This window comes from Benincasa hispida, chromosome 6 (assembly GCF_027475165.1).
Source record: "Benincasa hispida cultivar pf3 chromosome 6, pf3_genome.v1.1, whole genome shotgun sequence".
NCBI classification, from domain to species: Eukaryota; Viridiplantae; Streptophyta; class Magnoliopsida; order Cucurbitales; family Cucurbitaceae; genus Benincasa; species Benincasa hispida.
This window is the reverse complement of record NC_143483.1, coordinates 26,401,249-26,473,337: the sequence shown is the minus strand read 5'-3', so window position 1 is coordinate 26,473,337 and position 72,089 is coordinate 26,401,249. Positions and strand designations below refer to the sequence as shown.

At 38.9% G+C, this 72,089-nt stretch overlaps 2 pseudogenes; one reads left to right on the top strand and one right to left on the bottom strand.

Annotated features, from left to right (window-relative positions):
- The first annotated feature begins 44,342 nt into the window (after window positions 1–44,342).
- Window positions 44,343–48,025, top strand: LOC150035545 (uncharacterized; annotated as a pseudogene).
- Window positions 48,026–57,559: 9,534 nt separating this feature from the next.
- Window positions 57,560–62,618, bottom strand: LOC150035544 (uncharacterized; annotated as a pseudogene).
- Between the last annotated feature and the right edge of the window lie 9,471 nt (window positions 62,619–72,089).

The window sequence follows — 72,089 nt, the reverse complement described above, 5'->3', positions numbered from 1 at the left end:
ATTGACCCATCATTCTTCTAATGAGTTGAGTACAAAATGACAATGGAAAGTAAAGGTAGAGAGCCTGGTAGCAATTCCTTGCTGACCAAGGCTTTTTACACCGAATCTCTATTCTGATCTACAAATGTTCCCGCTTCCGCAGGCGTCGACCCTCTCTCTGTTTGGGAGCTTCCAGTGCTTTCCCAAGCTTACTGGAATGATCTACAGGTGCAGCTTTCTTCCTTGCGTCCGCCTTAAAATGGAAAAGAAAACTATGGACAGAGGCGTGAACTTGTAAAGTGGTGAATTAATCGACTGCTTAACCCCTCTTCTGAAGAATGCACTCGGTATTTATAGAGCATCCATTGTGAAAGGCAGCTTCTCTCTCCTGGTTGTACAGATGGGACAACTTTAATTCCTGATTGATACGCCAGATAATTGTCACCAATAAAGCTGAATGTACTTCATGACCGGTATCAGCTGTCAACTTAATTAAGATCCGACAATCATCAACTTTCTGTCCCATAGCTATTAATTATCCTTTCACCCAGATGCGCCCACCATGTTGCGCTGACCAAGTTGCGGCGATTCTTCTTGGGCGGACGTTTGTGGGCAACATCAATGCAAAGCCTTGCGGTGAAGATGCACTTGACCAATGTATTCCTATGATTGCAATTTCTGCATTGCGTTAACGCATATTCTGCACAAAAATATAAAGATCAACTACTCTAATGTATTGGACGCATGCGACCGCAATATTATAGAATTTTTGCTTAATGGACGCAATTTGACATTTCATCAACGCAATCTAACATTGTTTAAGATCTTAGTACTATGATAACGTGCATTTCTGCCCGTTATCACTATCCATCCGATCTCATCCCCAAAATGGAAGGCTTAATGTGCAGTGTCGTTGGATTACTCTCACCCAAGTAGATTAAAGTATAACCCCGAATAAATAGGAGTTAGTAGCTAGCTCAGGATTAAGATCGAGTTATCCTAGGCTACTTTAGTATAAATAGTCAGCTTTAGTAGTAAACGGTTGTTATAAAGATAAGTGACTATTTTGTGGTCGAGTCTATATGCAAACTCATTGCATAGGATGCCCCCACTCACATGTCTCTACATGAATGATTTTTGGATCATGTCATTTGTATTACCTATACAAAATGGGCCACATCCAATAGTGTTACTAGGATGAGATACCCAATTTCATCCATAAACTTATAGACCATCTAGACTATATACTATTAACATTATCATGTTTATATCACTACATAAAGTTAATGTATTCATACTATAGCCATGGATATGTTTATTGGATTTTCACAATAGAAAGCAAAATCAACAACTTTATTGAATAAGATACTCAGTAATATTTTATTAATAAATAGAATTTTTAACTAAAATTTACAAACTGCGAGTTCTAGGACATTCCCAACACTAAAAAGATCCATGACTATTACATAAGTACTTGAACTTTATGTGGAGACGTAAGAGTGGATCAGGTTCGAGTAAATAATATAAATGATCTATAGTAAATGAATAAGGTTGGATGCTTTATTCTGGTAACACTATTGGATGTGGCCCACTCTATAGTTGTTACAAGGAGTTGTAAAGTGATACAGACGAAGTGATCCCGATTCATACATATAGTGACATGAGGAGTAGGGGCATACTCTGCAATGAGTCTGTATAAGATCGGACCAAGAAATAAACCACTCTTACATTATAACGTTGTTTACTATTTAAGATTGACTATTTCACAATGATGACCTTGGTAACTTGACCTTAACCCTAAGCTAACAATGAACTCCTATTTATTCGAGATTATCCTTAGATTTTCATAAGTGAAAGTTTTCTCAACAATGTCGGCTCAATAAGCCTCCCATTTCAAGGGTAAGACTGGGTAGATAGTTGGGGACATAGGGCGCAAGATGGAATTCACTCCTACCCACTTTAAGGGATAGTAAAGAGGTTGTTCCTTTAAGTGTTGACTCTAGGTATTGAACAAGGGGCCCCACCCTCTCATTGGCCCGAGAGGGACTCGGTTTGATTAGATCACAAATTAATTGTTAATTAGAGGATCAGTGGAACTTAAGGAACAAGAGATAATCTTGGGGGTAAAACAACCTTTTGACCCAGTCGTTATTACAATAACCTGTGAAGGGTTAACTTACTAATCATGGTCATATCGAGTGGACACAATATATCTATAGGAAGGGGAGTGCAACTATGGGCTTTAGTCGAGTGACCTTGTAGTTAACAAATGGGGGTTAATTCGATGTAAAGAGTTCAGCCAATTAATCTCAGATTAGGTTTCCCTACTAGTTCATAAATGGATTAGCCTTAGAGTAACATAATAAGTTGTTTTGAAACTTCAAATTTGAATTAAGGGAATTAGTAATTATATGTGATATAATTACACGCTTATTCTGGAATTAAGCAAAATTGGAGAATCGATTAATATTTAAGTATGATTTAAATATTAAGGTCATGAATAGAGTTTCAAGAAGGTGCAATTGGTATTAAATTAATTTAATATTTGATATTAAATTATAGAATTAATTAAATTATTTAATTAATAATGAGTTATTAATTTTATTACAAAAATAATTTTGAATTAATTATTTGTAAAATTATAAAATTTTAGTTTTGTTTTTTGAATTAAAAACTGAAAATATTTTTAATTTTGAAAATAGTTTTCAAAATGAAAAAAAGAAAAGAAAAATGAAAAACCAAAAGTGGATTTTTCCCACTTTTGGAACCAAACACTTTACTCATATTTTCGCTTCAATTCCAACTCAATAATGAAGGTGGAGCTGGAATTCATGCAGAAGGTTTGTTACTTGGATGTCATGCAATATAAACTTCAGTTGTAAGTGGAAATCCAGCATGCAAAAGGTTGCAATTTTGCTAAGAATTTGTATTTGAAGAAGTGTTCTACACACTGTATAAAACCAATAACCTCCTCTCCAATTCCCTTCGATTCAAGTTTTTTTTGAGTCCCACAACTCAATCTAAGGCTCAAAGAGAATAGTAGAGAAGACCTTGTGGTGTTTCAAAACCAAAGGAAAATGAGATTGCAGCTGAAGATCGTGATTCAAGAGGTACTTCAAAGGTTAATGTTGAAATTCTGTTTTTAGTTTATTAGCATGTTAAATTTGAAGCCAAAATTAATGAACTAGAATGCTTAATGATCTTGTTTTTCTTCTACTGCTTGCTTCCTTAATCCAACACATGTAGTCTCTCGTTCTCCATAAATACTTGAGGATATTCTTAATGGTAGTCCAATGATCAAATCTTGGATTAGATTGATATCTACTGACTATCCCTACTGCATAGCAAATGTCAGGTCTTATACATAACATTGCATAAATCAGGCTGCCAACAACTGATGCATAGGGGATCCATCTCATTTCCTTACCTCTTGAGGTGTCTTAGGACACTGTTCCTTAGACAATATCACTCAATGCTTGAAAGGCAGCAAACCTCTCTTGGAGTTCTGCATCGAATACTTGATAAGTATCTTGTCATTATATGATGCTGGAGACAAAGCTAACGTTTTGTTGTTTCGATATCTAAAGATCTGAATTCCTAGAACAAACTGAGTCTCTCCCAAATCTTTTCATTTGTAATTTCATTGCTAGAAAGTTGTAAACTTCAGTCAGTAGACCTACATCATTCCCAATGAGTAGGATATCATCTACGTAAAACACAAGAAAGCTACTGAACTATTGATGATCTTTTTGTATAGACATAAACATTTTGATCAAAGCCATAAGATTTGATCGCAATATCAAACCTTATGTTCCAAGATTGAGAAGTTTACTTCAATCAATAAATGGACTGATTAAGCTTGCAAACCTTTTTCTCTTCACTTTAGGTTATGAATCCTTTGGGCTGCTCCATATAAATGGTCTCTTCAAGATTTCTATTCAAAAGACAATCTTGACGTCCATTTTTCAAATCTCATAATCATAATATGAGGCAATGGACAAGAGTATCCGGATAGATTTCAGCATGGCAATAGGTGACAAAATATCCTCATAGTCAACTCCCTCAACCTAGGTATAATCCTTTGTAACCTATCTAGCCTTGAAGGTTTGCACCTTCCTATTGACATCCCATTTTCTCTTGTAGATCGATTTGGTACCTATAGGTTTTACCACATCAAGTTGATCTACAAGATCCCATACTGAATTGAAGTACATTGTCTCTATTTCGAGATCTATAGCTTTAATCCACTCATCTTTGTCAACATCCTCCATTACCTTCTTGTAAGACAACGGATCCTCAACATCTCCATCAGCTACCATCGCTAGGATTTTAGTTAAACCCATGTAACGAATAGATGGGTTCGCAACCCTCCCACTGCGTTGAGGTTTCCTCAACACTTGAGGTGGATTTGACCTACTACATGATCCAACTTAAACATCTCTTTATTGAGGTGTTGGGTTCTTCAATAACTCTTGTTGAAGGTTCAGTGGTGTCTTTCGAAAGATCATTGAACACAATCATACTATGGGGCTTGTGCTCCCTTATGTTGTCTTCTTCAAGAAAATTAGTATTTGTCGATACAAACACCTTGTTTTCTTTTCCGTTGAAGAAGTAACCACCTCTTGTTCCTTTGGGGTAGCCTACAAATAGGCACAATTTTGAACAAGATTCCAGTTTCTTAGGATTAGCCTCAAGCATATATGTTGGGCAACCCCATATTCTAAAATGACGTAAACTAGCTTTACGTCCATTCCATAACTCTAAAGGCGTTCTGGTAACAGTCTTGGATGGAATGCAATTCAAAATATACACTGCCGTCTCCATTACATGACCCCAAAACGAGTCAGGTAAGGAAGCATAACTCATCATAGACCGAACCATGTCCAATAGGGTTCGATTTCTCCTTTCTGTTACACTATTCTGCTGAGGTGTACCAGGTGCCGAGAGTTAGGATACAATTCCATGTTCTATCAAATAGTTTTGGAATATCAGATCCGTAGACTCTCCACCTCGATTAGAGCGAAATATGTTTTATTTAATGAAATTCCAACTTCAACCATGAATTCTTTGAACTTTTCAAAAGATTCAGACTTATGTTGTATTAAATAAACGTCCCCATAACTTGAATAATCATTAGTAAAGGTGATAAAATATTCATAACCTCCCCTATCTTTTACATTCATCGAACCACAGAGGTCTGAATGTAATAGCTCTAGAGGTTCTTTGGCCCTGTAACCTTTTCCAGTAAAAGGTCTTTTAGTCATTTTTCCTTCAAAGCAAGACTCACACACTGATAAAGAATTTGTTTCTAACTCATTTAGAAGTCCATTATTCACCAATCTCTTAATCGGCATTTTCTTAGAGGAAATTTTAAGTCTTTTATTTTGAGTTACCGCAGTTTTAAACATTTTAGTGTCATGGAGTACATTAGTTGGTAACAGTCTTAGCACGTAAAGGTTATTTTTCAGTTTTGCAGAAGAAATATCAACACCATTTTTGGAAATAAACATTTTATTTACAATAAAGTTAATATAGTACGATTGTTCAAGCAAACAATTTATAGAAATTAAGTTTCTCTTTAAACTAGGAACTACATATACATTTTCTAATAAAAGATATTTATTATGTAAAGTCAACTGGTGACCTCCTATTACCACAGCTGAGACGATGTGCCCATTCCCAATTTTTCGTCATCTTACCAGCATCTAGTTGCCACCAAGAACTAATTCACTTAAATGAAGAACAAATGTGGTTAGTGGCACTAGAATCTTTAATCAAGGAAGAATCATCATTCTTCACTAAGTAGGTTTCCAAAACAAGTAAATCATATTTGCCTTGCTTGGCCTTCTTCCTTTCTGCCAAGTATTTGGGATAGTTCCTCTTTCAATGCCCATCTTGGTTGCAATGGAAACAGATTCTCTTTGCAGCCTTGATCGACCTTCTGCCCCTTTAAGCAGCAACTACAGGGTTAGCTTTCCCTTTCCCACCATTCTTCTTCTTCCCCTTTTTGGTGCTGGAAAAAGAAGGTACAAACATTGTCCCAAAAGTCAAACCTCTGTGGTACTTCTTAGAGGATGGAGCAACATTTGCCTCACACTTCTGTTCCTTACTCTTCATCAAGGATTGGAAGGTCTGTAGCTTGTTGAGCAAGGTGGTCAGGTTGTAGTCAATCTTGTTCATAACAGCATTGCAACGGAAGTCAAGGAAACTTTTAGGTTAAGATTCCAAAATGAAGTTAACCTAGCTGGCTTCATCAATCAGGCCCATTCATTTCCACCACGTTGAAGTGGACCATCATGTTGAAAACATGTTCTTGAATAGATGCCCCTCTTGCATACAGACATTGAAGATGTGTTTGAGAGCGTCATGCTTGAGTTGTACGGATGGTTGTACGAACATTCCCCTCTAGGACTCATGATCTCATGAGTTGTGAGCATGGGCTCATGCTTCTTTGCAAGTCTTCAGTAGGACTCATCAACATATATGCTCGGGCTTTATCACTTGCCTATGTCCAACGCTCGTATGCCTCTCGAATATTTCGAGTAGTATTAGGAGCAGGAATGGGAGGACAGTCCTCCATAAGGAGAAAACCGAGATCATCGATGATCAGGATTGTGTTGATCGTATTTTTCCAAGACGTGTAATTTTGGCTTGTTAGTTTATCAGCGACGAACAAGTTTAATGTAGTGGTAGCCATAATGAATTAAAAGTTTGTTGAAACATACAAATTATTTAGAATTAGTCTACTTGAATTAAACCACTAAGACAACTAATCGGTTTTTATCAAATATTTTATAATACCCTAAGTGACATCTATTTTGCAATAATATTAATGAAGCAGGACAATAGTCACTGTAGAGTGATTAGGTGTCCCTTAACTTAAATGAGACACTCTCAACCATTAGATAGAAACAACAATTTTCCAATGTAACTAATAGTCCCCATTGTTGGATCCAAAATTGTTAACTCGCTTAACAATTCTTGTAAATGTAACCCCACATTTTGAGTTTTAGAGTTCCGCCCCATTGAGCCAACCGTAGGGAAAAATCGATTGGGACATGAAACTAAAGCAATCCTATCCATTTTGGAAGATTGAATAAAGCCTCATGAAAAAATTCCATCCTTTAGGGGGACACCCACGGTGCCACGAGGCCATGCACGAAACTTTACTTCAACCTAATAAGAGAGACCGAGGGATGTGTTGTCACATGTCTCGCTCCCACTTATTATAAACACTCTCTCCATTTACCTTGAAATTGATCTATACAAATGCCACATGTATGGGGGATAACCATGGTGCCTCGAGGCCGAGTATAGACCTCACGGTATAAACTTTAGGGGGAAACATGAAAAGGATAAAATGAAGTATGATACCCATTTTCCTCCCACTGAGCATTTTACCTAGGGTTAATTAACTTAGGAAAATCTAGCTATTGATTTTAACCAAGTGATTGTTTAGTTTGCCCAAAAAAAAAAAACATTTGTCTTTGGATAGTTAAACAATTTTGATCAAGGTCTATTAAACTCTTCAATAAACTTCAATCAAACTTGCATGCATGTAACAAATTTATCTAATTCATCTTTCCAAGTATGTTTCTAGGTAGGGGTATTACGTTTCCATCAACTTATCCCAGCCTAGACAGAACTCACTTTAGACAAAAGGTCATTTATAGATATATTTATTACATTGTTAATCTTTTATTTGGAATCAATTTACTCCTATTAAACCGATAAAAAGATTCAACATAGATTTTTAATCTCATTAGAAACGTGATCTTAGGTCTATGTGAATTATATAAAATAATTTAAAAAATGATTATAACCTAAGGTTTGCATGCAACTTTTAATTATTGATTTTAATTATAATTTAATTTATTTATAACAATGATAAAGAAATGAAACAATTAAAACCATATATTGCCTGCTTTGACATTCTTTAGGAAATTATAACATTTACAGATTTAACCTAAAGTGATGTCATGCTTCATGCAATTTAATTTCATTACTAATATATATACATTTATATAATAAAGTAATGAGACATTCAATAACATAAATCCATATGTACATTGAAGTATATATTATAACATTTATAATATAAATGATGCATGGATATGCTATTAATGCATGCATGCATATATATTATAACATTTATACTATATGGTGCATGACCATGCTATATAATTTCAATCATGCATATTCATATATTATCACACTTATAATATAAAATGATGCATGAAAAGAAAATGCATAACCTATGGTGGGATCTTATACTATATGACATATATATAAAATTAAAGCATACATCACATGTAAATTAATAAACAAATAATATTGGATTGGGATTGGATAATAAACAATTAATTAAATTAATATAACACTTATATTAATTTAATTAACCAAACTACTAACTATTACAAGAATAAATGTCAACCAACTCAAATACAAGTGAATCAGGCCTTGAACCACTCGAATCTGACCAACCAGCCATCGAACCGAACCTGCACTCGAACTGACTAAACTGCAGCCAAACCAAGTGAGCCACGAACCGAACCGAATTAGAACCAGTTGGTTTTTTTCGCATCGCAGTGTTGCAATGCTACGGAAAGAGCACAACGTTGTTCTTCTTCGTAGCGTTGCAACACTAAGGCACAGAGTTGCAACGTTGTGGTACTGTCCCGACTGTACAACTGCGAATTCCATTGAATCTCCATCAAAATTGGTCCTATTTTGTCTAGATCAACACCGAAAAATCCACGAACGACTCAAGGAAAATAAAATACAGACTCGATTGCATAGAATATACCACAAAACATGAACGTTTACATTCCAAAATTAAAAGAAAGCAGTAAAAAGTGCCAATCCCCAAAAATATCCAATAATTTTAAACCATACATTCTTAAAACAATCATCACATGAAAAATTACAGAATGCAGAACCCACCATAAGAGTAAAATTAAATTATAAAAATTAGGGAATGTTGAGATCAAAACCTGGATTCTCTGATACCAATTGAATGAGCCTTCACGATACGATCCTTGAGCAAAAGTGGGATCGTGCCAAAATTCCCAATTTTACAGAATTGAAATTTTACAGAGAAGCAGAAAAATTATGCATTTACAAAGAATATGCAATAACATGCTTAAAGAAGAGGAGAAGAAAAGGTCCAGAAGGACTTACCCTTGTGTTGTGGTTGATGCCCTAAACGCTCATAGGGTCCTGTAGTTTGTAAACACCTGTATGAACAAACGCTTGTGATGTAACAATATGAGATATTTTCTTCACTGTTGTTTATGAAACATGAGATATTTTATTTGCATTTACCACACTCCAATAAACAAAGATCCCTAGTTGTCGTTGTAACTTAAACTGAAGGAACTCTTGTCAAAAAAGACCTATAAGGGGAAGCAAGATTGTTCCAAATTTATTCTGACAGAAATACAACATTCACAAACAAACATACAAGTTATGCAATTCAGAATAAATTACGACATGCTTTCAGCAAATTAAAATACCAAGGAACAAGAGACTCACTTTTGAAGAACACTTATTCTCTTTATCTCTCGCTCTCGTCAAGATCATCTCCTTTCATAGTTGCTGCAATGCCAAGCCAATCATCTACCAAATCTTGTTGTCGTTCAGCCAATGAAAAGTCTTCTACACGAACAGGCCGCAACTTGTTCACCACCTCTTAGTGACCTTGGTATTCTCAAAGTGAGAATCGAGGAGGTGTGGGCTCTAGATTTTTTAGAGGGAAGGAGGAAACACAATCATATTTAGCAACCAAGCAAGGGGGGAGATTTGGAGTCTATCGTATAGACGGGTGTTTGATTGTTTAGAAAAGGTACATGATCGTTTAGGTAATCGGGTATAATCGTTTAGATAATCTCGCGATCGCGTGCAATCGTTTAGTAAAAAGCTATACAATCCTTTAGGTCAACGATACAATGGGAAGTATACAACTTAGTGAAGTGATTAGCCGATCTCTTTGCAAAATAAAATCTATTTTCATTTTATCCTTCAGTTATGAAAACTGAATGCAACTTCCCATTTTCACGTACGGTTACAGAGAAAACCACCAACAATTATCTCATAATTATTTAATTATAAATAAATATAATTACTAACTTATCATATTATATTTATAACCTATAATTTTTTAATATCACATCATATGCAACATATAAACCATAGTCCTTTTCTCCTCTACTAAATCATATTTATATCCTTTTCCTCCAACTAATGTATCTCATACATCATGTCAACTATATCGTATATAATTGACCAGTTTAATCATATCATATAATGAAACTCCTTTTTGACAAGTTGAACATTTAAAACTAACCCAAAAACTGATTCTCAACTTGAATCCATTGAGCTACCAAAGAGACCTTATTGACTGTGGCTTGAAGCTCCAATAGTATGCGAATAGCTGACTAAAATCTTTAGCCACGAGATCCACCATCCATTAACTATCAGGTACTCCATTAAAGACCGACAGCTGCACTCTTCTCACCACAAATATATTTATGTGTCCATCAGATATAACCAACCAACAGTATGATAACCCTTTACAGATGCTCGTAAGTACAACTGGGCCGATTTACCGATTTGTCCCTGTATTTACATCTAACTTCTTATGTAAAATTGATCCCTCTAATGAACAATACAACATAGTCCTACTATGTGTGGACACCTCTATTAACGGGCAAAAATTCACGTTATCCTAGTGCTAAGTTCTTAAAAAATGTTGGATTGCGTTGATGAAATATGTTAACTTGCGTCCATTAAGCATCGATTTTATAATATTGCGGTCGCATGTGTTCAGCGAGTTAGAATAGTTGATCTTTGTATTTTTGTGTAGAATATGCGTTAACGCAATGCAAGAATTGTGATCGTAGGAATCATTGGTCGAGCGCAAATTCACTGCAAGGCTTTGTGTTGATCGTGCTAGCAAACATTCGCCCAAGAAGGATCGCTGCAACTTGGTCAGTGCAACATGGTGGGCGCATCTGGGTGAAAGGCCAATTAAGTGCGATGGGACAGAAAGTTGATGACAGTCGAATCCAAATTAAGTTGACAGTCGATAACGGTCACAATGTACATTCAGCTTTATCGGTGACAATTATTCGGTACATCAGTCAGGAAAAGCTGTCCCATCTGTACAACCAGGAGAGAGAAGCCACCTTTCACCATTGATGCTCTATAAATACCAAGGGCATTCTTCAGAGAAGGGGTTGATCAGTTCACTGTTTTTACAATCTTTTGTTCCATAAGTTCACGCCTCTGTCCATAGTTTTCCTTTCCATTTTAAGGCGGAGCAAAAGAAGAGTGGTGGCGCCGGAGATCGCTCAGGGAAACTCAAGAGAGAACCTTGAGACGTAAGAGCAGAGGGCGGGCTGGCTCTCGCAAGAGCGAGATTATATTTTGAGCAGGAGTAGAAACAGTGTAAACGCCTGGCAACAAGAAATTGTTACCAGGCTTTTTATTCTATACTTGCATTGTTATTTTGTACTTCATCTTCATATCTATACAATGGAAGTTCTATTTCTACATCTTTTCACTCTCTTAATATGCATGAGTAGCTAAACTAGTCAAATGGGTTGAGAAGAACTAAGTAACATGACTTCGAAAGTTCATTGCTTGCGATTGTCTTGTTTTATGCTATATAAAATACCCTTTAGTGTTACTCGAGAGAGAGTCTAAAGCAAGAACCTAATGACTCGAGAGAGCTATGTTAGAATCTGGACTCAAAAGAGCAAGATTAGACTTGCATAAATAAGAGATAGGGACTTAGAGATAAGCTCTGTTTGTAAACTTGCATGGCATGCAACATAGAGATAGGAATGATATTATGTGGTCGCCTTATTTCTGTGTGTGCATTCCTGACATCGCATAAATAAGAATAGAGGATTATGTGTAGGTCCTATAGACTTATCACATATATCGCATGCATTTTAGTATTAGAAGCCTTAGCATTCGCATCGAGAGGTGGTTTACTATTGCATGCATGTTGCATGATCGCAAAGCATGAACGCATTCTAGGAAGTGTTAGCCGAAACCCTTCTCAACCCGTTCACTGCATATTCATCGCATCTCCCGTTTACCAACTCTTTCAAACTCTGCCGCATTTGTTATTTATTTTTCATCAACGCAAACAATAAACCCAACGACTTATTTATTTATCCGATTACTGCAGAGTTTTCATAAAAATCACCAACGCAATCTGTTTTCACAAGTCTCTGTGTTCGACCCTGGACTTACCAGGAAACTCGGAGGAATTTACACTTGGATTCCGCTGGGAAAACTTGAGTGCACAATGCAATTCCATCAATGCATATCATCCATATTTCCATTTCATAAAATATAAGCATCAAGTTTTTGGCACCGTTGCTGGGGACTTCGGCTAGATAGTTTGCTAACGGTAATTTTTGTGATTTCTTTGCAGACTCTCAATCTCTGGCGAATTATGACCCAGAGATTGAGAGGACATTTAGAAGGAGATTGAGAGACCGCCAACAGCAACCACAATCAGACAAAGAAGATATGGCGAAGCAGCCTGGAAATGGAGCACCAAATGATAATAATGTCATGGCGAATCCAATTCTATTGGTAAACGATCGCAATAGGCCCATTAGGGACTATGCATCTCCAAACCTCTATGATTTCTCTCCGAGAATCATGAGGCCTTCCCTCGACGAAAGTAGATTTGAAATGAAATCGGTGATGCTGTAGATGATCCAAACTACAGGTCAATTTAGAGGAAGGTGTGGCGAGGACCTGCATGCCCACCTCCGATGTTTATTGAAATATACAATACTTTTGTTTTCCCAAACATCTCTGTTGAAGATGTTTGACTAACATTGTTCCCATTTCCTCTCTATGATTAGGCTAGGAAATGGGCATATTCTCTCGAACAAGGAGAGATCACTTCTTGGGAGCAGGTAGTGTAGAAGTTTATGAAGAAGTATTTTCCACCTACCGAGAACGCAAGACGAAGGAAGCTTATGACAAATTTTGAACAAGACATGGACGAATAGCTCAACGATGCTTGGGCGAGGTTTAAAAGGTTGGTCTAGGACTGTCCACATAATGGGTTACCAGACTTCCTTTAAATGGAGATTTTCTATCATGGTTTGAATCCCGCTTCGCAGACCGCTGCTAATGCGGCAGCCGCTAGTGGTCTTCTTGATAAAACATATGATGAGGCGAAGAATATCCTAGATCGCATCTCTAAGAACCATGAAGATTGGAGAGAGAGTGACCAAAGATTGAGACTAAAAGACTCTGACGCAAACAATGGTGTTATTGCTTCATTATAGAACCAGATGATCGCAATGATGAATTTAATCCAAGGAATTGCGATCAGTAATCCAACACCGAAAACCGGGCAAATCAACGTAATCAGTCAAAACACCACAAGGTGTACGACTTGCGGTGATAGGCATGCGATAGAAGATTGCCCGAAAAATCCACAATTTGTATACTTTGTTAAAAATAATCCCTTTTCAAACACCTACAACCCCGGGTGGAGAAACCACCCCAAATTTGCTTGGAAGAATCAACAACAAAAATTCCAACCTGTGGTGTAAAAAGAAGGGCCACCAGGATTCTTCCAATGCAACAACGGTCAACCGAGCAATCAAGCAAGTAGCTCACAACAGCTACCGCAATCCTCTTCTTTGGAGAGCCTACTGAAGCAATATAGAGAAAAAAGAGACTGTGCTTCAAAGTCAGGGCACATCCATCCGCAATCTTGAATTACAAATTGGCCAGATTGCGAGTGAGCTGAAAAGTAGATCGCAAGGGCCTCTGCAAAGTTTAACCGAACTTCAACGCAACCCGGGAGGGTCAGGTAAAGAGCAATGTCAGGTTGTGACATTGCACATTGGGAAGACTGTGGAGGGAGAAGAGAAGGAGCTTAGTAGAACGATTTCCATTGCAGCTGAACCTGAGATTGTAGTGACGCGAGAAGAGGAAAGAGAAAAAGAAGCAGTAGAACCTAAGGTTGCATCGACCTCAAAGCCAATGAAACGGGAACCGTGAAAGTGCAGTTAGCCCCTTTCCCACATAGATTAAGGAAGAAGAAAAACGAAGAGGTACAGTACCAACACTTCTTATCTATGTTAAAGCAATTACGTGTTAACATTTCTTTCAGTGAAGCGATTGAGGAAATGCTTGCCTACGCCAAGTTTCTGAAGGACATGGTAACTAAGAAGAGGGGAGTTGGAAAATTTTCCACGGTGGCATTAATGCAAAGTCAAAATCCATAATCCCACCGAAGATGAGCGATCCTGGGAGCTTTACCATTCCTTGCTCCATAGGAGGACTCTACATCGGGCAAGCCTTATGTGACTTGAGGGCCAACATAAATTTGATGCCTCTATCAATCTTTAGACAATTAAATGTGGGGCAACTTGTGCCAACATCAATGACTCTCCAACTAGCCAACAGATCTCTGATCCATCCAGAAGGAAAGGTGAAGGATGTGCTGATAACAATTGAAAAATTTATCCTACCAACTAACTTCATCATTTTAGACTATGAGGCTAACAAAGATGTGCCCATCATTTTGAGGCGACCTTTTCTATCAACAGGTCATGCTTAAATTGATGTGCATAAAGGAGAAATCACTTTGAGTATCAACGGACAGAAGCTCAAGTTTAATATAATTCGTGTCATGAAGTTTTCGGATGAAGAAGACCTGCAAGATTCTGATGATGACCTGAATTTGATTGAAGAAGAAAAGTTTGGTAAAGAGTATGAAGAAGAGGATGTCGGCGTATCCGTTGCTGCCTGTAATGCGAACACAACAAAAACAAACAAGAAAGAAGATATGATCGCAAGGCAAGAAGTAGAGCCAATAGAAGAATGAAAAATAATGCAATCTTCCCTAGTGGAGCCACCAACACTTGAATTAAAGACCCTACCAACCCATTTAAAGTACACATTTTTGGGGCAGAATGAGAAGCTGCCAGTGATAATTTCCTCTGCGCTCAACAAAGATCAAGAGAATTTGTTGATGAAAATTCTTAGGAAACATGTGCAAGCAATCGGTTGGAAGCTCGCTGAGATCAGAGGAATTAGACTTGCATACTGCATGCACCACATTCGTCTTGAAGATGACCACAAAGAAACAATTGAACATCAATGCGGACTTAACCCTGCGATGAAAGAGGTTGTCAAGAAGAAGATTATTAAATGGCTAGATGCGGGCATTATCTATCCTATAGCAGATAGCACGTGGGTCAGCCCCTGCAATGTGTGCCGAAGAAGGGCAGAATGACGGTAATCCCAAATGAGAACAACGAATTAATACCGCAAAGGACCATCACTGGATGGCGCATATGCATGGACTACTGCAAACTGAATGCGGCCACAAAGAAAGATTATTTCTCTCTGCCATTTATCGATCAAATGCTAAACTGACTTGCAGGGAATGATTTCTACTGCTTCCTGGATGGTTATGCTAGATACAATCAAATCATGATAGCTCCTGAAGATCAAGACAAGACCACATTTACCTGCCCATATGGGACATTTTCTTTTCGCCGCATGCTGTTTGGCCTCTGCAATACGCTAAGCACGTTCCAAAGATGCATGATGGCGATCTTTTCAGATTATCTCGAGGACTCTGTGGAAATATTTATGGATGACTTTTCCGTTTATGGGAACACTCATGAAGTCTGCCTAGCCAACCTTGAGAAGATTCTGAAGAGATGTAAAGAGACGAATCTGGTGCTCAATTGGGAAAAATTTCATTTCATTGTTAAGGAAGGCATAGTGTTGGGGACATAAGGTCTCCGGGATGGGTTGGAGGTGGACAAGGCAAAGATTGAAGCAATTGAAAAACTTCCACCTCCAACCAGTGTGAAGGTTGTGCGAAGCTTCTTGGGGCACGCTGGATTTTACAGATAATTCGTCAAGGACTTTTCTGAGATAGCATGGCCACCGAGTTCATTCTTAGATGCGGACAGAAAATTTGAGTTTGACAATAACTGCCTCAATGCATTCAGAGTTTTAAAAAACACGCTGATTATCGTGCCCATCTTGATTACGCCAGACTGGACACTGCCATTTGAAATCTGTGCGATGCAAGCAAGTATGCAATGGGAGCAGCTTTAGCGCAACAGAGAAAAAAAAATTTGCATCCCATCGCATATGCGAGTAAAACTTTAAACCCTACTCAAATAAATTATACCACCACAAAGAAAGAACTCCTGGCTGTAATTTTTGCGTTTGAAAAATTTCGGGCATATCTGTTGGGAACCAAGGTACTCATCCGCACTGATCACTCGGTGATCAAATACTTAATGACAAAGAAGGATGAAAAACCGAGATTGATCAGATGGGTTCTCCTTCTTCAAGTGTTTGATATGGAAATAATTGACCAGAAAGGGACAGAGAATCAAGTTGCGGATCACTTATCTAGACTAAAAAATCCTGAGTTGACCGCAACGAGTGTGAGGTGAGTGCCATATTCCCGGATGAGCAGCTGTTCCACATAGAAGAATTGCCCTGGTATGTGGACATAGTCAATTATTTGGTTTGCGAGTAATTTCCTGAAGATTACACCTACCACCAATAGAAGAAGCTCAAGAATGAATGCAGACACTATTATTTAGATGAGCCGAATCTGTATAAAAGAGGTGTAGACCAGATTATTTGATTATGTATACCAAATGCTGCTCAACAACGCATATTGTCATAATGCCATGACTCATGGTATGGTGGGCACTTTGGAGGGCAGCGCAATACAGCCAAAGTTTTGCAAAGTAGATTCTTTTGGTCTACATTATTTAAGGATGCGGCTGACTATGCAATGAGATGTGATCGGTGCCAGTGCACAAGTAACATTTCATGGAAAAATGCAATGGGAAACACTATATTTCATGGAAAAACGCAATGAAATGTGATCGGTGCCAGTGCACAGGTAAATTATTCGACGTATGGAGGATTGATTTCATAGGACCATTCCCTCCTTCGAATGGGAAACACTATATTTTATTAGCCGTCGATTATGTCTCCAAGTGGGTAGAGGCAACAGCATGTCCGCAAGTGATGCAGAGGTAGTCTTCCAGTTCCTGAAGAAAATATTTTCACTCGTTTTGGCATTCCTCGTGCCATTATAAGTGATGAAGGATCCCACTTTGTCAATCACAATATCAAGGAGCTGCTGTGCAAGTACAATATCCTCTACAAAGTGGCCACCGCATACCATTCGCAAACAAATGGTCAGGCTGAAGAGAAATTAAGCTGATACTTGAGAAGGTAGTAAGGTGTTCACGAAAAGATTAGGCAACAAAGCTGGATGATGCACTGTGGGCATACCAGACCGCATTTAAAACACCCATGGGCATGTCCCCATATGCGCTGGTATTTGGTAAGGCGTGACTTGCCTTTGGAGTTGGAATATAAGGCACTATGGGTGATAAAGAAGTTGAATTTTGATTTGATGAAGGTAGAGGAAGCGCAGAAAACGCAATTGGTCGAGCTAAAAGAATGGAGGAACAACGCATATGAAAATGCAAAGATTTATAAAGAGCGCACCAAACGCTGGCATGACCAACGCCTATGCAGTAAAAACCTCCAAGTCGGGCAAAAGGTCTCGCTCTTCAACTCACATCTGCGACTCTTCTTGGGAAAACTAAAGTAACATTGGTCTGGACAATTCATAATTAGACAAGTATTTTCGCATGGCACGGTTGAATTATCAAATGATGATAGAACCAAAATATTCAAAGTCAATGGGTAGTGAGTAAAGGCATATCATGGAGAAGGCTGGCATCGCCAAGTCGACTCTGTGGAACTAAAGAACTTTGAATAAAGAAGGAAGTAGGTGGTCCCTGCATTATCAAATGATCGCAACTTATCAAGGACGCAAGTTTTGCAAAACATCAATTCTTCAACTCTTCTCCACTAGTCGGAATTTTCACTTTATCCTTTCAATCTTTATCTATCCTTATTTTACTATTCTTATTTCTATTTCTATAAAAAAAAAAAGCGATAATGCGTTTTATTTTGTTTAAAATAATTTGATCCTCTCTTTTTTTTTTTCTGGCAACGATCGAGGCACTGGATTGCGGAGATGTTATGCGAAGAAACACTTATCTTACTCCCTCATCGCAATCCACAAAAGATAGATCGCCACAAAGATGGATGCATCAATAACACAATGCAGGCGACAACGAAAATTTGGGGGTGTATTCTTCCTTATCTCTATTCAAATTTTGCGCTATCACATTGCATTTTAGTTTTAAAATTTTATCACCACATCTTCTTTGATCACCGCAATCATTTGACATAGATAAATTTAGTAGGTTACCGCATGTTGTTTCTTTGTCGAGTATGATTTCAATGATGAAAAATATGTTTTTATTTCTTTCATATATACTAGAAGTCAACTTAATCTTAAGATAGTTCCCTCCTAAAATATTTCTCAAAGTTAATCTTAAGATACTTTCCCTGTGTTCAACCTCGGATCATACCGAGAAACTTGCGGTAGAATTACACTTGGTTCCATCGTAAGGAAACTTGTGACAACGCAGGGCATACTACTAGAGTATATCTAACTAGTGCATAAACAGCAGTAGTATCACATCATCATAAGATTGAATTTCATACACACCTTAGCATTGTAAAATAAACACAAACAAGTTTATGGCGCCGTTGCCGGGGAAAACTTGTCAATGGTTTATTGTTTGAGTGGTTTTTGGTGTTTTGCAGGACAGATCTCATTGTACTGGCTGTTTAACGTGTAGAGCAGCCTGACGGTGTATGAGTTCTGGTGCTGAACCAGAATTTTTAGCTGACCCTAAAATCGAGCAAACCTTCCGCGCGGGGACACGCCAGAACAGGAATAGGCGAAAGAAGGTGGCGATGGCGAATAATAATGACAATGCGGTGCCTGAGGTAAATTAAGGGGTTGTTCAACCGGCCCAAGATCCTGTATTCTTGGCAGTTAATCGTAACATCCCAATGCGAAATTATGCGGCACCCAACTTATACGACTTTTCGTCGGGAATCTCAAGGCCAACTGTGGAGAAGAATGCCCGAATTGAGATCAAGTCGGTCATGCTACAAATGATCCAGAACGCAGGGCAATTTGGGGGTCTGCAAGGTGAAGACCCGCATGCCCACCTGACCAGCTTCGTGGAGATATGCGACAATTTCTCCCTCCCTGGCATAACTCCAGAAAGTATCAGATTATATTTTTCCCTTACACCTTGAGGGACGAGGCTAAGAAATGGGCCTATTCGCTGGAGCCCAATGAGATCACATCATGGGGGCAATTTGTAGAGTGGTTTATGAAGAAGTTCTTCCCGCTGGCTGTCAATGTAAGAAGATGGAAGGAAGTGCTGAACATTGAGCAGAAAGAGAATCAGACCCTGAACATCGCCTGGGTGCGATTTAGAAGATTGGTGAAGAACTGCTCGCATATCAGGATTCTCGATTGCGTCTTGATGGAAACGTTTTATAACAGCATGAACAGAGCAACGCAGGTTGTTGCTAACGCCTCCGCTGCAGAAGGATTTATGGACAAAACATACACTGAGGCTAAGGTCATCTTCGACCGCATCTCGCAGAACATGGATGATTGGATTGATGATGGGTATGGAGGTCGAGGGAACGAGAGAAGGAAAAGTGAACCAGTCGTTGTCCCAGCGGAGACAATGACTACATTGGCCGCTCAGATGGCCATAGTAACCTCCATCCTCCAGTTAATGGCTATTAATCAAGGAGCCATTGCTCCACAATCAGCGCAACCCGCTGCACCGGCTTAGGTGGCTACAATTGGTTGCATTAACTGTGGAGGGGCTCATGGAGCTAAAAGTTGTCCATTGAACCTGCAGCAGGTGTGCCATTCAGAATAACCCATTCAGAAACACCTACAATCCAGGCTGGAGGAGTCATCCTAACTTCGGTTAGGGTGGCAATCCCAACTTAGAGGGGCTGATAAACCATCAAGGTGGCAGCAGGGGGAATCCTCCATTTCACCATAATGAGGGGCAATCATGATCGCAGAACCAACAACCCTCATCATCATCAAATGTCTCAGGAGGATCGTTGAAGGCGCTGCTGAAACAATACATGGATAAGAATGATGCGGTGATGCAGGCCCAAGCATCCTCTATCCGAAATCTGGAGATCCAAGTGGGCCAGCTGGCATCTAAGTTGAGAAATCGCACACTTGGAACACTGCCCAACAACACAGAAGCCCCAGGATCGACAGGGAAAGAGCAATGTCTGTGAAGACATTAAGCAGGCAAGCTTGACCGCCTAAGAAGATGTGGATTGTGAACATCCAAAGACAACACAAATTTTCGGTCCATATCTCGATACCACATTTATTCTGCTTTATTAAATTTCCTCCTTAATTCCTGAACCATTTTTATGAATCATTTAATGCGAATCTTTAATTCTTCGAATTTTACTCTTCTGTTACTTCAATGAATTTAATCCATTCTTGCATTTACTTCTTTGATTTTTTCTGTAGTTCGTGTTTGAGCATTTATTTGTGAATGATTAAGTCATAAAGAAAATTAAATAATAAAAATAATAAAAATAAAATGTCTGGGTAAACATAATTTACGAAAAAAAAATACAATAAAAACAAAGAACAATAAGAAAGCAAAATGACAATGGACGCATCCCAAGAATACTAGGAACGCATTGCGATCACCTGATTCAACTGTATGAAGTTGAGGGGTGTGTTGTGCTCGCACGTGTCCTTTGCTTGTTCTTAGCCGAATGCACTATGTCAAGGAATCCTCCAAAAATGCGTTGGTTAAGGGGTGTGTTACAGGCATGTATGCGTTTCTGGCCGTCCTCTACAAAAGTACAGTTGCATTAGTGAACGTGATGCATTTTAACTTATCTTGCATCCATTAGAATAAAATATCAAAGAAAATGTTGTCTGGTAATTCGGAAGGAATTCCAATCGATTTGTATCCCTAAGCATTTAAGGCTTGGCAGACGAAAGGACGTTTTTCTGAAAATTCCATAAATGTGGAAGGTGGAATGACGCGCCTGTTAGGCTGCTCGAGGCAAGTCGCCGTGCAAATCGCATTGGGCCCCACCACGGCTCAACCTATAAATAGCCCCTTCCCCTTCGTTGGAAACACTTTACCAGCAACTCAAAACCCTAACATTTTTCCCTCAGATTTCTTTTCTTCAATAAACTATAAATTCTCAAAACCCTTTTCTTCTCCAAATCCGTTTCAATGGCCGATCATGCTTCAAACCAACCCACTTCACCTTCTGTCCCTTTCCAAGCAACCATGCGAGAGGCAGCATTCTTGGCTGCCAGTTGCCGGCTTGCTACCCAAACTCGTTCTGCCCCAAGACCCACCGGAAGATCCCAGAGAAACCCCTTGGTCGTTAGGCCTCCTGCATTCAAAATAGGAGGAAGTACTGAAAGCTTGCCAATACCAACACCGTCCATCTCAACTGAAAGTGAACAAAAAAGGCGAGACGACACAGAGGTGTTTGGTAATATCCTAAGCACTTTGGAGCAAGGAGGAGGACTACACGAGGCAGGGGTTGTAAACCAGCCACTGCCTACGGAGTAGAAGATGGTGGTCGTGACGGAGAAGGATGGAGTAGTGGTGGTTGAAGAAGTGGTGGTTGAAGAGGAAGAAAAAGAAAGCGATATTTTGGTCCTAGAAATCCCGGAGGCCAACATCATCGCAGAAATATTTGATAAACCTCCACAATTGGAAGGAGGAGATAGTCATCGTTGAATGAAAAGAAATTGAGATCGCAGTTGAAGAGGCCAGAGAAGTGGAAGTTGCGTTAATAGCTCCTAACGTTGCGATGGAGGAAGTCACAAGGGAAGTGCTGCCAGAAGAGGCCAAGAAGGAAGAGTTGAGGCAGAGAAGGATGTAGGAGCTAGATTGGAAAAGGCTATTAAGGTAGAGAAGGATGCCAGAGTTAGATTGAAGAAGGCAGCAGAGGCTGAAAAGGAAGATAAGAATAAGAAGAAGAGCAAGGGGCATAAGGATAGGAAGATGGAGTCATCGCAGCATCACAAGTCGAGAAAGAACAAAGAGAAAAATGATGATGACGAAGATGAGAAGGCCAAGAAGAAGAGAAAAGAAGAGAAAGAATAAAGAAAATTGCGCCGGAAGGAGAAGAGGCGCCTGAGAGAAGAAGAGAAAGCGAAGCAGAGGGCTGCGAGCCCTGAGAAGGATGGAGAGTCGACCTCTGTAAGGGAGGATAAGGGGAAACGGCACAACCGATGGAGCCACCGCAACCTGAAGCAACGCAACTAGTTGTGACAAATGAAGGTGAAGAAACAGATGGAACCCCCCTGATGCGGCGTCACAGGGAGAATGCGCCGTGAGGGTCTGACATCGACCCTCAGCATTTAATGTTAGCACTAGAAAAAGAAGAAAGAAAAAGAAAATAAGAAGAACAAAAGCAAGAAAAGATGGAGCGGGGCAAGCTCATCATCGCATAAGGGAATAGAAGAAGAAGAATAGAATTTGAGGAGATGCGAAGAAATATCGAGCTTGCCTGACTTGAAGGGATCTGGAAACGCAAAGAGGATCAGCGCCTATTGCTGGCCTTTGAGAAATTTGAAGAAGAGTTTGAGAGAGAAGAGAGGAAAGAAGAAGAAGAATAAAGGAAGAAGAAGGAAGAAGAGTATAGACTGCTGAAAGAAGAGAAGAGAAGGAAGCGCAAAGCCAACAACAAGTGCTTATACAAAAGCAAGGGCAAGGAACTCGCTGAGCGTGAGAAAGAAGAACGATACAAGGAGCGGGAAAAGAGGGAAAGGCAAGTAGCCCGTATTACGCAAGCACAAAACAAAGACCTGGCAGAGAGCAGTGAGCCCGCATTAGCCAAGAAGTGATCAGTGAAGAGAAAAGAGAATGATTATATACTGATCGAAATGGGTTTCTACCCTACGCCAACCCCACTACCTGATCTCATTATGAGTGTCATTGTGGAGCATAGGTGGGACACTTTCTGCCAGTGCCCATCCATCATTGTACCTCAGGTAGTGCGGGATTTTTATCGAGGGCGTCTGCATAGGAACAGGGATGCGATGACTTTCAGGGGAAGGACAGTGCACTTCAGTGTAAGGGAAATCCATGAACTCTATCAGATGAGGGAAAACCTTGATGCACCAGGGAACACTATCATTCATGAACCTTCAAAAGAAATGATAAGAGATGCGTTGAGGGTACTAGCGCAACCAAGAACAAGATGGACGGTCTCCCCAAAAGGCATCCATACTTTAGAATCAAAGTCTTTGCTACCGGAGGGAAGGCTCTGGATTTATTTGGTCAAGAAGCGGCTGATCCCAACAACACATGACAGAACAGTATCAAAGGATCGGGTGATGGCCGCATATTGTATGGCGCGTGACATCCCCATTAACGTAGGAAGATTGATCGTAGAGCAGATCAGAGCACTAATGGGGCATATACGGGGCCAATACTTCTTTCCGTGGATCGTCTCAAGTTTATGCCTAAGTGCAGGTGTAGGCATTGATGAGGAACCCATGCTAGAAGTCCATAGCCTCATCAATATCAAAATTCTGAGGAGCACATTGCTCGAAGTTGCCAGCAAAAAGGCCTGCAATTGATTTGAATGTGCCACAAGAGCCTAGACCAAAAAGGAGACGAGGAGAAGATAAAGGAAAAGAAAAGGTTCTTGAGTCACCAACGCATGAACCAATGTTCATAAACCCTCGTCCCTTAATTATTAGATCCCCAGACCCTCCAAGCCTACCAGCGCAGCCCTCTTCCCCTCTTCATATGCCTCTTACCCACCTTCCTCTTATCTTCAACTCTCCAACTCAACCAGCAGCCCCATCTTCACCAACAACTTCACCTACACTCCCTACAAACCCACGGCCGCAAGCTGATGACTTACACGATTTGGGCGAGGGCACATCTGCCCAACCTCAAAACAGTGCTGGTGAGACTTCACAGGCACAACCATCCTCCACCTCCTTAGCTCCTGAGTTAGCTGAAATGAGAAGCCTCTTTGCCCAACAACAAGAACTTGTCACTCAGCAACATCTCTTCTTCACCTATCGATTTGAGGTCGTATGGAGCGCATTGACGAGATTCAACACAGTGTTGCAACTTCAAGGGAAGCACTTATCAATAACCAGCGCAACATGCACCGGATTTTCCAACACCAGCGATAGATAGTGGAGCGCAATCAAGAGTACTTCTGTCACACCCCGCCCCAGACCACCCTCCGAGCCTGAGAGAGGGTGCGACGGGTAGCAATTATCAACCCTTTAGCTGACATTTACTGCCTAATAACTCTTGTAGAAATAACTCTGATACCAAGTTAGTATCAACTAATTCCTTAACTTCCCAGAAACTTATGTTCTGATACCAACTTGGTATGAGCGAGAGCCTTGGGAGCGAACCAGCAAGATTGATGAACAGTGAGAGTGTTGATAGCGAAACCGGAAAAATCACTGAGAGCGAGAGCGTTAGGAGTGAGAGCATTGAGAGCAACATTAGTGAGATCGCTGAAGAACGAGAGCGTTGAGAGCGAAATCAACGAGACCACTGAGAGCGAGAGCATTGAGAGCAAGATTAGCGAGAGCACTGAGAGCCAGAGCACGAAGAGTGAAATCAGCAAGATCAACTGAGAGCGAGATCATTGAGAGAGAGATCAGCGAGGCCACTGAGAACGAGAGCGTTGAGAGCAAGACGATGGAGCAGTGCGAACTTGCGATGCGTTGGAGGCTACGTTCATTAGTAATGTTAAACTCCTTGGATAAACATTTTTTTTAAAAACTAAGCAGATGAAGTGGCAAAGGGAAATTGCATGCAAAAGACCTTTTGGAAGGATCCGACCCAAGTCTTTTTTGAGTCTTCCTCGGGCTTCTTCGTTAACCAAAAAAGAAAGTCCCGTCTTCCCTAGTCCCATCAAGCCCTCCTCTCCTGGGCCTAGCCCTCTTTCTCAACTCAAGTCTGAAGTTCAGCGGCTTTCATCGTTGACGAACACCAGCGCTAATAAGACAAAGAAGTGGGGGTCTATGCCTTCCTTGAATGAATCAGTAACAACTCATTAGTGGAATGAGGGATCAAGAGTAGTGCCTTTTTCTTTAGGTCCAACGTAGCGTTGACAAAGAAGAACAGACGGTTAAAAGACAGCGAATCTTTTTATATATAATATATATTTATATATAGGCCAGCTTAATACCCTTCCTCTTGATCTGAGGTACTCTTCTGGCATACTACTAGAAGAAAGTAGCTGCTCCCAACATTTCCCGGATACCACTTCCCATAGCAGCTGATCAAAGAACAGCCGATTTAATAATGGAGGCTTACCCTCTTTCTTGATAAAGCTGTGATGCTTCATTACACATCCCAGTGTCAGGGGGGATATAACTATGAATGCGGAATCCCTGATATTAAGAGATTTTCAGCTAGTGTAGCTGGCACTAACCTCTCACGCGTTGGGAATCCTGTTGATAGGTTTTGATCGAAGAGCCTTGACCTTTCTTCCAGGGCTTAGACACATTAATAAGTTAATAAGGAAGAGCCCACACCTACTCAGGATATCTAGTCTCATAGGAGACGAGCATAGCTCGGGAAATTCTTATATCAATCCTGATAAAGTAAGGGAATCTCAGTAATCGGTGCTACCCTTGCTTGAGTTTGGGTAAGCCTTAACTTAACTGCAAAAGGGAATTCCAGTTAGCTATTGGATTCAGAATCTCTTCCCGGGGACAAAGGCGAATAGGCTAATGGCATTTTTCTCTTTTTTTCCGGGACAAGCACGACTTTCACTTTCCATAACCAAAATGAAAGAAAGTCAACCTATTCCTGCAATTGCGGTCAGTCTCGCTACCTCTTTAGTTGCCGCCCCCTACTTGCTCATTCGAAATGACTACAGCGTAGGCGAAACCCGGCAGCTCGCCCAGAGTTTGACCTTCTCCGGTCCTGGAAGGAAAACCCACTGAACTTTCCTTCCCCCAGCGGGCAACAACACTGGGAGGAAGACGATCAGGATCTTTTGCTCTTCCATGGAATTCCTATAGTTTACGAGGAAAAGCACCTCCAACAGGCTAGGGCCATCTACCTACAGCTACCGGGCCTCCACTTCCATTCCATGGATGATGACTCCCCAGGGCTTCCACCTTACGCTCGAAGAAAGTAGCTTTGATTTGGAAATAAGCTGAAAGTCAAGTAATATGAGTTGAAGTGAAGGGCGCTAGTAAGTAATAATAAGTAGAGTGGAACACTGTTGGCTGAACAAAAGATGTATGACTTGAGAAAGTCAGATCAGAGATCTGTTGTCGGGAAAAGGGACCTAGCGTCATTCTCAAGCCACCTGCAACGGCCTTAGTCGATCGAGTAGTTCACTCCTTCTCTTGATCTTCTCTTTCTCCTTATTCTGTTTCGGTTGAGGTTACATGAAAATTAGATAATTTTAGGTTGGAAAACCCAGAATTAGACAACTCAAGCTCGGTCGGCCAGCGTTAATGTTGGCAGCCTAAAGAAAAGCCATTGGTATGGTAAGTTGTCATGTGGGGAGAAGTTGGGGATGGCTATAAATAGAAAGCCTCAGCGTGAAGCTTTAACTCGTGCAAAATTCAACATTCCAGTGTTAAAATTCTAATTAGAGACTTAATAACTGATGGTCAGGCTGCCATTGGTGTTGAAGTTAAGGAGGTCGAAAGTTGCATTAACACACGCAGCAGCACTCGATTTTGTTGAGTAGGGTAAGCTGGTATTTTTGTTTGAAGGGTATTTCAAATAGGTTGATGAAGTAATGATATTAATTTTCCTTGAAATAATGAAAATGGCAGGGAGACATTTACAAGTAAATTGCAATAGGAAGACTTGCAGACTGTGAGTGGTTACTATATGTTTTGATTTATGCATGTATACATAGATGTATGAGGCCTATATATTTAGGTAATATCAAATATGCATGAAAATAGATGCACGATTTTTAATATTGTTGTGAGTGTCGTGATATTGCATGTTATGTGCGGTGGAAACTAGAATTATACACGGGATATGGTTAGTATGCCTGAAAAGGGTACTTGGCGGGGAAATATGGTCGGCTTCCGTCGGCGAGAAACGATAGTCGGTGATGACCGACGGGAAAATATGGCGAAGTTACCTAAGCTTAACTAGCTGGAAAGAATTGGTCGATGTGCAGATTGGCGGGAAAATGGGGTATAGGGAAAGTTTCCATAAAATTGTTGTTGTGTTGTTGGGTTGATAATAGTTGACCATTAACAGGAAATGATTCAGCGGCTTGGCTAAGGAAATGAATTTGAAATGGTAATAATGTATCATTGATTGCATGTTTTTTTCCCCAAAAGTTTATTTTTGATAGCCAATGTTATGTTTAAAAAGACACCACTAACTGGGCTTATTAGCTCATGCTTTCCAAATGTCCCCCCCCCCCAGGTAGTAGAACGATGTGTTCAGGGAGAAATCAGACAACCACCCACAACTAAGAACTTGTAATCTTTCAGGGCATGACTTGGATCGAATAGAAGAACATCAGTAGAGGAATTTCTAAGATTTGTGTACAACTTGTAGGGTTATTATAGATATATCAACTTTAGTCCTTAATCAATTGTATATAAATGCTACCTTAGAATTAGATTGGGGTTTTTTCATACTCTTTCCTAAGTCTTGGGTTAAGGCTCGGGAGGGGGTGTGACAACTTCAACTCTCTTACCGCTTATCTGCATGGTCCGATGGTGCCTCCCCATTTAAGGTAGCACTTATTGTTTGATGATGGCTTTGTTGCACCGCCTCAATATCCTCCACCAGATCCCCTGGCTCCACAACCTTAGTTTTTTTCTTTCTTCAATTTTTGATTTTTTATGTGGCCATTCTTTCATTTTATTTCATTCTTTTATTTTGTAACTTAACCTTTGACTCTTGTACAGGCATAGAAAAATTCTTTTGCGATCATTTGTAATTATTCGCATACTTTGTTAATATTCAATACAATCAAAGTACACAATTCTCTCTACTTTTTACCTGTGCCTCTCTCTTTATCTTCCTCTGTTAATCTGTGCTTTATTTTTACTCTTGTATTTTTATGATCTTCATTGCGTTGCTATGATGTATTATATGTGAAACTTAGAAACATTCCCCATACTTAGTAAATTCTGACTAACACTTAGTTAATTCTTAGTTTAGCTGTACTTTACCTTTTATCTTTCAAAGTCTTACTCAACCTTCTTTTTGAAATTTTCTTCTAAGTGTTTGTCTAGTCTATCCAAACAACGCAATGAGGACCTTGCTCATCTTTAAATTTGGGGGTGGGGAAGGTCTAAGCAGATGAACTCAGATGTGAAACCCGAATTTTCATTTTTCCTAATTAAGCAAGTGATTAAGGGATTAACTAGAAGAAAGTTAAATCCTATGTTGAAGTGAAGAAAAGTTCTAAGTGTTGAATAGATTTTCCTTGAGTTGTTTGAGTTAAGTCCTAACTGGTGAAATTTTGGCTAAGTATAGAAACCAAAAGTAGGCATACGTTGATGAAAGGTAGCATTAACGCATGAGGCAATGTTTGTGTGATGGCCAAAGGAATAGAGGTGGTTTGAGGTTAAGTATGGACACTAAGGTGTTGCTATGTGAGTAGCTTGGAGAAACTAAGATGGACGCATGATATAGATGTTGATACGTTGGAAGCAAGGAAATTTGACTTAGTGTTGGACTAGGTATTGCTATGTGAGTAGCTTTGAGTTAAGCTTAAATCCATGAAAATTTGACTAACTGTTGGATTAGGCATTGCTATGCATTGGGCACAAGATCTTGGAAAGAGTACTTGGGCAAAGGGAAAATTTGGAAAGTTGGCTGAATATGGAATGTTGTGTGGGATGCGTTGGAAGGAGGGAAAATTTGGGAGAGTGGAGCAGACCAGGCGTTGGAGCCAAATCCATGCGTTAGTCATAGTGAACGCATTGGACGGTGAGGTTTGAGGAGGACGCATCAACTTTGAATGAGAAGATCTCCCAATCTACTCGTGCGTTTGGAGTGATTCTAAAGCCACCTAAAAGCTCTGAAAGTCTCATTTTCAGGGTAGGGCTACCGGAAGAAAAGCTCAAAGGGATCAGGCTGGAAACGGAGAAGAAGGCAGAAAGGTCATGCTGTCGGATCAGTTCGGGCCAGTTGTGAATATTCTGTGATTCCGGCCAAACTGCGAGGATTTCTGAGCTCATATTTTAGGGTAAGCTTCCTGAGACATTTTAGAATATGTTTGTAGAAGGAAGTATTTTGTGTTTATGCGTTGGAAGGGACCAATGCATTGGAAGAAGTTGTGTTGATGCGTTATAAGAGTTTGTGGGCGCATATGAAGGATGAACTCATGAAGGATGTCATCCGAACATGTGTCTTCTTGGGAGGAAGCCTTAAGCCTTGAGTAAAAGAGGTGGCAGCATAAGAAGACATACAAAATTAAGGTCCATGCGTTGGTGAAAGGAGAAGAAGACACATTGGGTTGTGCTGATGCAAGATTGTGTTGGTAGTGCGTGGGAGCAACACTTGGCCATGCAGCCAAGTAGGTGGTGTCGACATTGGGGAAGGTTTGGTCGCCTATAAATAGGACCAAAGACTTCATTATTCAGATCAAACTCAAAATAGATTTAAGAGGAGTGGAAAAGTTGAGGAAACCTTGCGTTAGAGCAAAATCCATGCGTTGGACATAGAAGTTCAAAGAGGACGCATTGGACAGTGAAGGCTGGAAAGCAGCATCAACTTGGAACAAGGAGTTCTCCCAAAATACTCGTGGTTTGATGTGATTATAAAGCCATCTAAAAGATAAAGGAGTCTATTTTTGATGGTGGGGCTGTCGGAGAAGAAGCTTCAAGGAATCAAGTTGGATAATGAGGAAAATATAGAAGGGTCGAGCTGTCGGGTAAGCTGGGCTAGTCTTGATGATCTGATGATACCGGCCAAATCATGAAGAGTTAGGAGCTAATATTTTAGGGTAAGATTTCTGAGACATTTTATAATGTGTTTGTAGAAGGAAGTATCTCAAAATAAGGTCTAGAACTATGAGTAATCTAAGCTGTAATTTGAATATGGATTATAGGGGTGAAAAGGAAGCCCGAGGTAGAAAAGGGAGCTACTAGAAAAGCTCCTAAGCAATCAAGGTGAGTGTTTACTTAGCTTTATGCTTTGATATGTGAATAAATGCATATGTAAGTGCAAAATACATACTTATGATGATATGATGATTGCCATGATATTGTTTGTGGAATTGCTATGGAAACTGAGATTATGCCCAGATTATATAGTTAGCATGCTTAACAAAAGGTGCTTGGCAGGAAAATATGGTCGGCCTCGGTCGGAGGAAAATAATAGTCGGTGAGGACTGGTGGAAAATATAGTCAAGTACCTAAGCATGACTAGCAGGATAAAGAAATAGTCGGTGTGCACATTGGCGAGAAGTGGGTTATAGGAGGTTTCCATAGGTGGATTGATAATGTATCCATGATATAAGTATGCCACGTATAGCATGGGACTAAAGGATGTTGATTGAATGAACATATACATGATCATGCATAAATTATACTGAAATGATGATTATGTGATTGATTTCCTAAAAATATGTTTTGCAAAGTGATTATTATTCTAAAAGAACCACTCACTGGGCTTAGTAGGTCACACTCTTCAAAATGTTTTCTTATATCCCCCCCCCCCTCCCAGGTTGCGGAAAGGTGAGGAGTTCCAGGGTGCTGCTAAGGTTAAGGTCTGCCATGTGCCACAGTTACACTTCCGGAGGGTTTTACAGTTGTTGTTGTAACTTTGTTGTTAAGTCTTTAAGTTGTAAGAACATCACATTGTTGTAATATAAGATGGGCCTACTTAATCAGTTGGTTGTTAAATTTGTATGTTGGTATCAGAGTTATTTCCACAAGAGTTATTAGGCAATAAGTGTCAACCAAAGGGTTGATAACTGTTGTCGATCACACCCTTTCCTAAGCTCGGAGGGTGGTCTGGTGTGGGGTGTGACATCAAAAGTATGCAGTATTCAAGAAAATGCGTCTTTTTGTATAGCATTTAAAAAAAAAATTGCAAAACTCCAATGTCAGCACAAGGGAAATTTCAAAAATTGTTCCCAACCTGATAAAAGTTTAGTTGTGAAAGGAGCCTACTCATAGTTGGGTGTTCGTATGACACCCGTAAGAGCAAGCCAAAACGAAGGTGGGTTTCCAAGAACAATGTAGCATAAATCAAAAAGAGAAAAAGAATGCAAAGGACGACTCCTCTGAGTATCATGAGTTAAAGTTAGAACTAGCACACCATTGTAGTTGGATGTTCGCATGACACCCAGAGAGTGTAACCATGACCAACTGTCCCTAAGTGAATAAATGACGCAAAGTTTTGCTCACAACATATAGATACATCAAGTTGTTTTGACAAAGAAGAGATAAACATTCTGTCTTGAAAACTAGAAAAGTGTGTTTGAGCAGGATTTTGTTACATAGAAGAATAAAGTAAGGCTTGCTAAGAATTAGCAAGGATGGAAGGAAAATATGATGTTGGGGAATGTGCCTAAGTGTAACATTCGGAGCAACTAAAATTTTTGCAAGAATATAGGATAGGATTGGAGCATGATTTCCTTAGTAGAAGATATGCTTGAGGACAAGCATATATCTAAATTTGGGGGTGTGACAACTTGTAGAAATAAAAGTTATTTATGCCATCTTATCTAGATATTGCGGCCAAAAGTTAGTAATTATGCGCTAATTGTATAGAAATTAACTTAGTATGAAAATAATTATAAATGTTTGCAACAAAACCCACTAACGCCAAAAAGATGGAGGACACGCCAAACTATATTCTGTTTTGCAGGAAGACCAAGGCATCGTTTGTGCTCAAGGCTCATGAGAAACTAATCAAAGCATCTCTATCACAATTGTGCCTGTCAATCAACCTTCAAGAGACAATCACCAAAGTAACAGTGCAATGTGATAGCCAATCCAGAGCTATTTGACCGAATATGGTAATAAAAACAAACATCGCATGCGAATCTATGATCGAAAGAAGCAACTGAGAAACGCGAGAGCGGGAGATTGAGACACGTGTATAACTAACGGTAGTGCAGAATTGACGGTTTGATTTCATAACAGAAGGAGTAATATCCCTCCATCTATGGAATTACCATAACCATCAAGTGGGGACCACATAGCCGGAGTCAAAGGATTTGCTCCTATAAATACCCCAGTGAATTCAGAGAAAATTATGCTATTTAATATTGGGCTAAGTGCTGTAAGATTTTAGAGAGAAAAAGGTTGAGCTGAGTGCTAAAAAAAAGAATCCGGGAAGGGAAAGAGATAAGGCCGAAAGGTAAATCTCCATTCCGATCTGCTATATACCCGAGCGAAGCCCTGTGCTGAGTCACCTGCTACTGATGGAGCAAGCCTAAGAGGGAAGCTCTTCCTACCATCAACATCATCCTATCCGGCAAGCAAATTTCCATTGAATATGTGCCAAGACATTGGCATCTGATTGTATCAGTTCTAACTCTCTCCATTGTATTCCATGCTTTCTTTATCTCAACATTCACACATTATGTATCAAACACTTAGTAGAAATATTAAATGTTTCGATAGATTTCATTTACCATATTCTGTCTGTTTTCGTTCATCCATTAGTCCTTTTCTCCATGATGTTTTCTTACTCTCTTGATAAGCACTATAAATCTCCAAGAACTTAATATCTATTAAAGTTATGAAATACGTTTAGCTAAAGCATGTTGGACAGCATCTTCACCCGTGAGAGCAGAAGTGAAGATGTCATTCTGATCTATCGAGAGAAGTTCAAAAGAGTGCATTAACTAAAGCGAGTAATGCTTTCAGACATGGAAGCAACCTTGCATTCATTACTTTAGACTCTGTTTCACCACAGACATGTGGGGAACGCGGCCGATCACTGAAAGGTGTATGCCAAGAGAAGAGTGGAATAGTATTTGTACCTTCAATTATGTTAAGTACTTGCATTGTTTGTACTACTTATCTTTCTTTTCTAATCTATTCATGAGACTTGTTGTCGCAACCCACGTCTTTGCACAGCCTTCACAACCAGCCCTAACCCTAGTATCTTGCACATAAAACCTATATCTTATACATCTAGCTTAGGTTTATTGTATTTATATCGTATCTTTATAGCTTTCCTTTATTTTTCTGTAAGTACATACTGTACACACTTTTATACAATATTGAAAAACTCGGTTGCATACACCATGAACATACCACAATAACCAGCACCACTTTCCCCATGTTCAACCTTAGATCATACCGAGAAACTTGCGGTGGAATTACACTTAGTTCCATCGTAAGGAAACTTGTGACAACTCAGGGCATACTACTAGAGTATATCTAATTAGCGCATAAACAACAGTAGTATCGCATCATCATGAGCATTGAATTTCATACACACATTAGCGTTGTAAAATAAGCACAAACAAGTTTATGGCGCCGTTGCTGGGGAAAACTGGTCAACGGTTTATTGTTTTGAGTGGCTTTTGGCGTTTTGCAAGACAGATCTCATTATACTGGCTTTTAACGTGGAGAGCAGCCTGACGGTGTATGAGTTCTGGTGCTAAACCAGAATTTGTAGCTGACCCTGAGATCGAGCAAACCTTCCGCGCGAGGATATGCTAGAACAAGAATAGGCGAAAGAAGACGGCGATGGCAAATAATAATGACAATGCGATGCCTGAGGTAAATTAAGGGGTTGTTCGACTGGCCCAGGATCCTGTATTCTTGGCAGCCGATCGCAACATCCCAATGTGAAATTATAAGGCACCTAAGTTATACAACTTTTCGCCGGGAATCTCAAGATCAACTGTCGAGTAGAATGCTCGATTTGAGATCAAGTCGGTCATGCTACAAATGATCCAGAACGCAGGGCAATTTGGGGGTCTGTAAGGTGAAGACCCACATGCCCACTTGACCAGCTTCGTGGAGATATGCGGCAATTTCTCCCTCCCTGGCATAACTCCAGAAAGTATCAGATTATATTTGTTCCCTTACACCTTGAGAGACGAGGCTAAAAAATGGGCCTATTCGCTGGAGCCCAATGAGATCACGTCATAGGGGCAATTGGTAGAGCAGTTTATGAAGAAGTTCTTCCTGCCAGCTGTCGACGCAAGAAGATGGAAGGATGTGCTAAACTTTGAGCAGAAAGAGACTGAGACCCTGAGCACTACCTAGGTTCGATTTAGAAGATTAATGAAGAACTGCCGGGATATCAAGATTCCCGATTGCGTCTTGATGGAAACGTTTTAAATGAATAGAGCAACGCAGGTTGTTGCTGACGCCTTTGCTACAGGAGGATTTATGGACAAAACATACACTGAGGCCAAGGTCATCCTCGACTGCATCTTGCGGAACATGGATGACTGGATTGATGACGGGTATGGAGGTCGAGGGAACGAGAGAAGGAAAAATGAAACAGCCATTGTCCCGACGGAGACAATAACTACATTGGCTGCTCAGATGGCCACAGTAACCTCCATCCTCCAGTCAATGGCTATTAATCAAGGAGCCATTGCTCCACAATCGGGAAGTGAGCGCAATTAATTAGACTGCCACAAGATGTGAGACTTGCGGTGAAGGGCACGCAATGGAAGAATGCCCGCATAACCCACAATCTATTTATTTTGTGAAAAATAATCCATTCTCTAACACCTACAACCCGGGTGGAGAAACCACTCAACTTTGCATGGAAGAATCCGCAACAGAATTTCCAATCTGTGGCACAAAAAGAAGGGCCACCTGGATTCTTCCCACGAAATAACGATCAGACGAGCAGTCAAGCCAGTAGCTCGTAATTGCCGCAATCTTCCTCCTTGGAAAGTTTTTTGAAGCAGTATATCGAGAAAAACGATATTGTGCTTCAAAGCCAGGCAACGTACATCCGCAACCTGGAATTGCAAGCGAGCTCAAGAACAGACGCAACAAGGGGTCTTGTCGAGTTCAACAGAACTGCCATGCAACCCAAGGGGATCAGGTAAAGAGCAATGTCAAGTCGTGACATTGCGGAGTGGAAAGACTGTGATGGGGGAGAGGAAAGAGTCGAGCCAGTCAACTTCAATTGCACTGGAACTTGAGATTGTGGTGACTCAAGAAGAAGAAGGAGAAAAAGAAGAGATAAAGCCAGAAGTTGCATCCACCTCAGAGCCAACAGAAAAGGGGACCGTGAGAGTACAGTTGCCACCTTTCCCATAGAGACTCAGAAAGAAGAAGAATGATGAGGTACAGTACCAACGCTTCATGACTATATTAAAACAATCACACATTAATATTCCGTTCAGTGAAGCGATTGAGGAGAAGCCCGCATACGCGAAGTTTCTGAAGGATATGGTAACCAAGAAGAGGGGCACTGGTAAGTTTTCCACAGTGGCTTTGACACAAAGCTCGAAATCAATAATCTCACCGAAGATTAGCGATCCTGGGAGCTTTACTATACCTTACTTCATTGGAGGACTGTACAATCGAACAAGCATTGTATGACCTTGATGCCTCTGTCAATCTTTAAGCAGCTGAATGTGAGGCAACTCGCACCCACAAATGTGACTCTCCAACTAGCAGATAGATCTCTGATGCATCCAGAGGGGAAGGTGAAGGACGTGCTGGTTACCATCGATAAATTTATATTACCAGCCGACTTCATCATCTTAGATTACGAAGCCGACAAAGATGTGCCCATCATCCTGAGACGACCATTTTTATCAACAGGTCGTCCCCAGATTGATGTGCACAAAGGAGAGATCACCTTGAGCGTGAATGGACAGAACCTCAAGTTCAACATCATCCATGCCATGAGATTTTAGGACGACGAAGACCTGAATGATTCTGACGATGAACATAGTTTGAATGAAGAAGAGAAGCCTGACGATGAAAATGAAGATGAGGATGCAAGCACATCCATTGTGACATGTAATGCGATCATAGAAAAAACAAACAAGGAAGATGAGATGATCGCAACCTAAGAAGAAGAGCCAAATAAAATGAAGAAAGAAAAACAACGCAACTGTCCTTGAAAGAACCACCAATAATAGAGTTAAGACCCTGCCAAATCACCTAAAGTATGCATTTTTGGGCAGAATGAAAAGCTTTCCAGTCATTATTTCCTCGAAACTTAATGAAGACCAGGAGAATGCATTGCTGAGCATTCTAAGAAAATATATGCGAGCGATTGCTGGCGCTTGCAGAAATCCGAGGATTTAGCCCCGCATACTGTATGCACCGAATTCATCTCAAAGAAAACCACAAGGGATTGATCGAACATCAGCATAGACTCAACCCTGCGATGAAAATGGTTGTTAAAAAAGAAATCATCAAGTGGTTAGATGCGGGCATTATTTATCCGATAGCAGACAGCATGTGGGTCAGCCTCGTGCAGTGCGTGCCAAGAAAAGGTAGCATGACGGTAGTCCCCAACGAAAATAATGAGCTGATATCGCAAAGGACCCTCATCAGGTGGTGTATTTGCATGGACTACTGCAAGCTGAATAGGCAACGAAGAAAGATCATTTCCCTTCACCGTTCATTGACCAAATGCTAGATCATCTAGCCGAAAATGATTTTTAATGATTTTTACTACTTTTTGGATGGGTATGCCAGCTATAATCAGATTATGATAGCTCCCGAAGATCAGGAAAAAATCCCATTCACCTGCCCATACGAAACTTTTACTTTTTACCGCATGCCGTTCAGCCTCTGCAATGCACCGAGCACGTTCCAAAGGTGCATGACGGCCATCTTTTGAGAATATCTTGAGGACTCTGTTGAAATATTCATGAACGACTTCTCTGTTTATGGGCACACATACGAAGTCTGTCTTGCCAACCTAGAGAAGATATTGAAAAGATACGAGGAGACAAAACTCGTACTTAACTGGGAAAAATGCCATTTTATGGTGAAGGAGGGCATTATGTTGGGGCACAAGGTATCTCAGGACGGGTTGGAGGTGAACAAGGCAAAAATAGAAGCAATTGAAAAGCTCCCATCCCCAACAAGTGTAAAGGCTGTAAGGAGTTTCTTGGGGCATGCCGCATTTTATAGACGTTTTGTCAAGGATTTTTCAAAAATAGCACGACTGTTGAGTGCGTTGTTGGAAGCTGATAGGAAATTTGACTTTGATGATAATTACTACAACGCATTCATGATTTCAAAGGACACATTGACAACTGCACCCGTTTTGATCTCGCCAGATTGGACACTTCCCTTTGAAATAATGTGTGATGCAAGCAGGTATGCGATGGGAGCAGTACTAACACTGAAGAGAAAAACGATATTGCATCCCATCGCATATGCAAGTAAGACGTTAAACACTACTCAGGCTAACTACACCACCACAAAAAAGAGCTGCTTGCGGTAATATTTGCGTTAGAAAAGTTCAGAGCATATCTGCTGGGAATAAAAGTACTCATCCATACTGACCGCTCGACGTTAAAATATCTAATGAAAAAGAAGGACACAAAGTCGAGGCTGATTAGATGGGTCCTCCTCCTCCAAGAATTCGATATGGAAATAATTGACCGCAAGGGGACGGAGAACCAAGTTGCGGATCATTTATCCAAATTGGAGAATCCTGAGGTTGACCGCAATGAGTTAAAGGTGAGCGTAGTGTTTCTAGATGAGCAACTGTTCCAGATCGAAGAATTGCCATGGTACGTAGACATAGTCAACTATCTAGTTTTGGAGCAATTTCCAGAAGAGTATACCTACCACCAACAAAGTAAGCTCAAACATGAATGCAAATATTATTATAGGGATGAGTTGAATCTGTATAAGAGGGGGGTAGACCAGATTATGCGACTATTTGTACCAGAGGCTGCTCATCAACGCACATTATCACAATGTCATGATGTACCATATGATGGACACTTTGGAGGGTAGCGCACCGCAACAAAAGTCTTACAAAGCGGGTTCTATTGGCGAACATTATTTATGGATGCCAGAGACAACGCAATAAAGTGTGACCGGTGCCAACGCACGGGTAACATTTCATGGAAACATGCGATGCCCATGAACATCATTCTAGAACTAGAGTTGTTTGACATCTAGGGCGTTGATTTCATGCGACCATTCCCACCTTTGAATGGTCACAAGTATATTCTACTAGTCGTCGACTATGTGTCCAAATGGGTAGAAGCAATAGCATGCGTTGCAAATGATACAGCAGTAGTCTCCAAATTCCTGAAGAAAAATATTTTCACGCGTTATATATTCACGTGTTTTGGCACTCCACGTGCCATAATAAGTGACGAAGGCTCCCACTTTGTCAATTACTCTATCAAAAATCTGCTGCTGAAATATAATGTCCAAAGTGTCCAATCAAGAAATTAAGTTGATATTGGAGAAGGTGGTAAAGTCTTCGCGAAAAGATTGGGCAACAAAGTTGGACGATGCATTGTGGGCATACCGGACTGCCTATAAAACACCGATAGGCATGTCTCTGTATCCGTTGGTATTTGGTAAAGCATGTCATTTTCCATTAGAGTTGGAGCATAAAGCACTATGGGCGATGAAGAAGCTTAACTTTGATTTAAAAGCAGCAGGGGAAGCAAGAAAGCTACAACTAGTCAAGCTTGATGAGTGGAGAACGCAAGCTTATGAAAATGCCAAAATATACAAAGAACGAGCAAAACAGTGGCATGACAGTCGGCTATGCGATAAAAATCTCCATGTTGGACAAAAGGTCTTACTATTTAATTCATGGCTACGGCTCTTTCCCGGCAAGTTAAATTCTCGCTGGTCCAGACCCTTTATAATTAAAGAAATATTCCAGCATGGTGCGGTGGAGTTGACTACTGAGGACGGGACCCGTACATTTAAGGTTAATAGGCAGCGAGTCAAGGCATATTGCGGAGGTGATTTGTAGCTAGAAAAGACCTCTGTAGACCTGAGAAACCTGGAATAGAGGAAAATGGAGTGGCCCCTGCACTGGCATAAAACATCATCTGGGGCACAAGTCTTCTGGAGTATCCTTTTGCTTACTTATGATTCATGAACTCTCATTTCTAGGACGCTTCAATTATCATTTATCTAGCTGAATTTACTTCGCAAAAAAAAAAGGGAGAGCAAGAAAAATTTTAACTTTTTTTTCTATCATTTGACCCTCTCAATGTTTTCTTTACAAATGATCAAGGCCCACGATTGCGGAGGCACTACACGAAGACGTAACTACTTCACTTCGCCACCGCAATCCAAAGGTGGAAGATCGCCGCAAAGAAGGATGCGTCAACAAAGAATGCGGGCGACAGCGCAAATTTGGGGGTTTTATTTTTCTCCACTTTATTCCAAATTCTGCACTATCGCATCGCATTTTAATTTTGAAAGTTTCATCACCACATCCTCTTTGATTACCACAATCATTTAACATTGATAAATTTAGTAAGTCACTGCATGATTTCTTTTACCAATTATGATTTCAATAATGATACACATGCTTCTATTTTCTCGTATACACTAGAGTCAACTTGATCTTAGAAATGTCACCTCATGAAATATTTCTAAAAGTTAGTGGTCTGTTAGTTTCCTTTCAAACTGACCCTTTACCAAAATTCCTAAGCACATCGTATGACTTCTTTCAATCTTTTGGCAATGAGGACATTGTCGCATTTTAAATTTGGGGGTGAGGTATTTATTTTGTCCTTGCTATTTGTAGCTTCTGTTCAAACAAAAAAAAAGAGGGAAAATTTTGAGAATAACAACTCCACTGTCAACGCAATGGGGAAACTCATATTGATAAGAGTTAAGTTGTGAAGGGCACTTACTCATAGTTGGATGTTCGCATGACACATGTGGGGGCAAGCCAAAACGAAAGTAAGTCGCAAGGATCAACGCATAAATAAATGACCGCAACTCCGCTGCCAATTAGGTATGAGTTTAGTCTGGGAAAGAGCGTCCTGCTCGTAGTTGAATGCCTGCATGACACACGTGGGGGCAAGCCAAAATGAAGAGGAGGCACTTGGATCAGCGCAAGGTCAGAGAAAAAAAATAATAATGTAAAAAAAATGCAAGGATAAAAATCATTTGACAACCTAGTGAAAATGTTTTTTAAAAATAAATCATGCGATGTCCTGGAATCTAATAAAGTCCTTTTGAAGGTTAAACTTGCAGTCCCTAGGTCTTAGAAATACTTTAACAAGAGACTTGAATAAGACTTAAAGAAATTTTGGTGTATAGGATTTGAATGAAGTATCCTTGAGAAATCTAGGAAAAGAGATTGCGGTCGACTTTCTAAAGGAAATCTTTAGCTTATGCTTGAGGACAAGCATTGTTTAAATTTGGGGGTATGATAACGTGTAGAAATGCAACTTATTACAGTGCTAATTTATTAAACAATACAGGTTTGCATTGATAAAATATATTAGATTGCGTCCAAAAAGCATTAAGTTCATAACATTGCGGACGCATGCATTCATCGCATAAAAACAGTTAACTTTGGTATTTTTATGCAGAATATGCATTGATGTAAGGTGGAAAGCACGATCACAAGAAATCAATGGTCGAGTGCAGCATTACCGCAAGGCTTTGCGATGATTTGTGCTTGCAAACATCAGCTCAAGAAGGATTGCTGCATAGAGCTGGTGCAACTTGGTGAGCGCATCTGGGTGAAAAGCATAATTAATCACGATGGGACAAAAAGCTGAAAACGGTCGAATTCAAATTAAGTTGACAAGCCACTGACGATAACAAGTACACTCAGCTTTTCGGTGACAAATATTCGGTGCATCAGTCAGAGAATTAAAGCCATCCCATCTATGCAATCATAAGAGAGAAGCCGCCTTTCACCCCGAAGCTCTATAAATATCGAAGGCAACCTTCAGAAAAGGGGTTCAGTAAGTTTAGAGAGTTGGAGAATTTTGCCTTAGATAGATTACCTTTGTTCTTAGATTTTCTTTTCCTTAAGGCGAAAGCGAGAGAAGCGAGATTGTGTCGATAGGTTGTTCCGATGAACTTATGAGAGTGCCGAAAGCATCGAGATCAGAGAGAGGGCCAGCTCCTACAGAAGCAGGAATATCTTTTGAACATAATAGAATTGACAGTGTAAAGGCCTTTGGAAGTAAGGAATTGCTACCAGGCTCTCTATCCTTAACTTCCATTGTCATTTTGTATTCAAACTTATCTATAGAAATGGAACTTACTTCTTTATATCTGTTCACTCTCTTTTTATCACGCATGAGTAGCTAAATCTGTCGAATGGGTTGAGAAGTACTTAGCTAGCTTAACTGGGGATATTCACTCTATGTGATTATCTTGTATTATGTATGCTTCATTCATCCATTAGAGATACTCAGGAGGGTAGTCTAAGGACAGGATCTAGGCTTGGAAAATTCAGGTTAGAATCTAGGCACGGGAGAGTCAGATTAGAACACATAATCAAGAGATAGGAGCTTAGGAATAAGCACTGTTTTCTATTAACGCATCGCTTGCATCCTAGAGATAGGACATGATTGTGTGCAGACACCTTGTCTTTGTGCGTGCATCATCGCATAGGAAAAGAGTAGAGACTTATGAATAAGCTCTATGGACATTGTTACATTCAACACATGCGTCCTAGAACTAGGAACATCGCATTTGCATTGGAAATGATCTGCTGTCGCATGAGTGTAGCATGATCGAATAGTTTGACACATTCCCAGGAAACACTAGCTAAAGACCTTTTCAACCTGTTCCTTCACATACTCAGCGCATCTACCGCATAATCGACCTTTTCTCAAATCCCCCGCATTCGTTTATTTTATTTTATTACTGCAACAATAACCCAACACCTATTTGATTATTTGGTTACCGCAAAGTCTTCTTTGAAATTACCACTGCAAACTGTTTTCTCAAGTCCCTCAGTTCGACCCTGGACTTACCAGGAAACTCAGTGGAGTTTATAATTGGATTCCACTGAGAAAACTTGTTGCTCAACACACTTCCATCATTGCATCTCATAATTTCACTTCATAAAATAACGTGCCAATGATCTAGCCACTCTCGCCAATACAAATCAAAGAACTGCCCTCATAGGCATAAGTTCATAACTCACTCAGGAATTAGGTCATCTTACATATGGTCATCCTGGTGAAATGGAAGTCTCTATTCTGAACGGCGTTATATAATGAGACTAAACATTTTGTGGTCCGGTCTTATACAAACTTCTTTATATAGAATATCCCCAATCACATGTCTCCACATGAATAATCGGGATCAGATTATTTGTAGCACGTTACAACAATTGTAGCATCTACAAAGTGGGCCATACTCGTAGTGTCACCAGGATAAGGTATCCACCCTTATCCATCTACTATAGACCATTTAGGTTCTCACTTAAACATGATCCACCCGTATGTCTCTACATACCTAGAGAAGAAAAACGTTGTCTTTTGAAGACATTATCATAAATTTAGGTTCTTGAGGGCTACTCTTCCAATGTTAGAAATCTTGTGTCAATGGAAGATTTAAAACTCAATGGTCTAAAATCTCATGATTATCATTTGCTCTTACAACAATTGCTCCCCTTTTCCATCAGATCTATGCTACCAAAACATGTTTGATATGCTATAACTCCTCTGTGTTTTTTTTTCAATTCTACATGTAATTTCAATTCTGTATGTAACAAAGCCCTAGATGTTATACAATTAGAGAATTTTCAATAAGACACTCTGATTACATTATGTTTATTAGAGAAGTATTTTCCTCCCTCATTCTTCACAACAATGGTGCATCTCACAGTACACATTGTTAGAGACATCAAACTTTGTGGGCCTATATATTTCCTATGGATGTAACCCTTTGAAAGGTTCATGAAGGTGATTAAAAATCATCTAAGGAATAAGCATCTTCCAAAAGGTTATATCGCTGAAAGTTATATATTAGAAGAAGTTATTGAATTTTGTTCGGATTTTTTTATGTGGAGTAGATCCTATTGGACTTGGGTGTCAAAAGTGAAGAGACAATTCAGGAAATTCAGAAATTGGTAGACCATTGTCAAGTGGATTTCCTTACATACCTGAATGAGAACTCTTATACCAAGCTCATCGATATGTCTTGGAGAATACAATTGATGTGCAATCATATATAGAGTAAGTTATTGTGACTTGGATCAATTTATTTCATTAAATACATGGATTCATATATAATTATATTTGAACATTTTCTTGTTTCTTCATAAGGAAACATATGATCACATTGGAATTACAACTCTCAAGTAGATAAAAAAACCAGAAACGGATTCAAGATGAACATAATCAAAATTTCATATCTTGGTTACAAGAAAAGGTAAACATTAAATATACTATTTAACATAACCTTTTGTCACTTATATTTGAATTATGTAACCTTTTGGCTCTCAGGTTGGAAATAAACATCAAATGGGTAATGTGGAGGTTTCAAATAACATGAGGTGGATTATCCATGGTCCACATCCAATTGTGACTGCATACAATAGCTATGTTATTAATGGATATCACTATCACAAAAAGTTGTATGACAAAAATAAAAGTATACGAAATAGTGGGGTTAGTTTGATTGCAAAAACAATGCAAGTATCTAGCTCCAAAGATATAAATCCTATAATTTGAGATATGTCCTTTCATGGGGTGATACAAGAGATTTGGGAACTAAATTATCACACATTTAAAGTTTCTACTTTTAAGGGACAGTTGCAATTATAGACATTAGACTCAAAGTATTAGCAGATATAACGTATTATAAAAAAAATTACAAATATGGTCAAATTTAAATAGTCTATCAGTGATAGACCATATTAATGGTAGGAGTCTATCAGTGATATACCATATCACTGGTAAGAGTCTATCAACGATAGAAGTCTATCGTTGATAAACTTGGGAGTCTATCAACGATAGAAGTCTATCGCTTATAGACTTGGGTATATTTGCAATTTTTTTAAATGATGTTAACGCTTAGTTATTATTCCTAAAAATGCTACCAATTGCAACTACCCCAATTCTAAATGTGATTCAGTTGAGAACTGTGGTGCCATCAAAACTAATGAGCTTGTTTTGTGTTAGTTGACTTAAATAGAATAGGCCACAAGAATGATTCTTTCATACTAGCATCTCAGGCAAGACAAATGTTTTATGTTAAGGATCCAAGTGATTGTCGATGGTCTATTGGATTTTGAGGATCAATACAATGATGATGAACTTGGAGATATTGCTCTACATTGTCAATGAATGCCTAAAGCTATGTTTGATATTGAATCTAGAATTGATTTGGACGAGAACATTTTAACATATGTACGAGTTCATTGTGAAGGCACATGGATTCTAAAATGTAAATGTATGGGTGGGTTTTCACTTACTAATTTTTATAATTTTGTTGTATCTGACACCTAACTAAACTTTATTTTATTTTTCAGGCTAATTCTTACACCATGGAGCTCACAAGTGATGAGGACTTGGAACTTGGTTTGGATGATGTCAAAGAATGTTTGGATAATGTCAAAAAAAAAAATGGAATTGAAGCAAGATGAAATACCAAATAAAAAGAAAGGCGAACTCGAAGACCGACTGTTATGCATAAGGTAACAAAAATTAGGAGTGTAGAGGAGAACAAGTTGGTTGAATATCATGATGATAGAGTACCGATTGGAGACAATGGATAAATGGGACAGTTGCAAATATATAAATTAGACCAAAAGTATTAGCAGATATAACATAATGTAAAAAAAAAATTGCAGATATGGCCAAATTTAAATAATCTATCAGTGATAGACCATATAATTGGTAGGAGTCTATCAATGATAGACCATATCACTGGTAGGAGTCTATCAACGATAGAAGTCTATTGTTGATAGACTTGCTATAATTGCAATTTTTTTAAATGATGTTATACACGTGGTTATTATTCGTAAAAATGCTACCAATTGCAATTACCCTATAAGTTAAAATATTTCATTGGACCTACTGTGCATCATCGTATCCCAATTACATATACATCTTGAGAGTGTGTACCGACTGACTTAAAGGAAAAAGATTATAATACTATTGAGGTATGCATATTTTCCTTTATTGATGTATTGTATTAGCATTATACTTGAAAAGTAATAATGAAGTTTTTTAACTGTTTAGGGTGCTTTCATAATTGACGGTAGAAGTAAGAAGGCTATTCTCCAACCTGTAGCCATTGCATTTCCTCAATTCAAGAGTTGGTTAACGACACAATATGTTACCCCTTTTAAGGATGAACCCCAACTTTTGTAACACCTACCTTTGATGTACTCCCATGTAATTGAAACACATCATTGGCAAGAGTTTATCTAATTGAAATTATCTCTGGAGTTCGAGGTATTAAACTTTTCACTAAGAAGATCAATATTTTCCACTTTCTTGTCATTTTTATTTTGAACTATTAAATTTATATAGAAAGTGAGAAATCAACAACAAGCACGAAGAAAGAAGAACATGTATAATCACCGAATGTTCAGAAGAGCTTATGCGAATCTTGCCGAGAAAACGGTATGAATATTCTTATATTTAAAAATATGTTTATTAGGCAGAAAAAATTACCTTCATCCAATGAATGTGATTTTGGATGAGCTAATATATGGAAGAAAGCTCGGAGAAATAAAAAGGAAGAATATGACAATGGGGATGTTCAAAAAGTCGCCAACCGAATAGTAAGATTACCATTGTTACATTTGCATGAAATCATTATAATATTTTATATGTGTTATTGAATATATATAATTTGCATTTAGGATGAGATCATAAAGAATGGAGATCTACTTTCTAGAAAAAATAATTCACCTAATAATGTTTTCACTCAAGTCTTGGTTACTCCAGAATATGGTGGACGCGTACTGGGGTGGGTGGTTTCATTACACATATTTTTTACTTCCATACAACGAAAAAAGAGGATACAAACAAAAAAATTATTGATGAAAATGAAGCATTTCATAAACGCATTAAGGAATTGGAAGATAAAATTCAAAACATATCAACATCTGAACATGGTAGTTGCTCCAAGAATAAAATCCAAAAGAAGCAAAAATCAAATGTTGGGGTCACGGTTAGTCTCATGTTCTATCTTATTTAATTTATGTATTAAGGTTACAACTATTAGTTATGATAATTTTTAACTTGTTTGTATTATTATATTTATATCATAGGAGAAGGAAGTTGTTAGTGCATCAACCACATATGGGGAAGGGAAGAAAGTTTCAACGAAGATGGTAAAGGATAAGAAAGCTATTAGTGTACAAGCACTATCACTAGGCAAATAAGAATTGCACTATTTCCATTGTTCAGTTTCAACGAAGGTGGTAAAAGAGAAGGAAACTATTAGTGTACAACCACTATTGCATTAGGAAAATAAGAATTGCACTATTCCCATTGTTCTACATCTTATTTATGAGGTAAATTTACTTTTAATTACTTATAAAATTATAATTTGGTGGTTTTAGGAGAAAGTTTAAGAGAATGCGAGAAAAGAGAAGGAAGTGATCGCTATTAGTGTACCACCGATCTTGAAGGTGAATTGTGTAAGTCCCATGTTCTTCTATCTTTTTTAGGAATGAACATTTTACTCATGTTCTATCTTAATTGTGTTAGGAAAAAGTTTCAAGGACGATACCGAAAGAGAATAAAGTTACTAGTGCACCATCCAATTTATCAATATCCTTGAAGTCTATTCTTAAGTATGCTGAAAAGGTAATGGTTGATGGGACTAGTATTTCCTTCCAACTACTTGTTGAGCTCTTTGGTTTTGGTCGAAAGAGTTATGTTATGTGAGAAGATGTAATCGAATTTTATAGCATGCAAAAAAAGAAGACTTTATCAATAGTGGATTATGTCGCGTAAGTAAATGTTATTTGTTTATGATATATTATCATTTTATTTATTAGTAGTAAGTTAATGTGTTCGATCTATTATTTAGGTACCTATGCTCATTCATTGTTGATTCAAATAAAGGGTTGAAGTACATTTTTGTAGATCCATCTCTAATATCCGCTGGCCAAAATACTCGAGAAGATAAAGCTTAGAACCTTTGTAGTAGATTAATAGCTTCCGAACACGATCAATTAGTTATTGCTCCTTATTATGTTCCTCGAGGCTGAGGGCATCCTCGAAGGGTAGGCGATTTGGTGATATTTCTGATTCTTCATTAATTACTCCAGATTCTTTCATTTCCATGTAAAGATCCCCGAGTAAGTATAATTAGTTATTGCTTCTTATACTCATGTTTTACCTTACTTCTTGGGTGACTTGAAAGAAAAGTCACTTCTTTTTTTCTTTTTTTTTCAATGTGGAATTATGTTGGGATCATTGAACTTGTATACCAAATAATGGAATATGAGAAAATTAAGTTGAAAAATTTGCATATTTGGTCTATGATGGAGTAAAAACTATTCTGTGCTTTTACCCTAAGAAAATGTTAATGTAATGAGCTACCTTCATGTTCCATACTAATTAGTTGTATTTTTTATTTAGTAATCATTGGTCATTAATTGTTATTAATGTGTATGATGACGTGGTGTACTATCTTGACTCATTGAGAACAAGTTCGCGAGAAGATATCAAATACATAACAAATATGTAAGCTAACTTTGCTTGGGCTTTATTTATTATTTTTTTTTTTTGGTGTAAAGTTTATTTCATTTGGAATATTATACAATACTCTTTTGCAAATTTAGGGCAATGACAATTTTTCAATCTCAAAAGATTTTGTAAAAGACTCGAAAAACCACATTCTAGAAAACAGTAAAGGCAAGTATAAAGCATTAAAAAATTAATAGAATGATGTATATTTAATGCATCTGTATGATATGTATTAATTATTGGTTTTGTATTGTAGTGTCCTTTACAAGTGGAAACTGTCGAATGTGGGTTTTATGTTATGAGATATATGCGAGAATTTGTGATTAAAGAGAAGAATATTATCACAAATATGGTATGTCTTTAAACTACTTATATATATTGTAACATTATAAATAGTGTAAATAATATATATTTGACTTTTTATGTTTTATAGATGGATACGAGGAGCTCGTATTCACAACTTAAATTGGATGACGTACGCGTGGGATGGGCTGAATATTTAGATCGCTATATCTGATGGACTTCCTATAAATTTTGTGTATGTGGTTACATGGGAATGCCTAAAACTTTTTTGTGTAAATGTTTTGTTCATAGCCGTTATAGATTATACAGTTAAAAGAAATATATGGTGGGGGATATAATTTTAGCCTTGTGATTTTTTGAATATATAACACATATGGATTGGTCTTCTAATTTTGGGGAGGGTTGATAGAGTATATGCTATTGAGGATTGGTCTTGTAAATTTTGGAATCGTTCATATACATGAAAGGTAATAGAAGAATGGATTGTTAAGTTACGTATGATATATTGGGCTGATATGTACATCTAAAATATGTGCAACTATTTATTTTAGTTGATGAAATTGTCTTATTGGACACATGTAATGCATGAAATGAGAAATGAAAATTAAATTTGAATGTTTAATTTGAAAAAAAAAATCATAAAATACATTGGAAATGTGTCAAGAATTAGATTACTTCTCCATTATTTCGTGTCAAGATAATAATATATTTAACAAATAAAAAATGTCAAGAGTAATCATATATGATACGTAATAAATATCAAGAATTAATCCACTTCACATGTCATCAGTGTCAAGTCTATTATCTTTCTTGACATGGAAATTGTATCAAGAAATATTTGTCTTGACGTTTTTTCAGAATCAAGTTATCATATTATACTTGGTAGTCGAATACTCGACACTTTTATAAGTGTCCAGTATACCCTTAACTTGGCATTGGAAAAACATCACGTAATCCAATTTATGTAGTAGTGACTAAACTGTAAAGCCACTAGGAATGAAAAGTTATTACCAAAATTTAGAAAAGACCCTATGAAGTAAAGGGAAGTGCTCAAACTAAGAGGTTAGGTTGTTCACACTTGGGCAAAAACGGCTAACTTTGGAAGCGGAACATGAACCAATTTTCACTATTCTGGGTTCTTATTGAGCATAGCAAAATCAAGGTTATGAAAAACCTTTTTGTTTAGGGGTTCCTTGGTTTGGAATCCTATACAATGGCTAAAGAGAGAGCCAAAAGGGGATCTGTTGTGTATAATCTTGAATTTTATCAGTTCCAATACGTACACCAAATGATACAATGCAAGCAAAAGTTCCTAAGTTATCATGCTTGCATATCCACCATTTGAGTCTCCAAGGATCCTTTCATGCACTATGTGAGATATTAAGGAAATCTATTATGGTTTCAAAAGATACGCCACTTCTGATTAATAAGTGGAAATATTACCTTGTCAATTTATGTCGACGTCTATCTACAGTGTTGGTACAAAGCTACTATTTTACCAACCATGACAATCAAATAGAAATTAGATATCAATCAGATAACAATCGCATGACAATAAAATAGAAATCACAAAGTAGTTAATATCTAATGAAAATCACATATCAATAAGATAAAAATCACATGAAAATCAGATAGATGTCAGATAATAATCACCTGGAAATCAAATAGAAATCTTTTCAATCATATATCCATATTCGAATCTCTATGCTTAAATTATTGAAAATTTAATCATAACTACAAAATACTCCAAAAATATAAAAACTAAAATAAGATATAACTTACATTGATACATAAGTCTATAATACCAATGATGGTAATTAGATAGAAATTAAATATCAATAAGATAGCAATTAGATAACAATTCCATGACAATCAAATAGAAATTACATGATACTTAACATCAAATAAAACCACTTAGCAAAACTCACAAACTACTAAGCCAAGTACTATACATGAATTTCTTTAGGAGTGTTGTCCGAGATGACTAGATCTTCCTATTAATAATCACAAAAATTTAGATATAACGATTGATAACAATTCAAGAGTCAGGGGAGATAGAATGTAGAAGCTTGAAATTTCTTCTGTCATTTACCAAAAGACTGTACGATCGTATAGACAATGCATCAAAAATTAAATGATAGTTCGATTAAGTAAACGATTGGGGGAAGCATTAAACGATCGTGTAGATGACAGTTGACTGAAGCTAGACGATCATGTAGATGATAGCTGAGGAGCTAAATGATCATATAGATGGTTGAGTGCGAAGCTAAACGATCGTGTACACGATGCGATGGGAACTACACGATCGTGTAAAAAATACTTTAGCAAAATCTAAACGGCCGTAGAGGTAAGAAGAAATCACACAGGAGTTTAAGTTGTTCAGCCAAAGGCCTACGTCCACTGTGCAAATTGGAAGGTTCTTTTTTATTACTCTTCAAAGTATTATAGAACGAATGCCTTGCTCTCTCGATTTCTTATTCACTCTTACATTGATCTCACATTCGATTTCGTTTATATATGTGCAGGCGATTCGATCAATGATGAAGCTCTGGTGGTTACAACACTTAACAGAAAGAGGTTGATAATCGTTCAACTGCCAGCTGCGATGTTTTACTTCTTGATTTCGAGTCTTTCTATAACAATCTCCACCTTTATAAGCATCTAGAGTTCCTTCCCTCTTTGTTTCACTAAGCTGACTTGAGCTAACCTTTTTCAAGTAACTTGAACCCGAGAATGTCCAAGCATCTGCCAAGCTTGTTTAATGGAACAATTTTGGTTAGCATATCAGCTACATTATTAGAGGTATGAATTTTCACTACCTCGACTTCCCCTTTCTCAATCTCTTGTCTGATGAAATGATATTTGATATCGATATGCTTGGTTCTACTGTGAAACTGCTGATTCTTAGATACATATATTGTGCTCTGTTATCACAATAGATTCTGACTTTTGTTTGTGTTATGCTGAAATTGTTTAGTAAACCTTTCAGCCACAAACCTTCCTTCACAGATTCAGACATTGTGATGTACTTAGCCTCTATTGTGGAGCCTGATAGGGAATGCCTTTTGTCCAAGTCCCCTGTATAGTATGCATATACATAACCATAAACTTCATCATTGAGCTCATTTTGTCTATATAAGACTTTTGCCTCCTTGGATGAACATAGATACCTTAGTATCCACTTAACTGCCTCCCAATGTCTTCTACCAGAATTTTCCATGTACCTACAGACCATACTTGTTGCATAGGACAAGTATGGTCTTGTAGAAGTCATAAGATACATAAGAGATCCCACTGCTTGGGAATAAGGGACAACCTTCATATGGTTCAATTGCTCTTCAACTGTGCTCCTTGGACTATTGGCAGCTTAAAGCTTGGAGTGAGGAGCAAGAGGAGTACCTACTAGCTTAACATTCTCCATCTTAAACCTCTTTAATATCTTTGAATAATATTCAGATTGGCTAACACGCAATCTGCCCTATTTTCTGTCTCTTTCTATCTCAATGGCTAGGATCCTCCTTGACTCCCCTAGATCTCTCATATCAAATTCTCTCTTAAGAAGCATTTTCACTAGCTTCAATTCTTCTTTGGATCTCCTGGCCTGCAGCATGTCATCTACATAGAGAAGTACATAGACCGGTTCCTTGAAATTACTAGTACTTTTGTAAACACACCGATCAAATGAGCTCCTTTTCAACCCCATTTTAGAGATCATTTAGCATCTTGGTGATTGTTATCTAAAGGTTGGTATTGTAATTGTCCTCCCAAATTTGTCGAATAGTTGCATTGATATCTTCTACAATGATCTTTTGTGAATCTTTCAGACATGGGATCAATTGATCAGTTGCACCATCAGAGAGTCCAATAGATTCAGTTAACAAACTAGGTATGCTTACTGTAATACCCTAACCCCTAATCTGGAGGGAATTAGATTAAATAAGGAAATAGGATATAACAAATAAAAATTTGAGAAAATTTAGAAAAAATGATTTAAGTATTATTTATATGTTGATGGGTGCAAAGGGGCATGCAGACGTGAGGGTATCTGAGAGGGAGATCGTTGAGAGTGAAATCAGCGAGATCGCTGAAGAGTGAGAGCGTTGAGAGCGAGATCAGCGAGATCACTGAGAGCGAGAGCATTGAGAGCGAGATTGTTTGCTAAGGCCTTGCGATGGAGCCGTGCGACCTTGCGATGCGTTGGTGGTTGGGCTGGCTTGCGGACATAAAAGGATACGTTCATTAGTAATGTTAAAATCTTTGGATAAACATTTTTAAATACTAAGCAGATGAAGTGGCAAAGGGAGATTGCATGCAAAAGACTTTTTATCAACTTAAGTGGGAGGTGTACGGTTGAGATTACATACAAATTAGATAATTTTGGGTTGGCAAACCCATAATTAGACAACTCAAAGCTCTGCCGGCCAGTGTTAGTCTTGGCAGCCTAAAGAAAAGCCATTTGTATGGTGAGTTGTCATGTGGGAAGAATCTGGGATGGCTATAAATAGAAAGCCTCAGCATGAAGCTTTAACTCGTGCAAAATCCAACATTCCAGTGTTAAAGTATTAATTAGAGAATTGATAATTGATGGTCAAGCTGTCGTTGGTATTGAAGTCGAGGAAGTCGAAAGTTGCATTAACACACGCAGCAGCACTCGATTTTTGTTGAGTAGGGTAAGCTGGTATTTTGTTTTAAAGGTATTTCAACTATGTTGATGAAATAATGATATTAATTAGAAATTTTCCTTGAAATAATGAAAATGGCAGGGAGACATTTTCAAGTTAATTGTGATAGGAGGACTTGTAGGTGTGAATGGTTACTATATGTTGTTTTGATTTCTGCTTGTATATATGTATCTATGATGCCTATATATTGAGGTAATATCAAATGTGCATAAGAAGGGATGCGTGATTTTAATATTGTTGTGATTGCTGTGATATTGCATGTTATGTTGCGGTGGAAACTAGAATTATACCCAGGATATGGTTAGTATGCTTGGAAAGGGTGCTTGGCGGGGAAATATGGTCGGTTTCAGCCGGCGGGAAACGATAGTCAGTGACGACTGGCGGGAAAATATGGCCAAGTTACCTAAGCATAACTAGCAAGAAACAATTGGTCGATGTGCACATTGGCAGGAAAATGGGTTATAAGGAAAGTTTCCATAAAATTGTTGTTGTGTTGTTGGGTTGACAGTAGTTGACCAATAACAGGAAATGATTCAGCGGCTCGGCTGAGGAAATGAATATGAAGTGGTAATAATGTATCATTGATTGAATGCTGTTTTCCCAAAAGTTTATTTTTGATAGCCAACATTGTGTTTATAAAAAACGCCACTCACTGGGCTTATTAGCTCATGTTTTCCAAATGTTTTCTTTCCCACCCCCAGGTAGTAGAGCGGTGCGTTCAAGGAGAAGTCAGACAACCACCCACAACTAGGAATTGGTAATCTTTCAAGGCATGACTTGGATCGAATAGAAGAACATCAGTAGAGGAATTATAGAATTTGTGTAAAACTTGTAGGGTTATTACAGATATATCAAACTTTAGTCCTTAATCAATTTTATATAAACGCTACCTTAGAGTTAGATTGGATTTTCTTCATACTCTTTCCTAAGTCTTGGGTTAAGGCTCGGGAGGGGGTGTGACTCTTACTATTCCGAGAGAGAAACTCCTAATTTCAAGACAATTTTCAAGATATATACTGTGCAAGCATGGAAACCTAATAGGACATTTTCCAGAATGGAAACTTGTATGTTTGGAGAAAACTTTAAACTGTAACATATATAATTTGTTGAATATGATTTCATCATTTTCTTCAATTTCTATTCCTCCAACAATTACAGTTGTCATCCTTCTAAAGCCAGGACTACAAGATTCACCAAACGTATAGCAATAGAAGGATTTAGTAAATAGGTCAATTGATGACAATTTTCTACTTTAAACAGGGCCAAGTTTGTGAATGACATTAATGATGGTAGGATCATATTCAATATGCCACATCTTGACACTTTTATCTCCATCAAATATTGAAGTATTCAGGAACTCTTTTATAAGCCTTCGCTGCACAAATGTCTAAGCTTGGGCAATTCATATGAACTCAAATTGGAAAGATTAATTATTTTATTTTGCAATCTTCAACATTATAATCCAATCTTTCACTTGGAAATAATTTTTCAATGAATGTTTTTTTCACTTCAAACACTTCAAGGTTGTGTAATATTTGAACAATTTCTATTGGCAACTAAGTGTAGCGATCTTCAAGAGAACCATACAATTTCAAAATTTCAAGTTTGAAAAATAAATGTAGACCATCCCGTAGTTGTATAATCTCTACCTGTGAGCATTTAAAAAACAATAAAAAAAATTAAAACATTAATTTTGATAATTGAATATGAAAATATGTTACACATCAAACATCAGGTATTCCTTCTTCAACCATGAAATGGCATTTCTCCCAGTTCAGAACAAGATTCGTTTCAACGTATCTTCTCAAGACTTTCTCAAGATTTGATAAACAGGAGTCATAAGTATTGCTAAAAACTGAAAAGTCATCCATAAATACCTCGACTGACTCCTCCAAAAAATCTGAAAAATATTGCCATCATACACCTTTGGAAGGTACATGGTGGATTACTGTGAAACCCGGATTTCCATTTTTCCTACTTAAGCAGGTGATTAAGGGATTAACTAGGAGAAAGTTAAATCCTATGTTGAAGAAAAGGAAATTTCTAAGTGTTGAATAGATTTTCCTTGAGTAGCTTTGAGTTAAGCTTAAATCCCTGAAAATTGACTAAGTGTTGGACTAGGCATTGCTATGCATTGGCCACAAGATCTTGGAAAGAGTACTTGGGCAAAGGAAAAATTTGGAAATTTGGCTAAGTATAAAATGTTGTGTAGGATGCGTTGGAACGAGGGAAATTTTGGAAATTTGGCTAAGTATAGAATGTTGTGTGGGATGTGTTGGAAGGAGGGAAAATTTAGAAATTTTGCTAAGTATAGAATGTTGTGTGGAATGCGTTGGAAGGAGAGAAAATTTGGAATTTTGGCTAAGTATAGAATGTTGTGTGGGATGCGTTGGAAGAAGTTGTGTTCACGCGTTGGAAGGGACCAATGTGTTGGAAGAAGTTGTGTTGATGCATTGGAAGGGTTGTTGATGATGGCATAAGGAAAGAAAACGGAAGTGATACGTTGAACATCCAAGAGTTTGTGGATGCATATGAAGGATGAACTCATGGAGGATGTCATCCGGACATATGGCTTGTTAGGAAGAATTCTTAAGCTTTAAGTAAAAGAGGAGGTAGCATAAGAAGACATACAAAGGTAAGGGTCATGCGTTGGTGAAAGGAGAAGAAGACACATTGGGTTGTGCTGATGCAAGATTGCGTTGATGTTGTAAAGAAGAGACATTTGGTCATGCGGCCAAGTAGGAGGTGTCGGCCATGGAGCAATCTTGGATGTCTATAAATAGGACCAAAGACTTCATTCTTCAGATCACATTTCAAAATACATTTAAGAAGAGTGGGAAAGTTGAGAAAACCTTGCGTTAGAGCAAAATCCATGCATTGGACATAGAAGTTCAAAGAGGCCGCATTGGATAGTGAAATCTGGAAAGTAGCATCAACTTGGGACGAGGGGTTCTCCCAGAATACTCGTGATTTTGATGTTATTTTAAAGCCATCTGAAAGCTAAAGGAGTCTAGTTTTCATGGTGGGGCTTCCGAAGAAGACGCTCCAAGGAATCGGGCTGGATAATGAGGAAAAGACATAAGGGTCGAGCTGTCAGGTAAGCTGGGCCAGTCTTAATGTTTTAATGATCCCCGCCAAACCACGAGAATATTTTAGCTAACATTTTAGAGTAAGATTCATGAGACATTTTAGAACATGTTTGCAGAAGGAAGTAACCTAAAATAAGGTCTGGAACTATGAGTAATCTAAGCTGATATTTGAATCTGGAATTTAGGATTTAAAAGGGAAACCAAGGAAACCTAAGGAACTTCGGAAAGGAAAGTTCCTAACCAACCAAGGTGAGTGGTTATTGTGTGTTGTATTGTTGATATAATTACTATATATCGGTAAATATATAGGGGATAATGTTAAATTGACATGATCAGGGATATATGTTTATCTGATTACTATGTTTGTTAAGATATTGCTTGTATGTTTGTGTTGGAAACTAGAATTGTACCCGGGATATATAGTTCGCATGCTTGGAAAAGTACTTGGCGGAAAAATATTGTCGGCTTCGGTCGGCGAGAAATTATAGTCAATGATGACCGGCAGGAAATATTGTCAAGTTACCTCAGCATAGCTAGCGGGAAAGTAGCCGATGTGCACATTGGTGGGATAATAGGGTACAAGGAAAGTTTCCACAAGAATTGTTGTTGTCTTAGTATACATATGAAAGTACTGGGGATGTTTAGGGTTGGTTGTTTTAACCAGCAATCGAGCTGGGGATTGTCCAACGGTTTGGCTAGAAAATAATAATGAACTTATGGTAATGTTCTTGTTGACTATGCATTGCTTTCCCAAAAATATATTTCTATTGAAAAAGTTATTTGTTTATCTAAAGGCACCACTCACTGGGCTTTATAGCTCACGTTTTCCATGTTTTATGTTTTACCCCCTCCCCCCAAGGTAGCGTAAGGTGAGGAGTTCCAGGGTGCTGTTAAGGTCAAGGTCTGCCACTTGCCACAGTTACACTTCTGGAGGGTGTTATGGTTGTTGTTGTAAACTTTGTTGTTAAGTCTTTGTATTGTAAGAACGTTACATTGTTGTAATGAAATGGGCCTACTTAATCAGTTGGTTGTTGAATTCGTTCATTGGTGTCAGAGTTATTTTCGCAAGAGTTATTAGGCAGTAAGTGTCAACCAAAGGGTTGATAACTGCTGTCAATCACGCCCCTTTCCTAGGCTCGGAGGATGATCTAGGGCGGGGTGTGACAATTATAGAGTCCAAACGGCATGTGTCGGAATGCAAATGTGCCGAATGGGCACGTGAAAGTTGTCTTATCTTGATCTTCTGGCGCAATCGCAATTTGGTTATATCCTAAGTAACCGTCAAGAAAACAAAAGAATTCATTCCCTACAAGTTGATTTAACATTTGATCAATAAACGGGAGTGAAAAGTGGTCCTTCTTCGTGGCTAGATTTAATTTTCGGTAATCCATACATATTCTCCACCCCATAGTTGTCCTTGTGGGAATTAACTCATTCTTGCTGTTGGTGACGACTGTCATTCCCCCTTTCTTTGGAACACATTGCACTGGGCTTACCCAGCTGCTATCTGATATAGGGTAAATGACGCCTGCATCAAGCCACTTCATTATCCCTTTCTTCCCAACCTCCCTCATGGCAGGGTTCAAACGGCGTTGTCTTTCTATAGATCCTATTTTTCCCTCTTCAAGATGAATCTTATGCATGCAATACGAAGGACTGATCCATCGAATGTCTGCTAAGGTCCATCCCAAGGCTTTTGCATTTCTTTTCAGGATCTGGATGAGTGCTTCCTCCTTCTCTTTGCTCAGCGAGGCAGATATAATAACCGGTAAATTGTTATTGCCTCCTAAATAAACGTATTTGAGGAGCACTGACAACAGCTTCAACTCTAACATAGGTAGTTCTTCTAAAGATGGTTAGTACGTTGCATTATTCATTCAGATAACTTGATTGTTTCAAAATCTGACTCAATTTGAATTGCGGCGTAATTCTCCTCCCACATTGCGTCGATCCCAAAGTCTTCTTCCTCCAATTCTTCTAGGGCTCGCGCCAATGTTCTTCCTGCAATTCCTCAACATATTGACAATTTTCGATATCACTCAGGTATTTCAACACATTGAGAACATTGAACTTAACTTGCTGATCATCGACCCTGATGGTAAGTTCTCCTTTCTGTACATCGATCAGCGCTCACCCTGTTGCAAGAAATGGGCGACCCAAGATGATAGGCACCTCAATATTAGCTTCATAGTCTAATATGATAAAGTCAGCAAGGAAGATGAACTTATCTACTTGCACCAGTACATCCTCTATTTTGCCCTCGGGATGCGTTATTGATCTATCGGCCAACTGTAATGTAATTGTGATTGGTCTTGCGTTGCCAATATTTAACTTTTTGAAGATTGACAAGGGCATTAGGTTTATACTTGCCCCCAAATCACATAGTGCATTTCCGACTTCTTTTCCCTCTATCAAGCATGGCAATGTGAAACTTTCAGGATCTTTCATTTTAGGGGGGATGTTATTTTGAAACAGTGCACTGCACTCATATGTTAATGCAATCAATTATTCTCCTCGATCTTCCTCTTGTTGGCAAGTATGTCCTTGAGGAATTTCACATAGCTCGGCATTTTTTCCAAAGCTTCTATCAAGGGAATGTTGATATGTAGTTGTTGGAGAACATCCAAGAACCTCTGGAATTGTTTATTATCATCTTTCTTCCTCAGCCTAGATGAGAAAGGTGGAGGATCCCGCCATACTTCCTGTTCAATTGGTTGTTCCTTGAGGTCCTGCGCTTGTGTTTTAGGAGTTAGAGGTTGCAGTGATTTTGAATTTAAGTCTTACCGAGATTCATCCTTTGTAGAAGTATTTCCTTCTGAACTGGTAGTTCGGTTGTTCGTGGTTGATTGGTCATTGTTGATAAGTCTATTGATCTTGTTACTGAATCCGATATTGGTGGCACGGGGACCGTTGTCTTGCCACTTCTTAATGTCACTGCTTGACATTGCTCTTTACCACATGGCCACGATGCTCCCGAGCTGCTAAGCAGCGTACCAAGCACTTTATTCTTAAGTTCGATCGTAAGCTGTTCAATTTATACCTCCAAGTTTCTAAGGGAGGAAGCTTGCGATTGCTTAATTTTCTCGTTCTTCTCAATATAATGTTTCCAAAGATGAGGTACTACAAGAGATGTAAGAAAAGGATGGTTAGTCATAGGGTTGTATACCCTGAAAATTACCTTGGTTGTGATTCTAATTAATGAAAACCGGAGGATTGCCTCGATTCTCAAAATGATTGCTTTGATGATTACTTTGGCCCCCCTGATTGTGATTCTCGCCTCAATTGAAGGTTGGGTGATTCTGCCAACCAGGGTTGTAGGTGTTGTCGAATGATTCGTTGTGAATAAAGTATATGAATTGTTGATTCAATGGACAGACTTCCACTGAATGTCCCTCTCCACATTGAACGCAATTTATTGCGGCCACGTGTGTCAACGCATTGGCTTACGCTGAACTTTGAGAGAGATGTCCTTGCTGAATAACCATAGTCTGAAGGAGCGAGGTCATTGTGGTCATCTAGTCTACATGGTGATCATTGTATCAGCTGGTACAATGGCACCTTCTGCTCTTTTTATTCTGAACCTCTCCTCATACCCGTTATCTAACCACTCATTTGTATTTCATGAAATGCGATCCAAGATGATCTTTGCTTCCATATACTTCTTGTCCATTAATCCTTCTACTGCAGAGGCATCAGCAACTGCTTGCGTTGATCGATCCAAGCCATTGTAAAAAGTCTCCATCAAAACGTAATTGGGAATCCCAATGTGCAAACAGTTGTTCACTAATTGCCTGAATCATAGCCAGGCAGCGCTGAAAGTTTCATAACCCTTCTGTTCAAAATACAATACGTCCCTCCGTCTTCTCGCGTTGACGGCTGGACGGAAGAATTTATTCGTAAACCTCTCGACCAACTGATCCCATGCGTTGATCTCATTTGGCTCTAATGACTGAGCCCACCTCCTTGCCTCATCTCGTAGTGTATACGGGAAGAGACAATCTAATTCCTTCTAGAGTCACACCAGGTATGGAGAATGCATTGCATATTTCCACAAAGCGGGTCAAATGAGCATGCAGGTCTTCTTCTTGTAGACCTCCGAATTGTCCCACATTTTGAATCATTTGAAGCATTATCGACCTTATCTCAAAACTTGCATTCTCCTCAACCGTGGGTCTTGAAATTCTAGGCGAGAAGTTGTAAAAATTCAGTGTCGTATAATTCCTTATTGGGATATTGCGGTCAGCAACAAGAAATACAAGGTCTTGCGCTGGCCAATTTTCCCCTTGATTTCCCTCGGGCCCCTCATTATTGTCTGCCATTTTTCCTCTTCGCCTAACTTGGTCCTGATGTGCTCTTGCGCGAAAAATACACCTGATCTCTGGGTCAGCTTAGAATTTTTGGATCAATTCCAATACTCATAAACCGTCAGCCTGCTCTTCGCATTAAACAGACAGTATAAAGAGATCTGTCCTGCAAAATACCACAAAAGTATTCAACACTAACCGTTACCAATCTCCGGAAATGGCGCCATAAACTTGGTGACATAAATTTAATCTCTTTATCTAAGTCTAACGCATGGCTTGTGAATGAAATGAATGATGTGCTCTATATGTGATACTACGTCTAAATATATGCGTTGTTAATGATATACTCGTAGTATGCAATGGAGTAGTGCGTGTCATAAGTTTCCTTGCACTGAAACCAAGTATAATTCCAACGCAAGTTTCTCAGAATGATCCGAGGTCGAACACAGGGATTGTTTTGGTTAATGTGTTACTTATGTGATACATGCGACCGGTTTTTAACAATGAATAAAGAATGTGGGTTTATACAGAAATATAAATTGCGATGAAAGTAAAATTGCATTGATAAAATAAAATCCTAAACTAATATGATACAAGATACATGATACATGATACTGAGGTCGAGAACTGACTGTGAAGTTGTACAAAGAATCGATGTATGTGATGGCAAGTCTTTATGAATGAAGCAGAAAGAGAAAGAGTAAATATTAAAAAGATCGCAAGTTGTCAATTGTGTTAAAGATGCAACTAAGGTTCCACTTAACCTTATCATACACCTCTCGGTGATCGGCCGCGTTCCCATATCTTTATGGTGAAACAGGGATGAACATGATGAACGCAAGATTGTTTCCATCTTTGGAAATACTTCTTGCTTTAGTTAACGCGTTCTTCCAACCTTCTCTTGATAGGCGAAATAACATCTTCACTTCTACTCTCACAGGTGAAGATGCCGTCGAGCATGCTTTAGCTAAACTTAATTATTTCTTTAACCCAAATTAACCCACTCTCTTAATTCTTGCTATTTACTCAGGGGATTAAGAACACATCAAGGATAAAATGATTATAGATGTGCGGAAAGAGACAGAGAGATGACAATGGTGACTTTCATAACATTTAATTCTAAAATTAAGCATTTGATACATGTTGTGAATGAAAGATTAGAGAAGATGAATACAAATGATGAAATAGAGATTAGAAACAAATATAGAAAGAGTGTCAACGTCTTGACACAGATCCTGAATAGACATTATGCTTGCCGGCATGTGGAAGTGGTGGAGAGGAAAGCTTCCCTCTCAGGCTTGCTTTCCTCGTAGAATTGAACTTCGCACAGAGCTTCATCTACGAGAATTGGACCGATTCTCTGCTCGGAGACTCACCTCTCGGCCTTGTCTCGTGAATCGCTCGGATCTACTCTGTAAGTCGCTTCAGACCAATCTCCCTCTCAGAATTAGTATATCCACGTCTCTATGTATACATGTATATCTTTCAGTGATTTTGCAGAAGCTATTTATAGGTAAGGCTTGACTCTTTGCATTTGTGGTCACCACTATATAGTTATGGTAGTTCCTAAAATGGCGGAATGAGAAAATTCCTTTTGTTACGCAATCAATCCATCAGAAATGCACAACTGAAAGTTGTACACTTTTCAGAATCTTCCGCAAATTCGTTGCTCTTTACATCTTCGATCTGTCGCCACATGCGGTGTTGTTTTTTATTACCACATGCAGTTAAAATTTTGTTGATCGCTAAAGCTCTTGATCGATTGTTGCATGCCCTGTCATTGCGTTGATCATCTCTTCATTCTTGATTGATGGGCGCAATGCAACGTAGATGCGTTGTTCATTTTGTCTTTGAGCCATGAACGCATGCGGTGACTGATTTCCTGCAAAACAAAAATTGAAACAATCTATTCTACCATCGCAATGGTGTTAATGAGTGTATTGATGACATTTCATAATTCTCGTATTTCTAAGCCAATTTGTATACTATCGACGTAAATTTTCTATCTTTTTGCCGCAATATCTAAATAAAACAGTATAAATAACTTGTATTTCTATAAGTTATCACACGGATGTGGGCACAAGTTACCCCACATTTAATTGTCGAAAGATTGACAACGACATTAAATTTATGCTAGCCCCCAAGTTACACAAAGTTTGCCTAATATAGAGTCCTCCTATGAAGCAAGGAATAGTGAAGCTCCCAGGATCGCTCATCTTCGGTGGGAAAATAGATTTGGAACTTTGCGTTAGTGCCACCGTGGCATTTCCAACGCCTCTCTTCTTAGTTACCATGTCCTTCAGAAACTTGGCATAGGCAGGCATTTCCTCAATCACTTCACTAAAAGAAATATTCACATGTAATTGTTTTAACATAGACAAGAAGCGTTGGTATTGTACCTCTTCATTTTTCTTCTTCCTTAGCCTTTGAGGGAAGGGTGGTAAGTGAACTTTCACGGTTCCCATTTCATTTGACTTTGAGGTTGATGCAACCTCAGGTTCTACTGCTTCATTTTCTCTTTCTTCTTCTTGCGTTACTGCAATCTCAGGCTCAGTTGCAATGAAAGTTGCTCTATTCTGCTCTTTCTTTTCTCCTTCCACAGTCTTTCCACTGCGCAATGTCACAGCCTGACATTGCACCTTTTCTAATCCCTCTGGGTTGCGTGGAAGCTTGGTTGAACTTGGCAACGCCCCTTGCGATCTACTTTTTAGCTCATTCGCAATCTGGCTCATTTGCAATTCAAGGTTCCGGATGGATCTAGCCTAACTTTGAAGCACTATCTCGTTTTTCTCTATATATTGCTTCAATAGGCTCTCTAGAGAAGAAGATTGCGTTGGTTGTTGTGAGCTACTTGCTTGGTTTCTCTATTGACCGTTGTTGCATTGAAAGAATCCTGGTGGCCCTTCTTTCTGCACCGCAGTTTGAAAATTTTGTTATTGAATCTTCCAAGCAAAATTGGGGTGGTTTCTCCACCCGGAGTTGTAAGTGTTTGAAAAGGGATTATTCTTTACAAAATAGACAGATTTTGGATTTTGCGGGCAATCTTCCATCGCATGCCCATCACCGTAAGTCACACACGTTGCGGTGTTTTGACTTATTGCGTTGATTCGCCCACCTTGCGGCGTTGGGCTGCTGATCGCCATTCCTTGAATCAAATTCATCATTGCAGTCATTTAGTTTTGTAATGAAACAATGGCACCGTAATTTACGTTAGAATCTTTGAGTCTTAATCTCTAGTCACTCTCCCTCCAGTCTTTATGGTTCTTGGAGATGTGGTGCAGGATATTCTTCGCCTCATCATAAGTTTTGTCAAGCAGACCACCAGTTGCTGCCATATTGGCAATGGTCTGTGAAGAACGATTCAAACCATGATAGAAAATTTTCATTTGAAGGCAATCTGGTAGCCTGTTATGCAGACAATCCCGGACCAACCTTTTAAACCTCGCCCAAGCATCACTGAGCAATTCGTCCATATCTTGTTCAAAATTAGTAATAAGCTTCCTTCGTCTTGCATTCTCGGTAGGTGAAAATACTTCTTCATAAACTTCTCCACCACCTGCTCCGAAGAAGTGATCTCTCCTAGTTCGAGCGAATAAGCCCATTTCCTAGCCTAATCATAGAGAGAAAATGGGAACAACGTTAGTCGAACTTCCTCAGCAGTGATGTTCGGGAACACAAAAGTATTGTAGATTTCAATAAAACTTCAGAGGTGGGCGTGTGGATCCTCACCATGCCTTCCTTCGAATTGACCTGCAGCCTGGATCATCTGCAGCATCACCGGTTTCATTTCAAATATACTTTCGTCTAAGGCAAGCCTCATGATTCCTAGAGAGAAATCATAGAGTTTTGGCGATGCATAGTCCCTAATGAGCCTACTATGATCATTTGCCAACAGAATCGGATTTGTCATGACATTGTTGTTGTTTGGTGCTCCATTTCCAGGTTGCTCCGCCATCTCTTCTTTGTCGGATTGTGGTTGTTGTTGGCGGTCTTTTAGTCTCCTTCGAAATGTTCTCTCAATCTCCGGGTTGTAGTTTGCCAGAGATTGAGAGTTCTGCAGAGAATTCAAAAAAAATTACCGTTAACAACTATTTTGCCTAAGTCCCCGGCAACGGTGCCAAAAACTTGATGCGTTATTTTATTGAATGAAAATATGGATAATATGCGTTGATAGATTGCATTGTGCACTCAAGTTTCCCCAGTGAAATTCAAGTGTAGATTCCCCTGGGTTTTCTGGTAAGTCCAAGGTCGAACACAGGGACTTGTGAAAATAGTTACGTTGGTAATATTTATGAAAACTTTGTGGTAACCAAGTAAATAAATAATTTTTGGGTGTTTTATTGCGTTGATAAAAAAAAGAGAGTAAATACAGGCGGTGGATTTGAGAAAGATAGTTGCGTTGATAGATGCAATGAGTATGCGATGAAAGGGTTGATAAGGTCTCTTAGCTAGCATTACTTGGGAATGCGTCAAACCTTGCGATCATGTTACAACCATGCATAGCAAGTCATTACCCAATGTAAATGCGATGCTCCTAAGTCTAGGACACATGTGTTGAACGCGAAATGTCTATAGAGCTTATCCCTAAGTCTCTACTCTTGTCGTATGCGATGATGCAAAATGCATGAAAGCATGTTGACCGCATACAATCATACCTCATTGCTAAGATGCATGCGATGCATTAATAACAAATAGTGCTCATTTCTAAGCGCCTATCTCCTATTTATGCATTCTAATCTGGTTCTTCCAAACCTAGATTCTGACCTGACCTTCCCAAGTCTAGATCCTGTCTTTAGACTAGCCTCCCGAGTATCTCTAATAGACAAATGAAGCATACATAAACAAGACAATCGCAAAGATGAAGATTCCCCCATTATGCCAGCTAACTACTTCTCAACCCATTCAACTAATTTAGCTACTCATGCATAAATAACAGAGAGTGAACAGATATAGAGAAAGACATTCCATTCTTATAACTTAGTTGAGTACAAAATGACAATGGAAAGTAAAGGTAGAGAGCCTAGTAGCAATTCCTTGCTAACCGAGGCTTTTTACACTGAATCTCTTATTCTGACCTACAAATGTTCCCACTTCTGCAGACGTCGGCCCTCTCTCTGTCTTGGAACTTCTAGTGCTTTCCCATGCTTGCCGGAACGATCTACCGGCACACCTTCTTCCTCGCGTCTGCCTTAAAATGAAAGAAAACTATAGACAGAGGCGTGAACTTGTAAAGAGATGAAAGAAAACTACGGGTAGGTGGCCTTCACAACTTAACTCTTATCAGCATGGGTTTCCCCATTGCATTGACAATGGAGTTGTTATTCTCAAAATTTCTCTCTCTTTTTTTTTTTTGAAATAGCAAGGTCGAAAATAAATACCTCACCCCCAAATTTAAAATCGGCAATGTCCTTATTGCCAAAAGATTGAAAGAAGTCATGTGATGTTCTCAGAAGGCTTCGTAAAGAGAGTTTTAAAGAAAGCTAGCAGACCCCTAACTTCTAGAAATATTTCCTAAGGTGACTATCTTAAAATTAAGTTGACTCTGGTATATATGAAAGGAATAGAAGTATGTTTTTCATCATAGAAATCATCATTGGCAAAGAGACAACATGCGGTAACTTACTAAGTTTATCCATGTCAAATGATTGTGGTAATCAAAGAGGATGCGGTGATAAAACTTCTAAAACTAAAATGTGATGCGATAGTGCAAAATTTGAAATAAAGTGAAGGAATAATACAACACCCAAATTCGCGATGTCGCCCGCATTGTATATTGATGCATCCTTCTTTGCGACGATCTATTGCGGTGGTGGAATAAGATAAGTTGCTTCTTCGTGTAACACCTCCGCAATCCTACGCCTCAATTATTTAAAGAAAATAGAGAGAGGGTAAAATAATTTTAAACAAAACAAAACTTTTTTTTTTTTTTTGGAATAAGAATAGATAAAGTGCTAAAAAGATTCCATAGTAGAGAAGAATTGAAGATTCCATGATTCCCAAAACTTACGTCCCTGATGAATTTTAATCGTCTGATAACGCAGGGACCACCTACTTCCTTCTTTATTCAAAGTTTTTCAGTTCCACGGACTCGACTTGGCGATGCCAGTCTTCTCCGTGATATGCTTTTACTCGCTGCCCATTAACTTTTAATATGTTGGTTCCGACATCATTTGATAATTCAACTGTGCCATGCGGTCTAACTATGAATGGTCTGGACCAACGTGACTTTAATTTTCCAGGGAAGAGCTGTAGTCGTGAGTTAAATAGTAAGACCTTCTATCCGACTTGGAGGTTCTTGTCATATATGTGTTTGTCATGCCAGCGCTTGGTGCACTCTTTGTAAATTTTTGTGTTCTCATATGATTAATCCTCCATTCCTCCAGCTCGACCAGTTGAAGTTTTCTCGTTTCTTTTGCTTTCTTCAAATCGATGGTCAGTTTCTTCACTACCCACAATGCCTTGTATTCCAGCTCCAAAGGCAAATGACATGCCTTACCAAATACCAACGCATATGGGGACATACCTATGGGGGTTTTAAATGCAGTCTGTATGCTCACAATGCATTGTCGAGCTTTGTTGCCCAATCATTTTGTGAAGGCCTTGCTACCTTCTCGAGTATTAGCTTGATTTCTCAATTGGACACCTCGGCCTGACCATTTGTCTGCAGATGGTATGCGGTGGCCACTTTGTGGAGAATGTTATATTTGCGCAGCAGCTCCTTGACAGTATGATTGAAAAAGTGAGACCCTTCATCGTTTATTATGGCACGTGGAGTGCCAAAACGAGTGAAAATGTTTTTCTTCAAGGATTGAGAGACTACCATCGCATCGCTTGCGGCGCATTCTACTGCCTCTACCCAATTGGATACATAGTCGATGACTAATAAAGTATAATGTTTACCATTCGAGGGAGGGAATTGTCCCATGAAGCCGATACCCCATACGTCGAACAACTCAAGCTCCAGGATGATGTTCATCGACATTGCATGTTTCCATGAAATGTTACCTATGTGTTGGCACCGATCACACTTTATCACGTAGTCAATTGCATCCTTAAACAGTGTTGGCCAAAAGAATCCACTCTGTAAAACCTTAGCTGCGGTGCACTGTCCTCCAAAGTGCCCACCATATGGTGAGTCGTGACATTGCGATAATATGCATTGTTGAGCAGCATTTGGTATGCATAGTCGTAGAATCTGGTCTGCCCTAATTTTGTATAGATTCGGCTCATCCCAGAAATATGATCTACATTCGTGTTTGAGCCTCCTCTTCTGGTGGCAGTATAATATTATGGAAATTGCTCGCAAACCAAATAGTTGACTATGTCAGCATACCATGGCAATTTTTCAATATGGAACAGCTGCTCATTTGGGAACACCGAACTCACCTCTGACTCATTGCGGTCGACCTCAGGGTTTTCCAATCTAGACAAGTGATCCGCAACTTGGTTCTTTGTCCCCTTTCGATCAATAATCTCTATGTCAAATTCTTGAAGGAGGAAAACCCATTTGATCAACCTCGACTTTACGTCCTTCTTTGTCATTAAGTACTTTATCACCGAATGATCAATATGGATGAGTACCTTTGTTCCCAGCAGATATGCTCTAAATTTTTCCAACGAAAAAATTACCTCAAGTAGCTTTTTCTCTATGGTGATATAATTGGTCTGAGTAGGATTTAACGTCTTACTCGCATATGCGATGGGATGTAAGATTGTTTTTCTCTTTTGTGCCAAAGCTGCTCCCATCGCATACCCACCTGTATCGCACATTAATTCGAAAGGAAGTGTCCAATCAGGTGCAATTAACACGGGTGCGGTAATCAGTGTATTCTTCAAAACTTTGAATTCGTTGAGGCAATTGTCATCAGAATCAAATTTTCTACCAACCTTCAACAACGCACTCAGTGGTCGTGGTATTTTCGAAAAGTCTTTGTGTGAAACCCGGATTTCTATTTTCCTTACTTAAGCAAGCGATAAAAGGAATTAACTAAGTGAAAGTTAAATTCTAAGTTAAGGGGAAGGAAATTTCTAAGTGTTATGTAGATTTTCCTTGAATAATTTAAGTTGAGCTTTAATTGGTAAAATTGTAATGAAATTTGTATAATAAATAGGTTGTTGAAAAAAATTAGTGTGATTGGTGAAAAAAGGAATGGAGATTTGAAAGGAGAAAATAATATTGGAAAAGTTGGGAAAAAATATTAAGTGGGAATAAATATAGAAATTAAGTACATGGAATTAATGTGGAATAATATGAAGATTGAGTTTGGAAAATTCGGGGAAGAATACGGCTAAGTATGAAAAATTAGGTGAAGTACGGAGTAAGGAATTAAGGAAAAATATAGAAAATATTATTTTGGAATTATCCTGGAAGATCCGTGTAAAAATATCATTAAGTGGTGAGTAAACGGGTAAAAAAAAATATACGGGGAACATTTGCCACAGTAGCTAAAGATGGAGAGAGAGAGATCATTGAGATCGAGACCAGCGAGATTGGAGAGGAAGTGGGAGAGAGCGAGATTGGATAGAAGATGGGAGAAAGCAAGACCAGTGAGAAAGCTGGGGACAGCGAGACCAACGAGAAAGCTGGAGAGAGCGAGAGTGGAGAGAAAAGTTGGAGAGAGCGAGAGTGAAGAGAGCGAGACTAGCGAGATAGTGGGAGAAAGCGACACTGTCGAGAGTGGAGTGAGTGACACTGCCAAGAGCGGAAAGAGCGAGAGCGCCTATGCGTTAGCCTTACTTTGTCCGATTCGAACATCACGCCCACGCCTCGCCTATGCATTGAATGGCCGAGCAAGCTTTTAGGCAATGTATTTGGACGCGTTGCGGTGGATTATGCATGTAAAAACCTTAATTTGAATACAAACAAAGCTTGAAGACATAAGGGCAAACGTCAATTAAAATCTAGGTGTCCGATTAAGCGAAATTCTACACCCTAAGAAATTGTGTTGGATGCGTTTGGGAAAAACACATTGAACTAAGGTGAAGTCAGCTTACGTTGATAAAGGGAGGATTAAACATTTGGTCATGTAGCCAAGTAGGTGTTGTCAATCTCACAAGCAATTTTGAATGCCTATAAATAGGGAGTTGGGATTTCATTTTCAAATCACACAAAAATCATAAATTTCGTAGAGAAAGTAGAGGGCAGTAAGGGTTCAGAGGAATGTGTCAAATTTGAATGAGGAGATATTCCAATCTACTCGTGCGTTTGGAGTGATTCCAAATCCATCTAAAAGCTCTAGAAGTCTAGTTTTCAGAATAGAGCTGTCGGAGGAAAAGGCTCAAAGGAACTGGGCTGGAGGTTGAGAAGAAGGTAGAAGGGTCAGACTATCGGATCAGTCTGGGCCAGTCTTGAATATTTTAAGATTCCGGCCAAAACACGAGAAATTCTGAGCTGAAAGTTTAGGGTAAGATTTCTAAGACATTTTAGAATAAGTTTGTAGAAGGAAGTATTTCCAAATAAGGTTTGGAACTATGAGTAATCTAAGTTGGAAATTGAATCTGGATTCTAGGGGTGAAAAAGGAACCCGAGGAGCTACTAGAGTGAAAAGTTTCTAAGAGTTCGAGGTGAGTGGCTAAAATGTTTTCAAACTAAAATGTTTTTAAACTTTTTGAATACAAAGGTTTTATAGAAAGTATGTTTACGAAAATAATTCTCATGCCTACTAGTTTTATAAAGTGGTTTCCAAGAAAGTTTGAATTGTGATTTGAACGCATGCATATTGTTGAAAAACTATTTACATATGTATATGTATTGATTTTATCCAGCATGCGTTACCATCTTCAAAGCCATGTTGTATATGTGTTATACTGTACATGCTTTAAAGAGAAAAGTTTTTATAAATAGTTCTGGTAAAATGCGATGCCAAAGTACAAGAAGAAGGCATCCACCCAACTAGATACTGAAGTACAAGGAGAAGGTATCTATTAGTACTGAAGTACGTTTGAGAAGGTACCAAGCCAACGAGATACTGAAGTACGTTGGAGAAGGTATCCTAGTAACTCGATACTGAAGTACAAGGAGAAGATATCTAAGCAGTAGTACCTAATGTGTGAAGGTACTTAGTGTGGCTATAGGTGAATAAAGTCAGAGATTGAGCAAAAGGGTTCTCTCTGGACTAGTAGTTGGTGTTGGGATTATTTTACCAGCTATATAGTACTTTGATTTGAGAAATGATTTTACTGTTTTATGTTTAAAATAGTTTTATATACATTATGCTTGGAAAATATTTATGCTGCAAAAGTTTATATTTCAGATAAAACTATTTTCTGAAATTATGCATGAGAATTTACTATGTTTTCTTAGTCACTCACTAGGCGTAAGCTCACCCTATTTTCAAATGTTTTTGTTCCCCCCCTCCGCCACAGGTAGCGGTCAAATCTTCTGAAGACAGCTCAGTATCTGCTCTACCACTAAAGAACCAAAAGACTTGTAACTGTTTGCTAGGTGGTTATAGTTAATATTGTACACATGTTACTATTGTTCATATAGGGACTAGGGTTTGTGAGTTTTGGGACTTGTAAATCTAATGTTGTAAATACTCTAAACATATTAAGTTTCTAAATTAGTAAATTGTAGGCCTAAAGATGTCCCGTTGCATATGAATTATAATGGGTATCAGAGTTATTCCGCAAAAGTTATTAGGCAATAAGTGTCAGCCCAAGGGTTGGTAATTGCTGCAGTCACGCCCTTCTCTAGGCTAAGAAGGTGATCTGGGGCGGGGTGTGACACTTTGATAAAGCGTTTATAAAATCCAGCATGCCCCAAGAAACTTCGTATAGCCTTCACGCTTGTTGGAGGTGGAAGTTTTTCAATTGCTTCCATTTTTGCTTTATCGACCTCCAACCCGTCCTGGGAAACCTTGTGCCCTAACACTATGCCCTCCTTTACCATAAAATGCCATTTTTCCCAGTTAAGCACGAGATTCATCTCCTCGCATCTTTTCAGTATCTTCTTCAAGTTGGCTAGACATACTTCATAAGTGTGCCCATAGACAGAGAAGTCATCCATGAAGATTTCAACAGAGTCCTCAAGATAATCTAAAAAGATGGCCATCATGCACCTTTGGAACGTGTTTGGTGCATTGTAGAGGCCAAACGGCTTGTGGCGAAAAGCAAAGGTGGGAAGGTGAATGTGGTCTTGTCTTTGTCTTCTAGAGCAATCATATGGTTATACCCGGCATAGGCATCTAGAAAGTAGTAGAAGTCATTTCTGGCTATACGGTCTAGCATTTGGTCAATGAATGGTAAAGAGAAATGATCTTTCTTTGTGGCCACATTCAACTTGTGGTAATCCATGAAAATACGCCACCTGATGATGGTCCTTTGCAGTATTAATTCATTATTTTCGTTTGGGACTACCATCATGCCACCCTTTTTAGGCACACACTACACGAGGCTGACCTACGTGCTATCTGCTATAGGATAAATAATGCCCGCATCTAACCATTTAATGATCTCCTTTTTAACGACCTCTTTCATCGTAGGGTTGAATCTGCGCTGATGTTTGATCGTTGCTTTGTGGTCTTCCTCAAGACAAATTCGGTGCATACAGTACACTGGGCTAATTCCTCGAATTTCGGTGAGGGTCTAGCCAATTGCTCGCACATGTTTCCTCAGAATACTCATCAACGCATTCTCCTGGTCTTTATTAAGCTTAGAGGAAATAACTACTGGTAGCTTCTCATTCTGTCCCAAAAATGCGTACTTTAAGTGGTTTGATAGGGTTTTTAATTCCATTGTTGTTGGTTCTACTAGGGACGGTTGCATTGTTTTTCTTTCTTCTTTTTTTGTCGGCTCTTCTTCTCGGGTTGCGATCATCTCTTCTTCCTTGCTTTTTTTTTGTTATGATCGCATTACAGACAGCAATGGATGTGCTTGCATCCTCTTCTTCATTCTCTTCGTCAAACTTTTCTTCTTCAATCAAATTCTGGTCATTGTCTGAGTCATGCAGGTCTTCTTTGTCAGGAAACTTCATGGCATGGATGATGTTAAACTTGAGCTTCTTTCCATTTATGCTCAAAGTGATCTCCCATTTATGCACATCAATCTGGGCACGACCTGTTGATAAGAATGGTTGCCTCAGGATGATGGGCACATCTTTGTCGGCTTTGTAATCCAAGATGATGAAATCAGCTGGTAGAATAAATTTGTCAATGGTAACCAGTACATCCTTCACCTTCCCCTCTGGATGCATCAGAGATCTA